The following is a 72,089-nucleotide window of genomic DNA, read 5'->3' as shown; positions in this document are numbered from 1 at the left end:
TTCTTCAAAGGTACCTAACAGGGTAAAGAACGATGTTGGCTGGTACATCAAGTGCTTTCATGCATCAACTATGTGGTGTCGCATGGCATTGCCCGTCTTAGCTCTCACTAAGAATGGAACAGCATGACCACATTCAGATTGTAGCAGCTGCATTGATTGGCCCTCCAGCCAGTTAACCTTTAAACGCCTACCGTTTTTGCCACCATCTCCACACACAGCATTCCTGGAGTGACATTGATCCTTCACTCACACCAACATTCAATGGCATAGAGTGACGCCTCTTACGGAGGGAGGGTATGCAGGAGCTCCCTTGATGCCTGCAGAGTTGTGCCCCTGTAATACCATCCCTCCTCCCACCTTCCTACACATCTGCAGAGTTATACCCCCGGTAATACCATCCTCCCTCCCACCTCCCGACACATTTGCAGAGTACTGCCCCCCAGTAATGCCATCCTCCCTCCCACCTCCCTACACATCGGCAGAGTACTGCCCCCCAGCAATACCATCCCCCTCCCACCTCCGTACACACGCATGCGGAGATGAGACCTGTCTCGCAACACTAACCTTCACAGGCTTCAAGCATGACAATTTCTGCCCTGCCGGCTTTTATCAGTGGGGAACAGGAAGGCACATGAGAGATGCACGTTCAGCTGAGTATGTGAAATGTTTACAAAGAGGCAGCATGATGCATAATGTGGCAAGGTAAGTAACACTTTGCATATTGAAATTGGGCCCCCGTTGCCAAGTGGCAGGTGGGGGGTGCTGCCACGAGGCCTTGCCGCCACTGACAATATGAGCCCAGGCCTTCCCTGCGTCAGGGAGCATGGTACGCCTCTCCTGGAGCTTTCATTTCTCCTGAACAGGGATGCTTTGCGAAGCAGACCGAAGGCAAGATCGAGGAGCTGAAGGAATGGGAATGTCACTCATCCATGTCTTGAGGGTCTAGAAGATGATGTTTTGGGCACTGTAGTAATAATGTGATTGAAGATCTTAAGTGGATCAGATAACCAAGGTAACTGAGTCATTGAGAGAGACTGAGATGAATATAAGTCTATCTTCTTGGCTTCATGTTATCTGAAGTGTGCAGTATAGTCTTTTTGTAATCCAGTGTTATTGTGCATGGAATGCAGTGAGCAAAGGATAGAATGGTCTAAGAGTTTTGAGTAAACCATTGTTTGATGTAGTTAGGTTGGAATCTGAGTTCCTATAGTGAATTGTGAACGTAATAATAATGAATCATATACTCATGTGAAATCATATTATATGATTTGACTGAGTATTTATATTGGATTGTACTTCGTAAGCTTGTTAAAGTCAAAGACCTGATTCGACGGTTATTACAACTGATGTTTGTGTTTAAAGTAAAAAAAATGAAAATTGAACAGGAAAGCAGTCCACCATTCAGTAGGGGTCAGTAATAGGTCCCTTGCTTTTTTCGATCTATATCAATGACCTAGAATTGAGTGTGGAGCAAAATTTCAAAATTTGCAGATGAAACAAAACATTGAAGTATTATGAATTGTGAGGAGGATAGTGATAGACTTCACCAGAACATAGACAGGCTGGTGAAATGAGCAGATAAGTGGCAGATGAAATTAAATGCAGAGAAGTGTGAAACAATACATATTGTTTGTAGGAATGAGGAAAGACAATATAAAATAAAGGATAAAAGTCTCAAAGGGTTGCAACAGCAAAGGGACCTGGGCGTATATGTGCACAAATCATTGAAGATGGCAAAGCATGTTGACAAATTGGTTAATAAAGCACAGGGCATCCTGGGCCTTATAAATAGGGCTTAGTGTACCAAACCAAGAAGGTTATGGTGAACCTTTATAAAACACTAGTTTGGCCCCAATTGGAATATTGTGTCCAGTTCCAGGCACCACACTTTAGGAAGGATGTGAAAGCAATAGGGAGGTTACAGAAAATATTTACAAGAATCATTCCAGGGATGAGGTGCTTCACTTACATGTATAGATTTGAGGAGCTGGGGCTGTTCTCCTTCGAGAAGAGAAGGTTGAGAGGAAATTTGAGAGAGGTATTCAAAATCATGATGGGTGTGGACAGAGTAGGTGGGAATAAATTGTTCCTGTTGATGGAAATGTTGAGAACCAGAGGACACAAATTTATGGTGAATGGCAAAAAAACAACGGTGTTATTAGGAAAAATGTTTTTACGCAGTGCGCGGTTAGGATCTGGAGTGAACTGCCTGAGAGTGTTGTGGAGGCTGATTCAATCATGGCTTTCCAAAAGGCAATGAATAATCATCTGAAAAGAAAATATTAGCAGTACTACAGAGAAAAGAACAAGAGGGTGGGACAAACTGAGCTGCTTGTGCAGACAGCTGGCATGGACATGATGGGCCGAATGGTCTCCTTCTGTGCAGTAACCATTATATGATCTTGGAGACAGGTGCCTGACTTCAGAAAGACCAGTGAAATGAGTTGAGAATGAATGTCCTCGCCATCAAGGCACCATTTGACCGAGTGTGGCACCAAGGAGCTCCAGTAAAATTCAATTCTAATCAAGAGGAAAACCCTTGACTGGTTGGAGATATATCCAGCACAAAGTTTTGGTTGTTGGATGCCAATCATCTCGACCCACAGGACATTGCTGCAGGTGCTCCTTAGGATAGTGTCTGAGACTCAACCACCTTCAGCTGCTTCTTCAATGACCTTCCCATTCACAGCCACCACCTTGATCTTGTCATCTCACGTTACATTGTTGGTCTGACCCTCTTAATCACAGATAAGATCAACTCTGATCATTTCATTATATCATCCTCCACCCACATCCCCCTTCCATTCCCAACCTTACCTCCTTCTATAATCGTGCCTGGGAGAAAAACTATACCCAATTCACTCACAATTGCACTTTCAAAGTCCCAACTCTCCAGCGTTTCGCCATCCATTTGCCACAACATTTCTGCAGCTACTGATTTGTTCGACTACATCCTCACCTCCACCTTTGCTGCTTTGGTGCCCAATGAAAACATTGGGAGGGAGAGAGAAAACAGGGAATTACAGACCTGTTAACCTTACATCAGTTGTTGGGAAAATGCTTGTGTCTATTCTGAAGGATGTGATAAATGGACACTTGGATAATAATGATCTGGTTGGGCAGAGTCAACATGGATTTATGAATGGGAAATCAGGTTTGATGAAACTGTTGGAGTTTTTTGAGGATGTTACGAATAGAATTGATGAAGGGGAGTCAGTGGATGTGGTGTACCTGGATTTTCAGAAGGCTTTTGATGAAGACCCCCACACGAGGTTGGTTAGCAAAATTAAAGCACATGGGATCGGAGGTAATATACTGACATGGATTAAGGATTGGTGAACAGGCAGAAAGCAGAGAATAGGAATAAACGGGTCATTCCCGCATTGGCAGGCTGTGACCAGTTGGGTACTGCAGGGATCAGTGCTTGGGCCCCAGCTATTCACAATATATATCAATGATTTGGATGTGGGGACCAAATGATGTATTTACAAGTTTGCGGCTGACACAAAACTAGGTGGCAACGTGTGTTGTGAGGAAGATGCAAAGTGACTTCAAGGGGATTTGGACAGACTTAGTGAGTGGGCAAGAACATGGCAGATGGAATATCATGTGGAAAAAAGTGAGGTTATCCACTTTGGTAAGAGGTGTGGATGTGAAGAGTATTTCTTAAATTGGAAGAGATTTCAAGTGTAGATGTACAAAGGGACCTGAGTGTCCTTGTCAATAAGTCACTGAAAGGTAACATGCAGGTGCAGCAAGCAATTAGGAAGGCTAATGGTATGGTAGCCTTTATTGCAAGAGGATTTGAGTACAGGAGGAGTGAAGTCTTGCTTCAATTGTATAGAAGCTTGGATAGACCACACTTGGAGTACTGTGTACAGTTTTGGTCCCCTTACCATAGGAAGGATATCATTGCCATAGAGGGAGTGCAACGAAGATTCACCAGACTTAGTCCCAGAATGGCGAGTCTGCCCGATGAAGAGAGATTGGAGAAACTGGACCTGTATTCTCTTGAGTTTCAAAGAATGAGAGGTGATCTAATTGAAACCTCCAAAATACTTAAATGGATAGGCAGGGAAATGCAGTTAAGATGTTTCTCCTGGTTGGGGAGTCTTAAACCAGGGGACACAATTTCAAAATAAGGGGAAGCCACTTAGGCCAGAGATGAGGAGAAATTTCTTTACTCAGAGGGTTGTGAATCTTTGGAATTCTCTACCGCAGAGGGCTGTGGAAGCTCAGTCATTGAGTATGTTTAAAGCAGAGACTGACAGATTTCTAAATACAAATGACATGGGGAATATGGGGTTAGTGTGGGAAAAAGGCATTGAAGTGGATGATCAGCCATGATCATTTTGAATGATAGGGCAGACTCGATGGGCTGAATGGCCTACTCCTGCTCCTATGTTCCTATGTTCTCTCTCACCCTAGCCATTCCCCTGGGATGATCCTCATCTTCACGCTTTTCAGTCCAAGAGATGCAGACTTGAGAGGATATGGTGGACAACTAGTTTAACCATCCACCACTAGATCTGGCTGGACCACACAAAACACTATTGGGTCCTAGTCTCTTCTGCTAAAACTGCTCACTATTCCAGAATGATCCTGGGATGCAAATGTAACATCCAGCTTCTTTTCTTTACTGCACACAGTCTACTTAAACCCTTCTCCATTGTCCCCTTCACCCTCACCTCCAACAATAAGTGTGAACAACTCATGGGCTTCTCTGTCAGTAAGAATGAAACCATCTGATCAGCTCCCTTCTGGTCCCCATGTCAGCCGATATTGTTGATAGTTCTCTCTCATCAGGTGTTTTCCCTCCTTTCAATCTGCCGTCATCACCCTCTCCTCAAAGAACAACCCTTGACCCCACTAGCTTTGCAAACCTCCCTTTCCTCTCCAAAGTCTTTACTGTGTCGACACCTCGCCAATCTGTGCCCAGCTTTCCCAGAGCTCCATGTTTGAATCCTTCCAATCAGATTCCGCCCCTGCCACAATACCAAAACAATACTTGTCAAAGTCACAAATGACCTCCGATGTGACTGTGACAAATGTAAGCTATCCCTCCTCGCCCTCCTGTCTGTGGCTTTTGGTACAGTTGATACACCATCCTGCTCTAAAGCCTTTCCACTTTTGTCCAACTGGGTGGGACTGCACTCACCTAGTTCCATTCTCATCCATATGATTGTAGCCAGAGATTCACGTGCAATGTCTTCTCTCTGCTCCGGCACTGTTACCTCTGGTGTCCCCCAAGGATCTCTCCGTGGGCCCCTCCTATATCCCGTCTACATGCTGCCGCTCAGCAACATCACATGAAAGCACAGCTTACATTTTCACATTTACTCTGACAACACCCTGCTTTACCTCACTACCCCCATCTCGACTCCTCCACTGTTGTTAAATTATCAGACTATTTATCTGACATCCAGTACTGGGTGAGCAGAAATTGCCTTCAACTAAATATTGGAAAGATTGAAGCTATTGGTTTTGGTTCCTGCTCTCAACTCCGTTCCCTAGCTATCGACTCTGTACATCTCCCTGGCAGCAATCTGAAACTAACCAGTCTGATCACAAACCTGGTGTTACATTTGACCCTGAGAGAACCTTCCTTCCACATATTTGCACCATCACTGAGACCGCCCATTTCCACCTCTGTAACATCATTCGACTTTGCTTCTGTCTCAGGTCATCTGTTGCTGAAAACCTCATTCATGCTTTTGTTACCTCTAGACTTGACGATTCCAACACACTCCTGGCTGGTCTTCACATTCTACGTAGAGCAAACTAGAGGTCATTGAAAACTCTGCTGCCCGAATCCTAACTCGCAATTAATCTAGCTCACCTATCACCCCTGTGCTCACTGACCTGCATTGGCACTCTCCAGTGATAGTTTCACTTCGTATCTCCTCTGAGATAAATCTCCACTTCCTTTGGAAAATTACCATTAGATCTGTTTCCTTCTTTCTCAGATACTGTAGTCCAGCTCACCTCAAATCACTGCATAAAATTTCTCCTCATATCCTCCCTGGATTGTTTTGTCAATTGTTCTGAACCTGTGTCATCTGTTATTGACCTCCTGCCAGTGGAAACAGTTTCTCCCTCTCGATTCTGTCAAAAATCCCTCATGATTTTGAGCGTTTCTGTTAAATCTACACTAACCATTCTCTGTTCTATGGAGAACCATCCCAGTTTCTCTCGTCTATCCACATAACTGAGGTCCGTGGTTCAATTTCAAGAATTCTGGTGGGGATCCCTGGAAATGTGAATTATTAGCACTCTGCCACTGGAATCGAGAGAATAAGTATAAGAAACACTTGAGAGTGAATTCTTACCAGGGGTTTTCTGGAACAGTTAGTAATTGTGGATGGTTTCCCAGGAATTGTGCCACCATCTCCAGTAAGTTATATATAATTATAAATATTTTTTCCGTTACCAATGATTGCATCACCATTTATAGAGATTGGGCTCTTGGAATCTAATCACATGGGTCTCTGGATGGGAATCAATACCTGTGGGAAATCCTCAGGAATGTTTCTCTGTTTACAGCAGGTACATGTCCACATATGACTCAGGTCAGCGATCTTCCCAGGGGTAGGATTGGGCGATGACAGCCTTCCTGCCCAGAGGCCAATTGCAGCCTTCAAGCGGCCTATTAAGGGCCAATTCAGGGCTTCTTCCTGCCAGCACTGGGATCTTACCAGCAGTGGGGACGGGGTGGGGGGGAGCCTCCGCCGCACGGGGATGATGCCTTGTAAAACGAGGCGCCCTCCCTGAGGGTCTGGAGGCGTCAGTCCCTTCTTTGTGGACAATTTGTAGCCCGTGGAGAACCCTCACTGGGTACAGCTTTCATCCCTGGAACTTCCTTCCCATGGACTCAATGATCATCGACCACCCTCCCCCCCTCACCAATTGCTGGGTCTTTCAGAAGGCCCATGGCGACCCCACCTTACCTATCTGTGTTCCAGAGTTCCAGCGCTGGACCTGGGTCTGAGTCCTCTGCAGTTCTGGCACTGGCCACCACTCCCGGTGGTGATGCTGATACTGCTGAGCTGCCAGCCCTCTGATTAGCCGGCAGTTCTTGGAGGCAGGATTCCCGTCTCTTTAAAGACTTTAAAGGGAAGGGTATCTCGCCTCCTGAAACTTTGATTTAAAAGGATCGGAGTCTCGCTCCGGAGGGCATGAAAAGGCAGAGGCGGGGATCCCCCGCATTTTCATTCTGACACTGGGAGCCCCGCCACCAGCACAAATTCCAGCCTCATGTATGCAGGAAGCATCTCCAGCTGCTTCAGCTCGACCTCAGGACTCCGAGCTTGAGGGGCAGCTGAAATTACTGCAGAGAATCAGGGAACAGGAGAGTTTTCTGGATTGTACATTCCAGAAACTGGTCACCCCACAGGCAGTCGGAGTTCAGGATAGTAGGTGGGTGGTCATCCGGAATATTAGGAAGAGTCAGGAAGTGCAGGAGTCTTAGGGATGTGTGTTACTCACAAACCAGTACTCAGCTTTGGAGACTGCTGGGAGTGACAAGACCTTGAAGGAGTGCAGTCCAGACCATGGCACCAATGGACAAGGGACTGTGCAGGAGGGAGCAGCAAAGGGCAGAAATACACTTGTTACAGGTGATTCCAGTCAGAGCAATATATGCTTCGAGGTGCACAGGAAGGCTAATATACTTAATGAGCTCTTTGTATCAATGTTCACTCAGGAAGTTGAATCTGACAAAATATCGGTAGAATTGAACAGAGGAGAGGTAATGGATAGGGTAAAAATTGAGACAGGGGCGGTAATAAAAAGGCTGGCTATGCTTAGGGTAGATAAGTCACCTGGTCTGGATGGTCTGCATCCCAGGTTGCTAAAGGAAGTGGGGATGGAAATAGTGGAATAGCTTGTTATAATCTTCCAATCTTCCCTAGATATGGGGGATGTGCCAGGGGATTGGAGAGTGGCAAATATAACACCATTATTCAAAAAAGACAGTGAGCACAGTCCGAGGAACTACAGGCCATTTAGTTGAACATCAGTGGTGGATAAAGTTTTGAAACAATAATTGAGAAATATTTAACAGATACTTTCATTCCAATTAGTTAAGGAAAGCCAGCATGGATTTGGAAAAAGGAGATCCTGCTTGACGAATGGAATTGAATTTTTTGGTGAAGTAACAGAGAATGTTGATGAAGGGAAAGCGGTGGATGTTGTTTATATGTTAAGAAAGTGTTTGATTCGTTACCAAATAAAAGGCTGGTTAACAAAATTGAGGCTTATGGAAAGGGAGAGTCAGTGTCTGAATGGATAAAAAGTTGTCTTTTAGACAGAAAACAGCGAGTTGTAGTAAATGGTTGATTTTCAGACTGGAGGATGGTAGACAGTGATGTTCCCCAAGGGTCAGTGCTGGGAACACTGCTTTTTTACAATATATGAATGACTTGAATCTTGGAATACAGAGTCGAATCTCAAAACTGGCTGATGACACTGGCCTTGGAGGTGTAGCAAACAGTGAGGATGACATAAACCATCTACAACAGGACATAGATAGGATAGCAGAATGGGCAGAGAGGTGGCAGATGGAATTTAATACTGACAAGTGTGAGGTGATACATTTTGGCAGAAGGAATAGGGAGAGGCAATATGTACTTAATGTCGCAGTTCTAAAGAGTGTGTAAGAACAGAGGGACCTGGGGGGGTACATGTGTATCAATCTTTGATGGTGCCAGGACATGTTGAGAGAGTGCTTAGGAAGGCAGATAGGATCTTGGGCTTCATAAGTAGAAGCATTGAGTACTAAAGCAGAGAAGTTATGCTGAACCTTTATAAAGCTCTGGTTAGGCCCCAAGTAGAGTATGGCATCCAGTTCTGGTCACCACACTTCAGGAGGGTGTGAGAGTCCTTGAGAGGATGCAGAGGAGATTTTCCAGAATGGTTCCAGGGATTGAGGATTTTAGTTACAAGGTTAGGTTGGAAAAGCTTGGGTTGTTCTCCTTAGAGCAAAGGAGATTGAGCAGAGATTTAACAGAGATGTACAAGTTCATATCAGGCTTAACTAAGTTAGGCAAGGAAAAACTGTTCCCATTAACTAATGGAAAAAGGACTAGGAGACACAGATTGAAGGTTTTGGGCAAGAGATGCAGGAGGAATATGAGGAAGAACTTTTTTAGACAGCCGGTGTTAATGACCTGTAAATCATTGCCCACAAGGGTGGTGGAAGCAGAGACAGTCACTGACTTCAAAAGGAAATTGAATGGCCATTTGAAGGAAATAAATTTGCAGGGCTACGGGGATTGAGCGGGAGAGTGGGACTGACTGGACAGCTCCCTGGAGAGCCGACATGGATATGTTGGGCAAAATGGTCTCCTTCTGTGCCGTAAATTACTATTATTCTACATTCTGGGACTGAGATGGTTGGCCTCCAAATACCAGAACCATCCTTTGTGCTAGTTATGTTCCAACCAGTGGAGTATTTTCCCCTGATTTCTGTTGACTTCAATTTTGCTAAGGCGTTTGCTTCTGGTCTCGGTACCTCTATTAATGGGGCGACTAGGGTGATAAAGTTTGGGGCCAGCTTTTGGTAATCAATACAGTGTCATTTGGATTCCCCAAGCTGCAGAACATTAGAGTCCAATACAGTGGGATCATTTCTGGAGGCAAATTTTCAGCAGACCTTACTGGTTTCAGCATTTCTTCCCAAATAGTGTCAGGTACAGGAACAGTGACAGAACTAGCAGGAAAAGAGACAATTCCTATTTTTCCCTTGGTTCAATGTCTTCAATTTCTGTTCTGATTGCTTTATATTATTCTGATAAAATTCAGGTAAGTCTGTACTCTTTTTGTGGCTGTATGTACAAGCAGGTTCACGAAGCCGGATAAGCTCATTGATGGATTCAGATCCACCTCCATCCCAGTTAGGAACAGAAGATGAGCTGGCTATTGGTGAATCTGCTCCTGCTCCAGGTACTCCCTATTTGTATGAGTTCCCTAAGTTCTCCTGAAGCACACCTCTAATTACAGATATGGCTTCACTGGAAGAGCAAGTCAGGGTAAGGGTCTGCAAAGGAAACCCGACCCAAGCCCGTATGCCAGACCCGGAAATGCGACCCGACCCGACCCGAACCTGACACACGTCGTTGGGTCTCGTCAGGGTCGGGTCGGGTAGCAGGTCGTTCAGTCAGGGTCACCTGGGGAAAGCCTTGATTGCGTCACATTTGTAGGAATGTTTTCACACGTCTCTGGAAAATTATGGACAATTGTTGCTGGTTCCACTTTCAGACTGACCATTAATGTTTTATTTGCTGTATGAGCGCTGGTCTGATAACTGGTCAGATGTGTTCCTTGGACAGTAGACCCATGTTCTGCAGGGTGGTAAGGAGCGTACAGGGAAGAGCAGGCTGGTATGGGTCCTTTCGGTTTGGGACCAGGACAACGAGGGATCTCCAACTACCCTGGGTAGGCTCACCCACATCACCATCCAGCATGTACTGGATTTCCTGTCTAACCTGAGCTAGCTTGTCAGGGCTCAGCTGGCAGGGGTACCGCCTGACTGGTGGTGTGTCTCCCACATCCATGCTGTGAACTGCTCGGGTGGTACATCCTGCCTGATCTTTACAGATTTTTTTAGCATGGTGGACACGTCCTCCTCCTGCGTTTGTTTTTGGGGTTTCAGCTGGGTGATTAAGTCTTTTAAGACTTCTGTGTTTGCCAGTTTGTTAGCTGGGGGTTCAACGGGGGTCTCCTCCTCCTCAACTCCTCCTGGCTGCCCTCAGGTATTTCCACCTTCTGGCAAACACTCACTGGTTTACTGCGTTTGGTTTTGGGTAGTGGTCTCACACAGTCTATCAACATTTGGTCAACGGGTTCCCAAATGCTGGAATGGGTTTGAGGGGGGGCCAGTCTAATTGTGGCCTGGGGTTTGCCTGCAGCCTGGTAAGCATGGCAGGTTTAATCGGCCACTTCAGACCAGATGTGAGGCCAGAAAAAGTGTTTACTTACCCGGGCTAAAGTTTTCCGAGTACCCACATGTCCAGCCATAGGGATGGCATGAGATATCCGTAAAATCCCTTGCTGGTATTCTGGGGGCACTACAATCTAGTGGAGCACTGACCATTCCTCTGCAGATCTACTGGGAGGTCTCCACTTCCGCATTACTACCCCATCTCATACGTAGCAACACTCAGGGACTGGGGTGGCCTCTGCCTCACAACAAGCAGTCTGTACTATGCACTTTAATTTAGGATCTGCCTGCTGGTTGTCAATTAGGGAGGCTGGGCTGAGCACCTCCTACCCTTTAGATAGGTCCTGAAAGAAAGTTTCAGCTAAGCAGACCTCCGGCTCATCCAGCTGGGGCAGTGATTTCCTCTCAAATAATCTGGCCTGTCTGGCTTGGGACCAAGTCACTACACAATCGGGGAAGATACCAGGAACTTCCTCCTGTAGTTATTCGGTTTCCCTGGTTTCGCTGGGCTGGTCTATGATTATAGGGGTTGTTATTATCTTGCTGCCAGCCAAATAATTTCCCAGCAGGATGCGTATCCCTGGGACAATCCCCACGCTTTAGCGGCCTGAGACTAGGTCACACTGTGGGTGGACCCGATGGTGGGAACAGATAGGTAACCTCCTCCCACTCCACTGATCAGGGCCTTGGCTTTCATGTAGGCTTCACAGGGGAGGCTTAGACTGTTCCCTAACATTAAGAACTCAGTCGCCCCTGCATCCAAGTCGTTAATCAGTTGGACATCAAAATCAATAAGAAGAAATGTTATAGTTACATAAAGGGAAAGCAGGTGGTCAAGAGCAATGTAGGCTCAGTAAAAGCTGAAAATGGAGATATTGTCATTGATAATGGGGAAATGGCAGACATGTTGATCAATTATTTTGCCTCAGTATTTACAGTTGAAAAGGAGGATAACTTGCCGGATGTCCCGAAAAAAATTAATAGCCGATAGGGGACAGGGACTCAGTAAAATTAACGTAAGTAAAACATCAGTAACAAGGAAATTAATGGAATTAAAGAATGAGAAATCTCCAGGACCTGACGGTTTCCATCCTAGGGTGTTGAAGGAAGTAGGGGAGCTCATTGTAGATGCCCTAACTTTTGTCTTTCAGAGTTCCCTAGATTCAGGAATGGTCCCTCTGGATTGGAAAGTTGCACATGTCACTCCAATTTTTAAGAAGGGTGAAAGGGGGAACCAAAGAAATTACAGACCAGTTAGCCTGACATCTGTGGTGCGCAAGTTGCTGGAGTCTATAATCAGGATAGGGTGCCTGAACACCGAGGAAAATTTCAGTCAGTCAGGGACAGCCAGCATGGATTCATGACGGGAAGGTCATGTTTGACAAATCTCATTGAATCTTTTGAAGAGGCAACTAAGGTAATGGACAGGGGAATGTCTATGGATGTTATTTATATGGACTTCCAGAAAGCATTTGATAAAGTCCCACATAAGAGACTGTTAACTAAGGTAGAAGCCCATGGAGTTGAGGGCAAATTATTGACATGGTTCGGAAGTTGGTTGAGTGGTAGGCGACAGAGAGTGGGGATAATGGATAAGTACGGCGGCACGGTGGCGCAGTGGTTAGCACTGCAGCCTCACAGCTCCAACTACCCGGGTTCAATTCTGGGTACTGCCTGTGTGGAGTTTGCACGTTCTCCCTGTGTCTGCGTGGGTTTTCTCCGGGTGCTCCGGTTTCCTCCCACAAGCCAAAAGACTTGCAGATTGATAGGTAAATTGGCCATTATAAATTGCCACTAGTACAGGTAGGTGGTAGGGAAATATAGGGACAGGTGGGGATGTGGTAGGAATATGGGATTAGTGTAGCATTAGTATAAATGGGTGGTTGTTGGTCGGCACAGACTCGGTGGGCCGAAGGGCCTGTTTCAGTGCTGTATCTCTAAACTAAACTAAACTACTCTGATTGGCAGGATGTGACTAGTGGTGCCCCACAGGGATCTGTGTTGGGGCCTCAATTATTCACATATTCATTAACAACTTGGATGATGGCGTAGTAAGTCATATATCCAAATTTGCTAATGATACAACATTAGGCGGCATTGTATTCAGTCGAGATGATAGCATAAAATTGCAAAGAGATATTGACAGACTAGATGAGTGGGCAAAACTGTGGCAGATAGATTTCACTGTGGGCAAGTGTGAGATTATCCATTTTGGACCAAAAAAGGATAGAGCAGGGTACTTTCTAAATGGGAAGAGGTTAAGTACAGTGGATGTCCAAAGAGACTTGGGGGTTCAGGTGCATAGATCTTCAAAATGCCAGGACCAAGTGCAGAAAATAATCAAAAAGACTAATGGAATGCTAACCTTTATATCTAGAGGATTGGAGTATAAAGACACAGAGGTTATGCTGCAGCTGTACAAAACCCTGGGAAGACCCCACTTGGAGTACTGTGAGCAGTTCTGGGCACCACACCCTCGGAAGGATATATTGGCCTTGGAGGGAATGCAACGTAGGTTTACAAGAATGATACCTGGACTACAGGGGTTCAGTTACATAGAACATAGAACAGTACAGCACAGTACAGGCCCTTAGGCCCACGATGTTGTGCCGAACCTTTAACCGACTCTAAGATCAAACTAACTACCTACCCTTCATTTTACTATCATCCATGTACCTATCCAAGAGTCGCTTAAATGTCCCTAATGTATCTGCTTCTACTACCACCGCTGGCAGTGCATTCCACGCACCCACCACTCTCTGTGTAAAGAACCTACCTCTGACATCTCCCCGAAACCTTCCTCCAATCACCTTAAAATTATGCCCCCTGGTGATAGCCCTTTCCACCCTGGCAAAAAGTCTCTGACTACCCACTCTATCTCTGCCTCTCATCATCTTGTACCCCTCTATCAAGTCACCTCTCATCCTTCTTCGCTCCAATGAGAAAAGCCCTAGCACCCTCAATCTTTCTTCGTAGGACATGCCCTCCAGTCCAGGCAGCATCCTGGTAAATCTCCTCTGCACCCTCTCTAAAGCTTCCACATCCTTCCTATAATGAGGCGACCAGAACTGAACACAATATTCCAAGTGTGGTCGAATCAGGGCCTTTTCGAGCTGCAGCATAACCTCGCGGCTCTTAAACTCAATCCCCCTGTTAATGAAAGCCAACACACCATATGCCTTCTTAACAACCCTATCAACTTGGGTGGCAACTTTGAGTGATCTATGGACATGGACCCCAAGATCCCTCTGTTCCTCCACACTACCAAGAAACCTGTCTTTCAGCCTGTATTCTGCATTCAAATTCGAGCTTCCAAAATGAATCACTTCACACTTTTCCAGGTTGAACTCCATCTGCCACTTCTCAGCCCAGCTCTGCATCCTGTCAATGTCCCATTGCAACCTACAACAGCTCTCCACACTATCCACAACTCCAGCAACCTTCGTGTCATCGGCAAACTTGCTAACCCAGCCTTCCACTTCCTCATCCAAGTCATTTATAAAAATCACAAAGAGCAGAGGTCCGAGAACAGATCCCTGCGGAACACCACTGGTCACCGAGCTCCATGCTGAATACTTTCCATCTACTACCACCCTCTGTCTTCTATGGGCCAGCCAATTTTGTATCCAGACAGCCAACTTTCCCTGAATCCCATGCCTCTTTACTTTCTGAATGAGCCTACCATGGGGAACCTTATCAAACGCCTTGCTAAAATCCATATACACCACACCCATTAATCTTCCTTCATCAATGTGTTTTGTCACATCTTCAAAGAATTCAATAAGGCTTGTGAGGCATGACCTGCCCCTCACAAAGCAATGCTGACTGTCTCTAATCAAACCATGCTTTTCCAAATAATCATAAATCCTGTCTCTCAGAATCCTCTCCAATAATTTGCCCACCACCGACGTAAGACTGACTGGTCTATAATTCCCAGGGATATCCCTATTCCCTTTCTTGAACAAGGGAACAACATTTGCCACCCTCCAATCATCCAGTACGACTCCAGTGGACAGTGAAGACGCAAAGATCATCGCCAAAGGCGCAGCAATCTCTTCCCTCGCTTCCCGTAATATCCTTGGGTATAGCCCGTCTGGCCCCGGGGACTTATCTGTCCTCATATCATTCAAAATTTCCAGCACATCCTCCCTCTTAACCTCAACCTGTTCGAGCATATCAGCCTGTTCCATGCTGTCCTCACAAATGACCAGGTCCCTCTTACCAGTGAATACTGAAGCAAAGTATTCATTTAGGACCTCCCCTACCTCCTCCGACTCCAGGCACAAGTTCCCTCCACTATCCCTTTTCGGCCCTACCCCCTCCCTGCCCATCCTCTTGTTCCTCACATATGTGTAGAACGCCTTGGGATTTTCCTTAATCCTACCCGCCAAAACTTTTTCATGTCCCCTTCCAGCACTCCTAAGTCCATTCTTCAGTTCCTTCCTGGCTACCTTGTAACCCTCTCGAGCCCTGTCTGATCCTTGCTTCCTCAACCTTAAGTAAGCTTCCTTCTTCCTCTTGACTAGCTGTTCTACATCTCTTGTCATCCAAGGTTCCTTCACCCTACCATCCCTTCCCTGCCTCATCGGGACAAACCTATCCAGCAGTCGCAGCAAGTGCTCCCTGAACAACCTCCACATTTCTGTTGTGCATTTCCCTGAGAACATCTGTTCCCAATTTATGCTCCCCAGTTCCTGCCGAATAGCATTGTAATTCCCCCTCCCCCAATTAAATATTTTCCCATCCCGTCTGCTCCTGTCCCTCTCCATGACTATAGTAAAGGTCAGGGAGTTGTGATCACTATCACCGAAATGCTCTCCCACCGAGAGATCTGCCACCTGGCCTGGTTCGTTGCCAGGTACCAAGTCCAACATAGTCTTCCCTCTAGTCGGCCTATCTACATATTGAGTCAGGAAACCTTCCTGGACACACCTGACAAAAACTGCTCATCCAAACTATTTGCACTAAGGAGGTTCCAATCAATATTAGGGAAGTTGAAGTCACCCATGACTACAACCCTGTTACTTCTGCACCTTTCCAAAATCTGCCTCCCAATCTGTTCCTCCGTGTCTCTGTTGCTATTGGGGGGTCTATAGAAAACTCCCAACAAAGTGACTGCTCCTTTCCTGTTTCTGACTTCCACCCATAATGACTCAGTCGACCACCCTCCTCGACGACCTCCCTTTCTGCAGCTGTGATACTATCCCTGATTAACAATGCCACTCCCCCACCTCTTTGTAACTTTGGAGGAGAGATTGCACAAATCCTTCTTTCCACTAGCCCACCAGGACAAACTTCCTCTAAACTCCCTGCAGCCTTAGCTCTGAACAACTCACATCTTTCTCTGGTTCTCTCCTATCTCCCCTTGTTCCCTTTCTGAGTTCATCTTGTCCATGAGACCCACCCCCTGTTCCCTTCACCCTCTTTCAATAAACTGCTGACCACCCGACGTCCCCTCCTGGTCCCTATGTTAGCCAAGATTATTAACGATTCTTTCTCTTCCTCTGCTGTCCCTCTCTTCTTTAAATCTGCAATCATCAAAACTCTCCTCAAAAATAACTCCTTGACCTTGCAAACTATCACCCCATGTCCAACGTCCTTTCCTCTCCAAAGTCCTTAAAGGATTATCATCTCCCAAATCCGTGCCAATCCTTCCCAGAACTCTATGTTTGAATCCCACCTATCAGGCTCCTGCCTCTGTCACAGCATAAACACAACTCTTGTCAAAGTCACAAGTGACTTCTCGACTCGTCCTTCTTGATGGTCTGCAGCCTTTGACACGGTTAACCAATGGAATGGTGAAGGATGATCTGTTGAATACGGAGCCTTGTGGGATGGAAGATGAGAACAAGGGCACCCTATCATGTCTCTGGGAAGGAGGCAAACGGGTGAGAGCAGAAGTGTGGTAAGTGGGACAGACAAAGTTGAGGTCCCTGTCAATCACAGTGGGGGAAATCATCAGTTCAGGTCAAAGAAAAACAAATCAGAAGCACTGGTATGGAAGGTTACATCATCAGAACTGAAGCAACAGAAATAGAAAAAAGGGGAGAATGGAATGGAGCCTTTACAGGAAGCAGGGTATGAGGAAGTGTCATTGAGGTAGGTGTAGGAGTCAGTGGGCTTTTAATAAATATTTGTTGAAAATCTATTCTCAGAAATGGAGACAGAAAGGTCGAGGAAGGGAAGAGAAGAGTTGGATATGAACCATGTGAAGGTGAGAGAAGGGTGGAAATTGGAAGCAAAGTTGATGACGTTTTCTAGTTCAGGACAAAAGCAGAAAATGGCACCAATACAGTCATCAATAAACCGAAAAAGAGGTGAGGGAAGAGGCCCAAGTCAGACAGGAACAAGGAATGTTCCACAGATGCCACAAAAAGGCAGGCATAGCTAGGACCCATGGCTATTTTCACCTCTGTGACTTCGCCTGACTTCACCTCTGTCTCAGCTCATCTGCCACTGAAACCCTCATTCATGCCTTTGTTACCTCGAGACTTGACTATTCCAATGCATTGCTGGCAGGTCTCCCAGAATCTCCTCTCCTTAAACTTCAGGTCACCCAAAACCCTGTTTCCCGTGTCCTAACTCACACCAACTCACACCAAATCCTCATCCTTATTTTCAAATCCCTCCATCACCTCGCTCCTCCCTATCTCTGTAATCTCCTCCAGACCCCCAAACCCTCCAAAAAATCTGTGCACTTATAATTCTGGCCTTTTGAGCATCGCTGGGTTTAATCGTTCCACCATTGCTGGCCATGCATTCAGCTGCCTCGACCCTAAGCGTTGGAATTCCCTCCCAAAATCTCTGCCTCGCTTTCCTCCTTTAAGACTCTCCTTAAAACCTGCCACTTTGTCCAGGCATTTTCTCATCTGACCTGATATCTCCTTCTGCTGCTCGGTGTCAAATGTTGTTTTAAATGCTCCTGTGCAGTACCTTTGGATGTTTTATTACTTTAAAGGCACTATACAAATGTAATTTGTTTATAGACAGTCATTTAATCATTCCACACAGAAGGACACTGTGCCCTCTCCTTGAAAGAGAAATTCAATTATTACTTCTCTGCTGCTATTCCCCCATCGCCATGCAAATATCTCCTTTTCAATATATATCCACTTCCTTTGGAAAGTTACTATTGGATCTGCTTCCTACTTTCACAGATACTGCAGTCCAGCTCACAACAAATCACCACATCAGGTTTCACCTCATATCCTCCCTGGATTGTTGGCAAATTGTTCTAAGTCTGTGTCATCCTACCAGTGGAAACAGTTCCTCCCTCTCGATTCTGTCAAAATCCCTCATTATTTTGAGCTTTTCTGTTAAACCAATGATTGCATCACCATTTATACAGACAGGGCTCTTGGAATCTAAGCACATGGGTCTCTGGATGGGAATCAATACTTGTAGGGAATCCTCAGGAATGTTTCAATGTTTAGAGCAGCTACATGGTCACATATGACGATGTGTCGGGTCAATTGTTGTTTATTTATTGGAGTAATTCCAGATCATGTGTGCACAATCTTTAGGGTCTTCGAGTGTGACAGCACTTTAGGATTATGTTTGACCAGAAATGAGTCAAGAATATTCTCGGGGCTATACCACATGGTTTGGTCTCATTGGCTGAATTTAAAGTCCACCCTGTGAATTGGATAGAAATTCTCTGAAATTACAAAAGCACGTTATCTCACAGAAATATGAGGAAACCTGTAAATAAATCTGTTCTCACTGCACCCAATGCTGTCAGACTGTGGATTTCACCCAGTCTGTTCTTTCATGGACTCTGGGGAGATTCACTTTCCATTGTGCAATATGTGGCGAAATATAATTTATGATATTGTAATGTGTTGTGTAAAGAGATTAACGGAATCTTTTTATTCAGTCACTGTAAGTAATGTCAGTCTCCTTGCCTTGTAATTATGTCAATGGAGATTTCTCCTGCCTTATATATGGGTCTTCGCTCAGTTACAGAGTCAGTAAGAGTTTGGTCTCCAGCACAAACTGGGAGCAACATTCCGCAGAAATGGAACAAATGAATTGGATTTCTTCACTGGAAGATTTGGTTATTCTGGCACTTGTGGATATACAGGAGATTTATTATCCCACCCTTGCTGTTATTGGTGTCCCTGGTAAGTTTTATGTCTGGGTAGTGATGGAGTAAACACATCAATTCTATTCCTTACTCTGTGAGATGCTGTCGGTGTTCCTTGTAAGGAACCATATCTTTATTTCATTATGTCAATGTTGTTTAACTGCAAACACTGTCTTCATTATGCAAGTTTTCACATCCAACATTTTTATGTATTCAGTTTATTCTCCTTGCTGTGTGACTGAAAGTACATTGTTCCCTCTGCAATGTTACTGGGTGATTTATTTGATGAACAGTCTGCTCTCTGCATTGAGTCCTGGGAGTAGATTTTACTCTTTACCATCTGGGTGTTAAATAATGCCTGAAGAGGGCAGTTCAATTTTTTAAAAAAATGATGGAGAAGGATTGCACGTCCTTTACAGAGGCAGACTGATATTCATTGCATTGATTTTAAGAGGAGGATAATCAGGCGGGTTTTACTCCTGGTGAAGGGTCTGTCCCCCACACCGATTATTATTGCACGCCGGACAGGAGCTGCTTAATTGATATAAAGTGTAGACATGGCTTTAAGGATAACTTAAGGTCTATTGGATCAGATTAATGATATAAAGTTGCAATTGGTGATAAATCATTCCAACTGATTTTACTTTCAATTGATTGTAAATGGAGTAATGTGAGAAGTAGATTCCTTTCTCATTTTATTGATTTACATTCCCTCAATTAAGTGGAAATCTATTCAGTTCTCACTCACAGGTGGAAAGCACCAGATTAATATTGTTCCACTTCCATCCTCAAACATTCTCAAACCCGAGGGAGCAGATCTCAGCATCAGTTACAGCATCAGCCCCTTGATAGTGACTGTTCATCAGAATAGCTTTGTAATATAAGTATACATTCTCCCATTGTGTGAATTATTAGATAGATAGATAGATAGATAGATAGATAGATAGATAGATAGATAGATAGATAGATAGATAGATAAATAGAGAGATAGAATGTTTACAGCACAGGAAGAGGCCATGTGGCCCACCGAGTATATGCTGGCTCTGCAAGAGCAATCCACCTCGTCCCTCCCCCACCTTCCCCAGATCCCTGCAATTTCTTTTCCTTCATATACTAACCCAATTCCCTTTTCAAACCTCCTATTGAATCAGCCTCAACCACCCTTTCAGACAGTTCATTCCAGATCCTTACCCCTCGCCAGGTAACAAGTTCTTCCTCATGTCGTCTCTGGATATTTTGTCAATCACCTTAAACCTGTGTCCTCTAGCTCTCAATCCTTCCACCAATGGGAACAGTTTATTTCTATCTGCTCTGCCTCCGCCCTCATGATTTTGAAAACGTCTATCAAATCTTTCACGCTTCCACCAAAGCAAAATACTGCAGATACTGAAAATCTTAAACTAACACAGAAAATGCTGTAAATACTCAACAGGTCAGGCAGCACCTGTGGAGAGAAAAGCTGAGTTTCAGGTCTCTGATCTTTCATCAGAATCTTTCTCACACTTCAATGCACTAAGGAGAACAAGCCCAGTTTCTCCAATGTCTCCCTGTAACTGAAGTCCCTTATCCCTGGAACCATTCTCATAAATCTCTTCTACACTCACCACCCACCCCTCCCCCAAGGCCTTCACATCCTTCCGAAAGTGCGGTTCCCAAAATGGGGCACAATACACCAGTTGTGGTTGAGCCAGTGTTTTATAGAAGTTCACTATAATTTCCTTGTTTTTATATACTCTGCCTCTATTTCAAGTTCAGGAACCGAATAGCTTTTGAATTCCTTTCTCAATGTGCTCTACCAACTTCAATGAGTTGTGCACATTTACCCTGAGCCCCCTCTGTTCACCACACCCTTTAAAACTGTACCCTTTAGTTAATATTGGGGTGAATTTTACAGGCCCCCGACGTCGGGCCATGGTGGGGGGTGATGGGGGGGAGTGGGTGGGGGTGGTGGAAAATGCTTCCAGCAGAGGCCCACCATGGGCCTTGACACCTGGAAGGTCCAGCTCGATATTGCCGGCAGCAGCGAGGCCTCGTGGCGGCCCCCTGGCCGCTCAGCGACGGGAGCCAAATTTAAATAAGTTGTTTCATTAAAATACTTAACCGCTCCCGCCATCCATCCCAGAGTGATCTTGGTGCAGGTGGCCGGCACTCCTGTGTCTTTGGATCCACATTCAGGGATCCGAGGTGGAACATGGGTGGGGAGTGAGGGGTGGGAGAGAAGTTAAGATTTCAGTGTGGTGGTGAGGGGTGCGGGGTCAAACTAATGTTACTGGTGTAGGGGATGGTGAGAAGGAGAGCAGTTAAAAGTTTATGAACTGTGGGGTGGGGAAGGTCAGGTGCACAAGGTAAGTATTTTTGTTGGGGGGAGAAGGCAAGGAATGAATTCTCTGGTTATTGGGGGAGGGGGTGTGAGGCAAGGAACAAATATTTAATTTTTTCAACACAATTTCAATTCACTATATCTTTGAGTATTAAAATTAAATGGAAGGGCTCAAAGCCCTTTAAAAATGGCATCAGCACCTGTATACAGGCTGCTGACACAATTACTGGGGACAAATCACCTAATCCCATCCACATCATCATGGGTGGAATATGCCCCGGCCATTTAAATGAGCCGCCGCATTTAATATCACGAAGGCTCCGTGACGTGTGGTCCACGTGGGCGGATCACCATAGTTTACGTCCGCCGTCGATTTCAACAGCAGACATGTAAAATGCAGCCCATTGTTCACACTGTTCTTCCTCCAACATGTATCATTTGGCACGATTGTGTGTTAAATTTTATCTGCCACATCTCCGTCCATTCCACTAGCCTGTCTATGACCTGTTGAATTCATAGAGATGCAGAATCATTTACGGCACTGAAGGAGGTTATTCGTCCCATTCAGTCTGTGTCGGCTCTCTCCGGACAAATCCAGTCAGTCCCATTCCCCTGTTCGATCCCCGTATCCCAGCAAGATTATTTCCTCAATTGCCCATCCAATTTCCTTTTGAAATCATTGATTGTTTCCACTTCCACCACCCTCATGGGCAGTGAGTTCCAGACCATTACCGCTCACTGTGTACAAAACTCCTTCCTCACATTCCTCCTGCATGTCTTGTCCAAAACCTTCACTCTCTGTCCCCTAGTCCTTGTACCATTAGTTAATGGGAACAGTTTTTCCTTGTCTAGCTTATCTAAGCCTGTCATGATCTTGTAAATCTCTATTAAATCTCCCCTCAATCTCCTTTGCTCCAGGGAGAACAATCCTATCTTTTCCAACCTAACTTTGTAACTAAATTCCTCCATCCCCGGAACCATTCTGGTAAATCTCCTCTGCACCCTCTCAATGACCCGCACATCTTTTATAAAGAATGGTGACCAGCACTGGATGCAGAGCTCTAGCTGAGGCCGAAGCAAAGCTTTGCAAAGGTTCAGAATAACTTCAGAAAGTTCTGGAAATACTCAGCAGGTCTGGCAGCATCTCATCAGAACTTCTGATGAAAGGTCACAGATCTGAAATGCTAACTCTGCTTTTCTCTCCACAGATGCTGCCAGACCTGCTGATTATTTCTTGCACTTGCTTTTTTGATTTCAGATTTCCAGCATCCACAGTATTTTGCTTTTATTTCAGAATAAGTTCCCTGCTTTTGTACTCAATACTTATGAAGCCCCAAATCCCATCTGCTTTGCTGACCGTTCTCTCAATATGTCCTGCCAACTTCAAAGGTTGATGTACATACACCCCCAGGTTCCTCTGACCCTCCACACTCTGTAGAACAGGGCCATTAATAGATATTTCCTCACCCTATTTCTTCTGCTAAAATGCATCACCTCACAATTCTTCGTATTATAGCTTTTTATAATCCCACCATTGTGTTGTTCAAAAAGTAATTTCATTTTTTATGTTACATTAAGTTCCATCATGAAGGAAATAACCATTTACTAATATACACTGGGGAACTGACCCAAACTGCAGTTATCCAGGTAATGCAGAAACATTTTTAAAAACACAACAAAGTAATGTTCTATGTTCTATGTTCTAAAGGTAAAGGGGAATATTTTTTCATAAAGTTTGCAAAGGAAAATAATGGCTCATCATTTCATCTTAATCTTAAAAATTGTTGTGCTGTCAGTGTGTTTATCACTATCCATTTTTTATTCATTTTTAGGTTGTGGGCATTGCAAGCAAGGCCAGTATTTATTACCCATCCCAAATTACCCGTGAGAAGGTGGTGGTGAGCTGCTTTCTTGAACCGCTGCAATGCATGTGGTGTATGTACCCCATCACACCCCTTTTAGTGAGGGAGTTCCAGGATTTTGACCCAGTGACAGTGAAGGATATATTTCCAAGTCAGGACGGTGTGTGACTTGGAGAGGAGCTTGCAGGAGGTGGTGTTCCCATTGGTCTGCTGCTCTTCCTCTCAATTGGTAGAAATCACAGTTTGGAAGGTGCTGACAAAAGATGTTTGGTGAGTTGCTGCAGTTCATCTTGTAGATGGTACATACTGTTGCCACTGTGCACTGGTGGAGGGAGTGAATGTTTAAGGTGTTGGATAGGATGCCGATTAAATGGGCTGCTTTGTCCTGGATGGTGTTGAGTTTGTTGGAGCCGCACTCATCCAGGCAAGTGGAGAATATTCAATGCCACTCCAGACTTCTGCCCTGGAGCTGGTTAACAGGCTTTGAGACTCGGGAGGTGAGTTACTCACCACAGAATCCCCAGCCTTTGACTCACTCTTGTAGTCACAGTATTTATATTGCTGGTCCAGTTAAGCTTCTGGTCAATGGTAACCCCCAGGAAGTTTGTTGATGGTGAGGGATTCAGTGATGGCAATGCAGTTGAATGTCAAGAGGAGAGGGTTAGATTCACTTTTGTTGGAGATGGTCATTGTCTGGCAGTGGTGTGGCACGAATGTCACTTATCCGCCCAAGCTTGAATGTTGTCCAGGTCTTGCTGCAAGTCGGCACGGACTGCTTCAGTCTCTGAGGAATTGTGAATTGTACTGATCATGGTGTAATTATCAGTGAACACCCACCTCCTGACCATCCCCTCTGATCTTATGTTAGAGGGAAGGTCATTGATGAAACAGCTGAGGATGATTGGGGCCAGGCTACTACCCTGAGATAAACCCACGGAGATGTGCTGGGGCTGAGATAATTGGCCTCCAACAACCATAATCTTCTTTCTTTTCTTTGTGTTAGATATTATTCTAACCAGTGGAGTCCTTTCCCCCTGATTTCCATTGACTTCAATGAGATTCCTTGATGTCACACTGGGTCAAATGCTGCTCTGATGTCAAGGGCAGCAGCTCTCACCTCACCTCTCGAATTCAGCTCTTGTGTCCATGATTGGACCAAGGCTGTCATGAGGTCCGAGCCAAGTATCCCTGGCAAAATCTCACTGAGCATCAATGAGCGGGTTATTGCTGTGTAAGTGCTGCTTGATAGCATTGTCAATGACATCTTCCATCACTTTACTGACAATTGAGAGTAGACTAATGGGTCGATACACGGCCAGATTTTATTGCACTGCTTTTTGTGAACAGTACGCACCTGGGCAATTTTCTACTTTGTTGGGTAGATTCCAGAATTGTAGCTGTACTGGAGTACCTTGGCTGGGGCATAGCTCACTGTTGCACAAATTCTTCAGTACGACAGCCAGGAGCCAATAACCTTTTCTGTATCCAGCACCTTCAGCTGTTTCTTGATATCATGTGCAGTGAATTGAATTGGCTGAAGACTGCTTTCTGTGATGCTGGGGACCTCGGGGGTGGCTGAGATGGATCATCCACTGAACACTTCTGTCTGAAGATGTTTGCAAATATTTCAGCCTTTTTTTTGCACTGACATGCTGGGCTCCCCATCATTGGGGATGGTGATGTTTGTGGAGCCCCCTCCTCTGGTTAGTTGTTCAATTGTCCACCCCCATTCATGACTTTAGATGGGTCTGTTTTTGTCCAGTGTGTGCAGGAGGGTTTTCTGACACAGTATGTGGACAGGCCAACCAGGGGCGATGCCACATTGGATTTGGTACTGGGTAATGAACCCGGCCAGGTGTTTGATTTAGATGTAGGTGAGCACTTTGGCGATAGTGATCACAATTCGGTTAGGTTTACCTTAGCGATGGGCAGGGACAGGTATATACCGCAGGGCAAGAATTATAGCTGGGGGAAAGGAAATTATGACGCGATTAGGCAAGATTTAGGTTGTGTAGGATGGGGAAGGAAACTGCAGGGGATGGGCACAAACGAAATGTGGAGCTTATTCAAGGAGCAGCTAATGCGTGTCCTTGATATGTATGTACCGGTCAGGCAGGGAGGAAGTTGTCGAGCAAGGGAGCCGTGGTTTACTCAAGAAGTTGAAGCGCTTGTCAAGAGGAAGAGGGCGGCTTATGTTAGGATGAGACGTGAAGGCTCAGTTAGGGCGCTTGAGAGTTACAAGCTAGCCAGGAAGGATCTAAAGGGAGGGCTAAGAAGAGCAAGGAGAGGACACGAGAAGTCATTGGCGGATAGGATCAAAGAAAACCCTAAGGCTTTCTATAGGTATATCAGGAATAAACGAATGATAAGAGTTAGAACAGGGCCAATCAAGGATAGTAGTGGGAAGTTGTGTGCGGAATCAGAGGAGATAGGGGAAGCGTTAAATGAATATTTTTCGTCAGTATTTACAGTAGAGAAAGAAAATGTTGCCGAGGAGATTACTGAGATACAGCCTACTAGGCTAGATGGGATTGAGATTCACAAGGAGGAGGTGTTAGCAATTTTGGAAAGAGTGAAAATAGATAAGTCCCCTGGGCCAGATGGGATTTATCCTAGGATTCTCTGGGAAGCCAGGGAGGAGATTGCAGAGCCGTTGTTGTTGATCTTTAAGTCGTCATTGTCGACAGGAGTAGTGCCGGAGGACTGGAGGATAGCAAATGTTGTCCCCTTGTTCAAGAAGGGGAGTAGAGACAGCCCTGGTAATTATAGACCTGTGAGCCTTACTTCGGTTGTGGGTAAAATGTTGGAAAAGGTTATAAGAGACAGGATTTATAATCATCTTGAAAAGAATAAGTTCATTTGCGATAGTCAGCACGGTTTTGTGAAAGGTAGGTCGTGCCTCACAAACCTTATTGAGTTTTTCGAGAAGGTGACCAAACAGGTGGATGAGGGTAAAGCCGTGGATGTGGTGTATATGGATTTCAGTAAGGCGTTTGATAAGGTTCCCCACGGTAGGCTATTGCAGAAAATACGCAAGTATGGGGTTGAAGGTGATTTAGAGCTTTGGATCAGAAATTGGCTCGCTGAAAGAAGACAGAGGGTGGTGGTTGATGGCAAATGTTCATCCTGGAGTTTAGTTACTAGTGGTGTACCGCAAGGTTCTGTTTTGGGGCCACTGCTGTTTGTCATTTTTATAAACGACCTGGATGAGGGTGTAGAAGGGTGGGTTAGTAAATTTGCGGATGACACGAAGGTCGGTGGAGTTGTGGATAGTGTCGAAGGGTGTTGTAGGGTACAGAGGGACATAGATAGGCTGCAGAGCTGGGCTGAGAGATGGCAAATGGAGTTTAATGCGGAGAAGTGTGAGGTGATTCACTTTGGAAGGAGTAACAGCAATGCAGAGTACTGGGCTAATGGGAAGATTCTTGGTAGTGTAGATGAGCAGAGAGATCTTGGTATCCAGGTACATAAATCCCTGAAAGTTGTTACCCAGGTTAATAGGGCTGTTAAGAAGGCATATGGTGTGTTAGCCTTTATTAGTAGGGGGATCGAGTTTCAGAGCCACGGGGTCATGATGCAGCTGTACAAAACTCTGGTGAGGCCGCACCTGGAGTATTGCGTGCAGTTCTGGTCACCGCATTATAGGAAGGATGTCGAAGCTTTGGAAAGGGTGCAGAGGAGATTTACTAGGATGTTGCCTGGTATGGAAGGAAGGTCTTACGAGGAAAGGCTGAGGGACTTGGGGTTGTTTTCGTTAGAGAGAAGGAGGAGGAGAGGTGACTTAATAGAGACATACAAGATAATCAGAGGGTTAGATCGGGTGGATAGTGAGAGTCTTTTTCCTCGGATGAGGATGGCAAACACGAGGGGACATAGCTTTAAGTTGAGGGGTGAAAGATATAGGACAGATGTCAGAGGTAGTTTCTTTACGCAGAGAGTAGTAGGGGCGTGGAACGCCCTGCCTGCAACAGTAGTAGACTCGCCAACTTTAAGGGCATTTAAGTGGTCATTGGATAGACATATGGATGTAAATGGAATAGTGTAGGTCAGATGATCGGCGCAACATCAAGGGCCGAAGGGCCTGTACTGCGCTGTAATATTCTAATTCTAATTCTAATGACTGCATCTGGCAGGACTGCAAAGTTTTGATCTGAGCAGTTAGTTGTGAGATCACTTTGCTCTGTCTGTCGCACAGTTCACAGTACTTCTAAGTTTTCTGGCATCTTCACATTTTGAAATTGTGCCCTATACACTCAAGTACAATTCATGAATGGAAATCATGAAAAGCAGTGGTCTGAGTACCTGTACCTTGGGAACAGCACTGTTTTCTTTCCTCCAATCAAAAAAAAGCAACTGTTCACCATCATCTCGGTTTTCTCTCACATCCAATTTTATCTACATGTCACCAGAGACCCTTCTAGTCCATGGGTTCAATGGTGCTGACAAGCCTGTAATGCGGCACTTTATCAAATGCCTTTTGGAAATCTATGTACATCACATCAACCACATCACCCTCTTCAACCCTTTCTGTTACCTGGTTAAAAAATTCAGTCAACTTATCTGAACACGATTTGTCTTTATTAAGTCCATTCTGACTTTCATGAATTAATCCTTACTTGTGACTATTAATTTTGTCCTGGATTAGTATCTTAAAACCTTTCACACCACTGAGGTTAAACTGACTGGCCTGTATCTGCTGGGTTTATCCTGACACCCTTTGTTGAACAGGGTGTAACATTTGCAATTCTCCAGCCCTCAGAAACCACTCCAGCATCTAAGAAGGATTGGAAGATTACAGCCAGTACCTCTGCAATTTCCATCCTTATTTCCCAAAGCAACCATTCAGACGTGGTGACTCATTGATCTTCAGTCCAGTCAACACCAGTGCCTCCCATTTATCAATTTTTATCCCACCCAGCATCTCAACTATCTCCTCTTTCACTGAGTTTGACTGGATCTAATTCCTCATTTTGTACCTCAGCCATGTCCAAACGTTTGTGTCCATTTTGGTCCCGAATCGCAGCCCCCCACCTCTGCACACAGCCAGACAGACATGCAGACAGGTGCCCCCTCAGGCAGACAGACAGACAGTCAGAGAGACATACAGACAGATAAGTAGCAAGCGCCCCTGCAGACAGGCAGATGGATGAACAATTGGATAATTGTATATTGTAACCTGTCAATTGGTGTATTTGGATTTTCAGAAGGCTTTCGATAAGGTCCCATACAAGAGGTTCGTAACCAAAATTAGAACACATGGGAATTGGGGGTAATGTACTGGTATGGATTGAGAATTGGTTAATGGACAGAAGACAGAGAGTAGGAATAAATGGGACTTTCTCTGGATGGCAGGCAACAGCCTAGTTATTTGTAGGATCAGTGCTTAGTCCCCAACTGTTCACAATCTGGAATTTGGATATGAGGACCAAGTGTAATAATTCCAAATTTGTTGATGGCACAAAACTAGGTGGGAATGTAAGTTGTGAGGAGAATGCAAAGAGACTTCAAGGGGATTTAGACAGGCGAAGTGAGTGGGCAAGAACATGGCAGATGGAATATAAAGTGGACAAATGTGAAGCTATCCACTTTGGTAGAAAAAACAGAAATGCAGGGTATTTCATAAATGGTGAGAGATTGGGAAATGTTGAAATCCAAAGGAACTTGGTTGTCCTTGCTCGCGAGTCACTGAAAGCTGACATGCAGGTGCAGCAATCAATTGGGAAGACAAATGATATGTTGACCTATATTGCAAAAGGATTTGAGTACAGGAGTAAAGATGTCTTGCTGCAATTCTATAAAGCCTCGGTAAGACTGCACCTGGAATATTGCGTATGGTTTTGGTCTCCATACTGAAGGACGGATTTACTTGCCATTGAAAGAGCACAATGAAGGTTCACCAAACTAATTCCAGGGATGGTGGGATTATCCTATGAGGATAGATTGAGGAGGCTGGGAACAGAGGTAAAAAATGAAATTAAAGTTCCATTATCTGAATGCATGAAGCATCTGTAATAAGACAGATGGACTAGTGGCAAGAACAGAGGTAAATGATCTGGATCGAATTGCCATTACTGAGACAGGGTTACAAGGAGATCAAGGTTTGGAAATGAATATTCGAGGGTACACAATATTTCGGAGAGACAGACAGAATGGCAAAGGAGGAGAGGTAGCCCTGATAATTAAGGATGACATAATGACATTCATAAGAAGGGGTCTGGCCTCAGAAGATCATGAAGTAGAATCAGTCTGGGTGGAAGTTAGGAATAGCAGGAGTCAGAAAACACTTGTGGGAGTAGTTTACAGGCCCCCTAACAGTAGTTATATTACTGGACAGAACATTAAACTGGTTATTACTGAAGCATGTAAAAAAGGTAATCTATTAATTGTTGGTGAATTTAATCTGCATAGAGATTGGGACAATCAAATTGGCAACAGTGGTCCAGAAGATGAATTTGTAGAATATGTTGTCGAACTAACTAGGCATAAAGCTATCTTAGATCTCACATTGTGTAACAAAGCAGGGTTAATAAGCAATGTCATGGTAAAAGATCCACTGGGAAATAGTGATCTTAATACCATTGAATTTCATGTGAAGTTTGAATTTCAATCACAAACAAGAATCTTAAATTTCGAAGAACTTGCTAAGGTTAATTGGGTAAACAGACTAGAAGGTATGGTGGTAAATGAAGGGTGGGAAACATTTAAATAAACAATTTAAAGGTTTCAACAAAAGCACATTCCATTCAAAAACAAAGATTCATCAAGGAAGACCCATCTGTGGCTCACGCAGGAAGTTAAGGAGAGTATTCGACTAAAAGAAGAGGCTTATGATGTTACAAAAATAGTTGCAGGTATAAGGATTGGGAGTGTTTTAGAAACCAGCAAAGGGCCACCGAGAAGTTTCTAAAAAGGGAAGAAATAGAATAGGAGAATAAGCTAGCCAGCAATATAAAAACAGACTGTAAGAACTTTAAAAAGTACATAAAAACTAATGTTACATAGTAACTAATGTCCCAGTCACTGCAATCACTATCCCTGGGTATGTCCTGTCCCACCGCAGGACAGACCCAGCAGAGGTGGTGGCACAGTGGTATACAGTAGGGAGGGAGTTGCGCTGGGAGTCCTCAACATTGACTCCGGGCCCTACGAAGTCACATGGCATCAGGTCAAACATGGGCAAGGTAACCACCTACTGATTACCACCTACCGCCCTCCCTCAGCTGATGGTTCAGTACTCGACCATATTGGACACCACTTGGAGGAAACACTGAGGGTGGCAAGGGCACAAAATGTACTCTGGGTGGGGGACTTCAATGTTCATCACCAAGAGTGGCTCGGTAGCACCACTACTGACTGAGCTGGCCGAGTCCTAAAGGACATAATTGCGAGACACGGTCTGCGGCATGTGGTGGGGGACCCAACACGAGGGAAAAACATACTTGACCTCGTCCTCACCGATCTGCCTGCTGCAGATGCTTCTGTCCATGACTGTATTGGTAGGAGTGACCACCGCACAGTCCTTGTGGAGACGAAGTCCCGCCTTCACATTGAGGATTCCATCCATCGTGTTGTGTGGCACTATCACCATGCTAAATGGGATAGATTTTGAACAGATCTAGCAATGCAAAATTGGGCATCCATGAGGTGCTGTGAGCCATCAGCAGCAGCAGAATTGTACTGAACCACAATCTGTAACCTCATGGCCCGGCATATCCCCCACTCTACCATTACCATCAAGCCAGGAGAAAAACCCTGGTTCAATGAAGAGTGCAAGAGCAGCACCAGGCATACCTCAAAATGAAGTGTCAACCTGGTGAAGCTACAACACAGGATTATCTGCATGCCAAACTGCGTAAGCAGCATGCGATAGACAGAGCTAAGCGATCCCATAACCAACGGATCACATCTAAGCTCTGCAGTCCTGCCACATCCAGCCATGAATGGTGGTGGACAATTAAACAACTAACTGGAGGAGGTGGCTCCACAAATATCCCCATCCTCAATGATGGGGGAGCCCAGCACATCAGTGCGAAAGATAAAGCAGAAGCATTTGCAACAATCATCAGCCAAGTGCCGAGTTGATGATCCAACTTGGCCTCCTCCTGAAGTCCCCAGCATCACAGATGCCAGAATTCAGCTAATTCGATTCACTCCGCATGATATCAAGAAACGACAGAAGGCACTGGATACTGCAAAAGCTCTGGGCCCTGACAATATTCCAGCAATAGTACTGAAGACCTGTGCTCCAGAACTTGCCGCGCCCCTAGCCAAGCTGTTCCAGTACAACTACAACACTGGCATCTGCCCTGCAATGTGGAAAATTGCCCAGGTATGTCCTGTACACAAAAAGCAGGATAAGTCCAACCCAGCCAATTACCGCCCCATCAGCCTACTCGCTATCATCAGTAAAGTGATGGAAGGTGTCATCAACAGCGCCATCAAGTGCAACTTGCTTCGCAATAATCTGCCCAGTTTGGGTTCCACCAGGGCCACTCAGCTCCTGACCTCATTACAGCCTTGGTTCAAACATGGACAAAAGGGCTGAACTCAAGAGGTGAGGTGAGAGTGACTGCCCTGGACATCAAGGCAGCATTTGACCGAGTATGTCATCAAGGAGCCCTAACAAAACTGAGGTCAATGGGAATCAGGGGGAAAACTCTCCGCTGGCTGGAGTCATACCGAGCGCAAATGAAGATGGTTGTGGTTGTTGGAGGTCAATCATCTGAGCTCCAGGGCATCACTGCAGGAGTTCCTCAGGGTAGTGTCCTCGACCCAACCATCTTCAGCTGCTTCATCAATGACCTTCCTTCAATCATAAGGTCATAAGTGGGGATGTTCGCTGATGATTGCACAATGTTCAGCACCATTCGTGACTCCACAGATACTGAAGCAGTCCTTGTAGAAATGCAGCAAGATCTGGACAACATCCAGGCTTGAGCTGATAAGTGGCAAGTAACATTCGCGCCACACAAGTGCCAGGCAATGACAATCTCCAACAAGAGAGACTCTAACCATCTCCCTTGACATTCAACAGCATTACCATCGCTGAATCCCCCACTATCAACATCCTAGGGGCTACCATTGACCAGAAACTGAACTGGAGTAGCCATATAAATACCTTGGCTACAAGAGCAGGTCAGAGGCTAAGAATCCTGAGGTGAGTAACTCACCTCCTGACTTCCCAAAGCCTATCCACCATCTACAAGGCACAAGTCAGGAGTGTGATGGAATACTCTCCACTTGCCTGGATGGGTGCAGCTCCAACAACACTCAAGAAGCTCGACACCATCCAGGACAAAGCAACAAAGCAGCCTGCTTGATTGGGACCCCATCTACAAACATTCACTCCCTCCACCACCGGCGCACAGTGGCAGCAGTGTATACCATCTACAAGATGCACTGCAGCAATGCACCAAGGCTCCTTAGACAGCACCTTCCAAACCCGCGACCTCTACCAACTAGAAGGACAAGGGCAGCAAATACATGGGAACACCAGCACCTGCAAGTTCCCCTTCAAGTCACGCACCATCCTGACTTGGAACTATATCGCTGTTCCTTCACTGTCGCTGGGTCAAAATCCTGAAACTCCCTTCCTAACAGCACTGTGGGTATGCCTGCCCCAAATGGACTGCAGCGGTTCAAGAAGGCAGCTCACCACCACCTTCTCAAGGGCAATTAGGGAAGTGCAATAAATGCTGACCTGTCCAGCGTCACCCACATCCCATGAATGAATTGAAAAAAAAAGTGCAATTGAAGCCCAAGATCAGCCGTAATCATACTGAATGGCGGAGCAGGCTCGATGGGCTATATGGTCTACTTCTGCTCCAATTTCTTGTCAAAGAGTCATCGAGCCGTACATCATAGAAACAGGCCCTTCGGCCCACCGTGTCCATGCCAACCATAATGCCTATATACTAATCCCGTCTGCCTGCTTTAATATCATATCCCTCTATGCCTTGCTCATTCAAGTACCTGTTCAGATTTCTCTTAAATGTCGTTACTGTTCCTGCCTCCATCACCTCCTCAGGCAGCTCATTCCAGATACCCACTATTCTTTGTGTGAAAAATTTACCCCTTTGATCTCCTTTAAACCTCCTCCCTCTCACCTTAAATCTATGCCCTCGAGTTTTAGTCACCCCGACCATGGGAAACAGACTCTAGCTATCTACCATATCTATGCCTCTTATAATTTTATATACCTCTATCGTGTCTCCTCTCAGCCTACTTCGCTCCAGGGAAAACAGACCCAGCCTATCCAATCTCTCTTGATAACTCAAGCCCTCCATACCAGGCAACATCCTTGTGAATCTTTTCTGCACCCTCTCTAGTTTAATGACAGCTTTCCTGTAGTGTGGAGGCCAGAACTGCACACAGTACTGCAAATGCGGCCGAACCAACGTTATGTACAACTGTAACATGACATCCCAACTCAGCTGATGAAGGCAAGTATGCCATATGCCTTCTTCACCACCCTGTCTACCTGTGTTACCAGTTTCAGGGAACTATGTACTTGCACCCCAAGGGCTCTCTGTTCAACAACATGCCCCAGGGCCCTGCCATTAACTGTATATGTCCTGCCCTGGTTTAACTTCCCAAAATGCATAATTTCACACTTGTCTGTGTTCAATTCCATTTGCTACTCCTTTGCCCAGTTAATCTATATCCTGTTGTAACCCTTAGACAACCTTCTTCACTGTTCACTATACCACCAATTTTGGTGTCATCTGCAAACTCACTAATCATGCCCCTTACATTCACATCTAAGTCATGAATATATATTACAAACGACAGAGGGCCCAGCACCGATCCCTGCGGCACACCACTGGTCACTGGTCTCCAATCTGAAAAACAACCCTCCACTACCACCCTCTGCCTCCTATCACCAAGCCAATTTTGTATCCAATTTGCTAGCTCACCCTGGATCCCATGTGTGCGGAACCTTCTGGACCAGGCTACCATGCGGGAACTTGCCAAAGGCCTTGTTAAAGTCCATGTAGACAACGTCCATCGCCTTGCCCTCATCAATCCTCTTGGTCACCTTCTAGAAAACTCAATCAAACTTGTGAGACATGATTTCCCACGCACAAAGCCATGCTGACTACCCTTAATCAGACCATGCCTTTCCAGGTGCATATAAATCCTGTCTCTCAGAATCCCTTCCAATCACTTTCCCGCCACTGATGTCAGGCTCACCGGGCTGTAGTTCCCTGACTTATCCCTGCTTCCCTTCTTAAATAAAAGCACAACATTAGCTATCCTCCAGTCTTCCGGTACCTCACTCGTGGCTAACGATGATACAAAAATCTCCGCCAGGGCCCCAGCAATCTCCTCACTTGCTTCCCAGAGCATCCTCGGATACACCTGGTCAGGCCCTGGGGATTTATCCACCTTAATGCACTTCAAAACCTCCCACACCTCCTCCTTTGTAATGTTGATATGCTCCAGGATATCGGTGTTCCCTCCCTTGAACTCACTAGCTTCCATGACCTTCTCCACAGTATATCCTCTCTTTGCTTTTATAATTTACTTTTCTACTTCATCTCTACACTTTCTGTTCTGTTCCAGGCTTTCTAAAGTATTCAGATTTTTATGATTGTCATAAGATTTCTTTTTCTGCCTTAACTTAATCTGTATGCTTCTGGATAACCAAGAGGCTCCTTTTTTGGCAGAACCACCCTTTATCTTTGTGGTACCTGTAGTATCTTGCTTTTGAATGTCTCCCACTGGTTTGCCACTGATTTTCCTTCAAGTCGCTGTATCCAGTCCACTTTCACCAGGTCACCACTCAGTTTCTTAAAATTTGCCTTCCTCCAATTTAGAACTTTTACTCTTGTTTTATTTTTGTCCTTTTCCATGATTATGCAAAAACTTACTGTATCTCCAAAATGGTCACCCATTGTTATTTCATCCACTTGCCCAGCTTCATTGCTGAAGACTAATCTCGAACTGTGTCCTCTCTCGTTGGGCTTGTTACGTGCTGGCTAAAAAAGTTCTCTTGTAGTTCAAGAATTTTGTCCCCTCTGTGCCCTTCACACTGTTTGAATCTCAGTTAATATTAGGGTCGTTGAAATCCCCAACTATTATTGCTCTATAGATTTTGCACTCAGAAATTTGTCTTAATATTTGTTCTCCTACCTGTCTCTATAGTACACATCTCGTAGTTTGGCTGCCCCTTTTTTATTTCTGAGTTCCACCCATATGGCCTCATTGATGATTCATTTAACATATCATCCCTCTTCAAAGCTGTTACTGATTCCTTAACGAATAATGCTACACGCCTCATTTTTTATCTCCCTCTCTATCCTGCCTGAAAACTCTATATTCAGGGATGTTGAGCTGCCATTCTTGCCCCTCCTTAAGTCAAGTTTCCATTATAGCAACGATATCATGTTGCATTGTGTCGATTTGTGCTCTCAGTTCATCGGCTTTATTTACTTTACTTCTTGCATTTAAATAAATACTCTTTAACACTGCCAAATTCCTGTGCTGCACACATTTTAACCTTTGCTTCTTCTGTGTTTCAGAGTCACTCACTAATTTTCTGCCTCCGTTTCCCTGCCCTGAAATTGTCCTGTCTAAGACTCCGCTCAGGTTCCCATCCCCCTGCCACATTAGTTTAAACCATCCTCAACAGCACTAACAAACCTTCCTGCAAGGATATTTGTCCCAGTCCTTTTCAGGTGCAGATCGTCCGGCTCGTACAGGTCCCACAGTCACCAGAACTGGTCCCAATGCCCCAGAAATCTGAAGCCCTCCCTCCTGAACCATCTCTCCAGCCACACATCGATCTGGTGTATTTTTCTTTTTCTATACTTGCTTGCGCGTGGCCTTCGGAGTAATCCGGAGATTATTACCATTGAGCTCCTGCTTGCTAATCTCGTTCCTAGCTGCCTAAACTCAGCCTACAGGACATCATCACTCCTTTTCCTATATCGTTGGTACCAATGTAGACCATGACCTCTGGCTGTGCTCCCTCGCACTCTAGAATGTCCTGTAGCCGCTCGATGATATCCATGACCCTTGCACCAGGGATGCAACACACCTTCCTGGAATCCCATGGTCATGAATCAGCTGCAGCAGAAGACAGGGGATTAAAACCTCAGCATATCCAAGGGTCACTGATCAGGAGAGGGATCCTGGTAATTGCCCCATCATATCCCTGTGTAACTGATTCCTATTGTATCTGACCAGACCAAGAATTGATCTCTTTGGTTTTGCAAGGCACCAGTCAGTGTGTTTACTTTCTGTGCACCAGTGGAGACCATATTATAACTGTACATTTATGAATGAACATGAGCATTTTGTTTTTGTGTTTATTTATTAAACTCTTCAGATATGGACCAGTGAAATTATTACAGATAGTCGGTGCAAAGTCTTTTTGCTATCCTGAAGTTCTATCACATTGTATTCCATCGCAGAATGTAGTTTATTCTACCCATGTATCCACCATATTGATATTCCTGCTCCCATCCTGATGTATAATGTTCCAATTTTTCCTCTTCCTTACAGTTAACTTAGTGACGATTGTGATCCTATCTCGGGGAAAGTGTGGTCTCTCCAAATGTGTCACTTGTTACTTGGTGGCCATGGCAGCGGCGGATCTACTGGTCATTATCTTCGATGTGATACTGAGGCAAATTCCCATTAGTTATATCGTAGAATGTTTCACTTTCTGTTTGATATTCCAGTGTGTAATATCCACGCTGTCCTACTTTATGCAGCAATGGACTGTTCTGTCTGGTTCACTGTCGCTTTCATTCGATTGATTTGTGACCATTTGCTGCCAGAAACTGAAAACTAAATATTGCACTGAGAAATCGGCAGCTGTGATTATTGGAACAAAGTCTGTGTTGTTCTGTGTGAAGAATATTTTCTGGTATTTTATGCTTTCAAGCAGCTAAATCTGCCTCAACTATCTCATCTGAGAGACTACTACTTTGGGTCCCACACCCCTACAAGACTAGGTTAAACCTTCCCGAGTAGTGCTAGAAAAATCTCCCAGCAAGGATATTGGTCCCCCTCCAGTTTAGATGCAACCCGTCCTTCTTGTACAGGTCACCTCTGCACCAGAAGTGATCCCAATGATCCAAGTAGCTGAAGTCCTCCTGCCTACACCAGCTCTTCAGCATGCATTCATTTGCCTAATCTTCCTATTCCTACCCTCATTAGCATGTGGCACAGGGAGTAATCCTGAGATTACAAACCCAGATGTCCTGCTTTTTAACCTTCTGTATAACTCCCTATTGCAGGACCTCATCTCTTTTCATGCCTATGTCATTAGTACCAATATGGACCACGAGCTCTGGCTGCTCACCCTCCCCTTTCAGAATGTCCTGCAGCCGCTCCGAGACATTCCTGACCCTAGCACCATGGAGGCAATATACCATCCAGGAGTCTCGTTTGTGGCCACAGAAACGCCTATCTGCACCCCTGATGATAGAATCCCCTATCACGATAGCTCTTGCAACCCTTTTCCTCCACTGCTGTGCCGCAGAGCCCTCCGTGGTGCCACGAACATGGCTGTTGCTGCTTTCCCCTGGGAGGTCATCCCCCCCAACAGTATCCAAAATGCGATATCTGTTTGAGACAGGGATGGCCACAGGGGACTCCTGCACTACCTGCCTGCACCTACTACTCCGTCTGGTGGTCACCCATCTCTTTTCTGCTGTGCAGCAATTACCTTCGTTGTGACCACCTCACTAAACATGCTATCCACGACGTACTCAGCATCGCGGATGCTCCATGGTGAATCCACCCGCAGCTGCAGCTCCGTAATGTGGGTAGCCAGTAGCTGCAGATGGATACACTTCCTGCACACATGGTCGTCAGGGACACTGGATGCGTCCCTGATTTCCCACATAGCGCAGGAGGAGCATATCACAGGGCTGAGCTCTCCTGTCATGACTTACCCTTAGATTAATTAGTTACTCCCTTAATTAAAAAATACTAATTATGCTAGGGGCCTTGTTCCACCCACTTCAATCTAAAGTCCTTAAAAAACACATTTTTGTGGTACTCACCTTGTCACCAGATGTTTTATTTTCAACCAAAAAACTTACCCCTTATGTTTTAGATATTCAAACAGCTGCTACACACCAACCAATCACCTTGCAATTCTCCTGTGATGTCACTGTTGGCTTTTTTTTTTCAAAACTCAGGTGCGCTGTCGCTGCACTTTTTAAACACCGCTGGTCTCACTCAGTCTCCTTCTTTCCCGCTGTCGCGCACTAAATGGCACTAAAGACCAACGATCTCCAGAACCTGTTGTCCGTTTGGATGAGAAATTACAAAGTAAGAAATAAAAACAAATAAGAAAGGTGAGAGAATCCAAAAATTAGAGTCCTGCTGGTGCAACATCTGTTGCAGAAATTTTTGGAATCTACAATGAAGGACAGAGTAACTGAGCATTAAGAGCAATATGAGGTAATTAGGAAGAAACGGCATGGTATTTTTCAAGAATAGGTCAAATCTAACAAATCTATTTGATTTTTTTGAGGAGATAATTCAAATGGAGGAAAACATCGAAAATAGGAGCAGGTGTAGGCCATTCGGCCCTTCGAGCCTGCACCGCCATTCAATAGGATCATGGCTGATCATCCAAACTCAGTCCCCTGTTCCTGCTTTCTCCCCGTATCCCTTGATTCCTTTAGCCCGAAGAACTATATCTAACTCTTTCTTGAATATATTTCATGATTTGGCCTCTGCTTTCTGTGGTAGAGAATTCCACAGGTTCACCACTCTCTGGGTGAAGAAATCCCGCCTGATCTCAGTCCTAAATGGCTTATGCCTTATCCTTAGATTGTGACCCCTCGTCCTGGACTCCCCCACCATCGGGGGATCTAGTCTGTCCAGTCCTGTTTGTAGGTTTCTATAAGATCCTCTCTCATTCTTCTAAACTCCAGCGGATACAAGCCTAATCGACCCAATCTCTCTTCATACGTCAATCCCAGGAATCAGTCTGGTGAACCTCCGCTGCACTCCCTCCATAGCAAGAACGTCCTTCCTCAGATAAGGAGACCAAAACTGCACACAATGCTCCAGATGTGGTGTCACCAACACGTTGTATCATTGCAGCAAGACATCCTTGCTCCTGTACTCGAATCCTTTCGCTGTGAAGGCCAAAATATCATTTGCCTTCTTAACTGCCTGCTGCACCTGCATGCTTACTTTCAGCGACTGGTGCACAAGGACACCCAGGTCTCGCTGCACCTTCCACTTTCCCAATCTATTGCCATCCAGATAATAATCTGCCTTTCTGCTTTTGCCACCAAAATGGATAACCTCACATTTATCCACATTATACTGCATCTTCCATGTATTTGCCCATTCACTCAACCTGTCCAAATCACACTGGAGCTTCTCTGCATCCTCCTCACAGCTCACACTCCCATCCAGCTTTGTGTCATCTGCAAACTTGGATATATTACATTTAATTCCCTCATCCATTTCATTAATATATATTGTGAATAGCTGGGGGCCGAGCACCGATCCCTGCGCTACCCCACTAGTCACTGCCTCCCACTCGGAAAAAGACCCGTTTATTCCTACCGTTTGTTTCCTGTCTTCCAAACAGTTCTCTCTCCATTTCAGTACCCTACCCCCAATCCCATGTGCTTTAATTTTGCATGTTAATCTCCAGTGTGGGACCTTATCGAAAGCCTTCTGAAAGTCCAAATACACTACATCCACTGGTTCTCCCTTATCTATTCTATCAGTTACATCCTTAAAAAATTCCAGTAGATTTGTCAAGCATGATTTCCCTTTCGTAAATCCATGTTGACTTTGTCCGATCCTTTCATTGCTTTCCAAGTGCTCTGCTATTACATCTTTTATAATGGACTCTCGCATTTCCCCCACTACTGATGTCAGGCTAACCGGTCTATAATTCCCTGTTTTCTCTCTGCCTCCTTTTTTAAATAGTGGGGTTACATTAGGTACCGTCCAATCCATTGGAACTGTTTCAGAGTCTACAGAATTATGAAAAATGACCAGCAATGCTTCTACTATTTCAAGGGCCACTTCCCGAAGTACTCTAGTACTCTGGAATGTAGATTATCAGGCCCTGGGGATTTTTTGGCATTAAATCCCATTCATTTCCCTAACACCATTTCCCTGCTAATACTGATTTCATATAGTTCCTCCTTCTCACTAGACCCTATGTTCCCCAACAATTCTGGGAAGTAATTTGTGTCCTTTTTGAAAACAGACCCAAAGTATGTATTTAATTGTTCTGCCGTTTATTTGTTGCCAATCATAAATTCCCCCATTTCTGACTGTCAGGGACCCACATTTGTCTTCACTATTTTTCTCTTCACATATAGAAGCTTTTACAGTCAGTTTTTATGTTCTCTGCAAGCTTATTCTCTTACTCTATTTTCCCCTTTTTAATCAATCCCTTTGTCGCCTTTGCTGAATTCTAAACTGCTCCCAATCTTCAGGTTTGCTGCTTGTTCTGGCCATTTTATATTTCTCCTCCTTGGATCTAATACTATCCCGAATTTCTTTTGTAAGCCACGGATGAGCCACCCTTCCTGTTTTATTTTTGCGCCAAACAGGAATGAACAATTGTTGTAATTCATCCATGTGCTCTTTAAATGCTAGCAATTGCCTGTCCACTGTCAACCCTTTAAGTAACGTTCCCCAAACTATCAGACCCAACTCGTGTCGTGTCTCATACCATCATAGTTTCCTTTATTTAGATTCAGGACCTTAGTCTCAGAATCAACTCTGTCACCTTCCATCTTAATGAAGAATTCTCTCATGTTATAGTCGCTCTTCCCCTAGGGACCCCGCACAACAAGATTGTTAACTAATCCTTTCTCATTACACAATATCACTCTTGGATGGCCTGTTCTCTCGTAGGTTGCTCAACCTTTGGTCCAAGTGACCATCACGTACACACTCCAGGAATTCCTCCTCTCCAGCATTATTGTTCATTTGGTTTGCCCAATCTGTCTGGAAATGAAAGTCATCCATAAATACAGTTGGTCCCTTGTTGCATGCTCCTCTAATTTCCTGTTTAATGCCATCCTCTACATCACCATTGCTGTTTGGTGGTCTGAAAACAACCCCCACCAACGTTTTCTGCCCCTTGGTGTTTCTGAGCTCCACCCATCCAGATTCCATATCAGGATTCTCTGAGCTAATATCCTTCCTCACTATTGTATTGATCTTCTCTTTTGCTAATTATGCTACTCCACCTCCTTTCCTTTTTTGCCTGACCTTCCCAAAAATTGAATATCCCTCGATGTTCAGTTCCTATCCTTGGTCACCCTGCAACCATGTCTCCGTATTCACAACTATATTGTATCCATTTACATCTATTTGCGCACTTAATTCACCGACATTATTGCGAATACTCAGCGCATTGAGACACAATACCTTTAGGCTTGTCTTTTTAACATTCTTAGTCACCTGAGCATTGTTTTGCACTGTGGCCCTATTTGTGTCTTGCCCTTGATTTCTATGTTTTCCACTTCTGCTTTTTAGTTTTCTGTCTTTCCTTTCCATCCTTGTTCCCTCCACAGCCTCCGCACTCAGGTTTCTATCCCCCTGCCATTCTAGTTTAAATCCTCCCCAACAGCACGAGCAAACGCCACCGCGAGGACATTGGTTCTGGTCCTGCCTGGGTGTAACACATCCCACTTGTGCAGGTCCCACCTTCCCCAGAACTGGTCCCGATGTCCCAGGAATCTAAATCCCTCCCTCCTGCACCATTTCTCCAGCCATGCATTCATCTGGTCTATTCTCCTGTTCCGATACTCACTAGCATGTGGTACAGGAAGTAATTCTGAGATTACTACCTTTGAGGTCCTGCTTTTTAATTTAGCTCCTAACTCCCTAAATTCATCTTGCAAGACCTCATCCCTGTTACTACCTGTGTTGTTGATGCCAATATGTACCACCACCACTGGCTGTTCACCCTCCCCCTTCAGAATATCCTGCAGCCACTCCGAGACATCCTTGACCCTAGCACCAGGGAGGCAACATGCCATCCTGGAGTCTCATTTGCGGCCACATAAATGCCTGTCTGTTCCCCTTACGATTGAATCCCCGATCACTACAGCCCTGCCACTCTTCTTCCACCTCGCCTGTGCAGCAGAGCCATCCATGGTGCCACGAGCTTGGCTGTTGCTGCCTTCCCAGGGATGCCATGCACCCACCCCCACCTGAGCAGTATCCAAAGTGATATATCTGTTTGAGAGGGGGATGGCCACAGGGGACTCCTGCACTACCTGCCTGCACCTACTACTCCATCTGGTGATCACCCATCCCTTTACTGCTTGTACGGCCATTACCTGCAGTGTGACCACCTCGTTAAACATGCAATCCACGATGCCCTCGGCATTGCGGATGCTCCACAGTGAATCCACTCGCAGCTCCAGCTCCGTAATGCATGTAGCCAGGAGCTGCAGATGGATACACTTCCTGCACACATGGTTGTCAGGGACACTGGAATCGTCCCTGAATTCCCACAGATCACCGGTGTGAGCTCTCCTGCCATGACTTACTTTAGATTAATCAGTTACTCCCTTTAAAAAATACTAATTACACTCGGGGCCTTGTTCTACTCCAAAAATGACCCACTACAATCTAAAGCCCTTAATAAATTACACTAATTTTACAAAAAGCACACTTTAGTAGTGCTAAACCTATCACTTGAGTTTTTTTTTGGAATAGCTATGAATGAAGGCAGTCGATATGATTCCACGGCAGAGATTGTCAGTTAAAAATAAAGCTCCTGGAATTGAAGGCAAATGATTGACCTGGTTAGAAGATTGGTTATGCAGTAGAACATAGAGAGTTTGGATAATCAGAATGTACTTGTATTGGAAGGAAGTGGCTGGCAATGTGCCAAGATGACCTGTTCTGAGGCCTCAACTATTCACAATATATATTAAAAACTTAAGACAATAATGAATTTGAGATCCAAATTTACCAAATCATCAAAAGGCTGAATCTTAATTCACAAAATCAGGTGGATTGGGGTTGTGCCAGAGCTTAACTGTGAAGAATCTGAAACAGGAACCCAAACTGCATCATATCCCACGGACATGGATCAGCAGCAGATGCCGGGGGAATTAAAACCTCAGCATGTCCAAGGGTCACTGATCAGGAGAGGGACCCTGGTAATTGCCCCATCATTTCCCCTGCTAACATTCCTATTGTGACTGATCAGGCTGAGAATTGATCACTTTGGTTTTGCAAGGCACCAGTGTGTTTACTCTCTGCGCACCAAGGGAGAACATATTTTAACAATGCACATTTATGAATGAACATAAGCATTTTGTTTTTGTGTTTATTTACTGAACTCTTCAGATATGAACTTCTCAAATCATTACTGATAGTTGGTGCGAAGCCTTATTTTTATCATAAATTTCAAATACAAGGTATTCCATCGTGTTATGGAGTGAGTTTTCAATTTATTATACCCATGTATCCACCATATTGATATTCCTGCTCCCATCCTGATGTACAATGTTCCTGTTTTTCCTCTTCCTTACAGTTAACTTAGTGATGATTGTGAGCCTATCTCGGGGAAAGTGTGGTCTCTCCAAATGTGTCACTCGTTACTTGGTGGCCATGGCAGCGGCAGATCTACTGGTCATTATCTTCGATCTGATACTGAGGCAAATTCCCATCAATTATCACAGAAAGTTACAATTTCTGTTTGATATTCCATTGTGTAATATCCACGCTGTCCTACTTTATGCAGCAACGGACTGTTCTGTCTGGTTCACTGTCGCTTTCACCTTTGATCGATTTGTGGCCATTTTCTGCCAGAAACTGAAAACTAAATATTGTACTGAGAAATCGGCAGCTGTGATTATTGGAACAATGTCTGTGTTGTTCTATGCAAAGAATATTTTCTGGTACTTTATGCTTTCAAGCAGCTATACCCGTTTTCGAGCCCCCTGGTTCTGCATTCTTCCCTGGAGTGTTCTGCTTTCACCAGTATGGGTAGCAATTGAATTTCGACATTATATTTTCACCCCGTGTGTACCATTTATTCTGATTCTGATGCTCAATATTTTAACTGTCAGACACATTCTAGTGACCATCAGAATTCGCAAGAGACTTCGAGACCGGGTCAGTGAGGAGAGTCACAGTGATCCAGAAACAGTTAACAGAAGAAAATCAATCACTTCACTTTTTATGATATCGGGGAATTTTATCTTTCTATGGGTTCTGTTACTGGTGAATATGATGTATGTTAGAATTAGTCTGCTGTACCGGAATGCTTCAAAAGACATGTCACCCATTGTCAATCACCTTGCGGTTATGCTTCAGCTCCTGAGTTGCTGCACAAACACTTTTATTTACGCTGTGACCCCGAGTAAGTTTAGAGTGGAACTGAAGAATGGGATGAAATATCCCTCCACTGGACTTTTTAAGATTTCAAATAATGAGGAAAATGGAACATTTTTACATCTAGAACACATGTGAACCCAGCCTCTCTCCACTCAGTCTCTGTAATCACATTGTTTTAAAGACAAACTGAGATGATTTGAATCAGTTTGCATTTAATTTAAGGTACCTTTTGTAAACGTAGAACAACTGCCAGATGCAGAAATTCCTTTACGCTAATCATACATATGGAATAAAATTAAACTAATATGCAACATGTCCCCTGATCACTCCCCATGTCTCTGTTTTATTGGATAAACCTACAGCTTCCCACTTTATCTCTCTCAGCATCCTCCACAGTGGACATCGAGGTAATCGGCGATCGCTCATTAGAATTAGAATTAGAATTACAATTAGAATTAGAACATTACAGCGCAGTACAGGCCCTTGGGCCCTCGATGTTGCACCGACCTGTGAAACCATCTGACCTACACTATTCCATTTTCATCCATATGTCGATCCAATCACCACTTAAATGCCCTTAAAGTTGGCGAGTCTACTACTGTTGCAGGCAGGGCGTTCCACGCCCCTACTACTCTCTGAGTAAAGAAACTACCTCTGACATCTGTCCTATATCTATCACCCCTCAACTTAAAGCGATGTCCCCTCGTTTTTGCCATCACCATCCGAGGAAAAAGACTTTCACTATCCACCCTATCTAACCCTCTGATTATCTTATATGTCTCTATTAAGTCACCTCTCCTCCTCCTTCTCTCCAACGAAAACAACCTCAAGTCCCTCAGCCATTCCTCGTAAGACCTTCCCTCCATACCAGGAAACATCCTAGTAAATCTCCTCTGCACCCTTTCCATAGCTTCCACATCCTTCCTATAATGCAGTGACCAGAACTGCACGCAATACTCCAGGTGCGGTCTCACCAGAGTTTTGTACAGCTGCAGCATGACCTCGTGGCTCCGAAACTCGATCCCCCTACTAATAAAAGCTAACACACCATATGCCTTCTTAACAGCCCTATTCACCTGGGTAGCAACCTTCAGGGATTTATGCACCTGGACACCAAGATCTCTCTGTTCATCTACACTACCAAGAATCTTCCCATTAGCCCAGTACTCTGCATTCCTGTTACTCCTTCCAAAGTGAATCAACTCGCACTTTTCCGCATTAAATTCCATTTGCCATCTCTCAGCCCAGCTCTGCAGCCTATCTATGTCCCTCTGTACCCTACAACATCCTTCGGCACTATCCACAACTCCACCGACCTTAGTGTCATCTGCAAATTTACTCACCCACCCTTCTACACCCTCATCCAGGTCATTTATAAAAATGACAAACAGCAGTGGCTCCAAAACAGATCCTTGGGGTACACCACTAGTAACTAAACTCCAGGATGAACATTTGCCATCAACCACCACCCTCTGTCTTCTTTCAGCTCGCCAATTTCTGATCCAAAGCTCTAAATCACCTTCAACCCCATACTTCCGTATTTTCTGCAATAGTCTACCATGGGGAACCTTATCAAACGCCTTACTGAAATCCATATACACCACATCCACTGCTTTACCCTCATCCACCTGTTTGGTCACCTTTTCGAAAAACTCAATAAGGTTTGTGAGGCACGACCTACCCTTCACAAAACCGTGCTGACTATCGCTAATGAACTGATTCTTTTCAAGATGATTTTAAATCCTGTCTCTTATAACCATTTCCAACATTTTACCTACAACCGAAGTAAGGCTCACAGGTCTATAATTACCAGGGCTGTCTCTACTCCCCTTCTTGAACAAGGGGACAACATTGGCTATCCTCCAGTCTTCCGGCACTAGTCCTGTTGACAATGACGACTTAAAGATCAAGGACAAAGGCTCTGCAATCTCCTCCCTAGCTTCCCAGAGAATCCTAGGATAAATCCCATCTGGCCCAGGGGACTTATCTATTTTCACACTTTCCCAAATAGATAACACCTCCGCCTTGTGAACCTCAATCCCATCTCGCCCAGTCGTCTGAATCTCAGTATTCTCCTCGACAACATTTTCTTTCTCTACTGTAAATACTGACGCAAAATATTCATTTAACACTTCCCCTACCTCCTCTGATTCCACACACAACTTCCCACTACTATCCTTGATTGGCCCTAATCTAACTCTAGTCATTCTTTTATTCCTGATATACCTATAGAAAGCGTTAGGGTTTTCCCTGATCCTATCCGCCAATGACTTCTCGTGTCCTCTCCTTGCTCGTCTTAGCTCTCCCTTTAGATCCTTCTTGTCTAGCTTGTAACTCTCAAGCGCCCTAACTGAGCCTTCACGTCTCATCCTAACATAAGCCTTCTTCTTCCTCTTGACAAGCGCTTCAACTTCTTCAGTAAACCACGGCTCCCTTGCTCGACAACTTCCTCCCTGCCTGACAGGTACATACTTATCAAGGACACGCAGTAGCTGCTCCTTGAATAAGCTCCACATTTCGATTGTTCCCATCCCCTACAGTTTCCTTCCCCATCCTACGCATCCTAAATCTTGCCTAATCGCATCATAATTTCCTTTCCCCCAGCTATAATTTTTGCCCTGCGGTATATACCTGTCCCTGCCCATCGCTAAGGTAAACCTAACCGAATTGTGATCACTATCACCAAAGTGCTCACCTACATCTAAATCTAACACCTGGCCGGGTTCATTACCCAGTACCAAATCCAATGTGGCATCGCCCCTGGTTGGCCTGTCCACATACTGTGTCAGAAAACCCTCCTGCACACACTGGACAAAAACTGACCCATCTAAAGGACTCGAACTATAGTATTTCCAGTCGATATTTGGAAAGTTAAATTCCCCCATAACAACTACCCTGTTACTCTCGCCCCTGTCGAGCAACAATCCCAATTGAACCATTCTAATCATTCACTGAATTTCCCACCCAGTGCACCCGCTGAGGGCTAATCATTCAATATCTTTATCATCCAACTCACCCCTCCCACTATAGACTCAGCCAGCGGATAAGCTCTCACCATCCCGCTACACATCTCCCACCAAAATATCTAGGCCCTTTCCATCCATGACGTTATTGTGGATGATTTCATTGACATCCTGGCCAAACACATCCCCTGGTGTTCACTATGGAGAAGAATGATGTAGGTGTAGAGAGCAGGGAGGGGGATTGTGATATACTTAAACAAATCAGCATTGAAAGAGAGGAAGTATGAGATGTTTTAGCGGGCTTAAAACTGGATAAATCCCCAGGCCCAGATAAGATGTATCCCAGGCTGTTATGTGAAGCAAGGAAGGAGATAGCAGGGGCTCTGACACAAATTTTCAAATCCTCTCTGGCCATAAGAGACGTACCAGAGGATTGGAGGACGGCGAATGTGGTACCATTAATCAAGAAGGGAAGCAGGGACAAACCAGGTAATTAAAGGGCAGTGAGTCTAACATCAGTGGTAGGGAAACTATTGGAAAAATTCTGAGGGACAGGATTAATCTCCACTTGGAAAGGCAGGGATTAATCAGGGCTAGTCAGCATGGCTTTGTCAGGGGAAATTGTGTCTAACAAACTTAATTGCATTTTTTGAGGATGTGACTTGATGTGTAGATGAGGGTAAGGCCGTAGTCCACATGCACTTCAGTAAGACTTTTGATAAGTTCCGCATGGGAGATTAGTTAAGAAGATAAGAGCCCATGGGATCCAGGGTAATTTGGCAAATTGGATCCAAAATTGGCTTAGTGGCAGGAGGCAGAGGGTAATGGTCCAGGATTGTTTTTGCAATGGAAGCCTGTGACCAGTGGTGTACCACAGGAATCGGTGCACCACAGGAATCGGTGCTGGGACCCTTGCTGTTTGCAGTGTACATTATTGATTTAGACATGAATATAGGAAGTATGATCAGTAAGTTTGCAGATGAGACGAAAATTGGTGGTGTCGTAAATAGTAAGGAGGAAAGCCTTAGATTACAGGACGATATAGATGGGCTGGTAAGATGGCTGGAACAGTGGCAAATGGAATTTAATCCTGAGAAGTGTGAGGTGATGCATTTTTGGGGAACTAACAAGGCAAGGGAACATACAACGGATGGTAGGACCCCAGGAAGTACAGAGGGGTCAGAGGGACCTTGGTGCACTTGTCTATAGATCACTGAAGGCAGCAGCACAGGTAGATAAGGTGGTGAGGAAGGCATATGGGATACTTCTCTTTATTAGCTGAGGCAGAGAAGTTCAGAGCAGGGAGGTTATGATGGAGCTGCATAAAGTGTTAGTTAGGCCACAGCTGGAGTACTGGGTACACTTCTGGTTGCCACACTATAGGAAGGATGTGGTTACACTGGAGAGGTTGCAGAGGAGATTGAGCAGGATGTTGCTTGGGCTGGAGCATTTCAGCTATGAAGAGTGACTGGATAGGCTAGGGTTGTTTCCCTTAGAACAGGGAAAGCTGAGGGGTGACCTGATTGAGGTATACAAAATTATGAGGGGCATTGAAAGGATAGATGGAAAGAAACTTCTTCCCTCAGCGGAGGGATCAATAACCAAGAGGCAAAGAATTAAGTTAGGAGCAGGAGGTTTAGAGGGGAAAACTTTTTTCAACCAGAGGGTGGTTGGAATCTGGAACACACTGCCTGAAGAGGTGGTAGAGGCAGGAACCCTCACAGTGGCGCAGTGGTTAGCACCGCAGCCTCACAGCTCCAGCGACCCAGGTTCAATACTGGGTACTGCCTGTGTGGAGTTTGCAAGTTCTCCCTGCGTCTGCGTGGGTTTCCTCTGGGCCAGAAGACTTGCTGGTTGATAGGTTAATTGGCCATTATAAATTGCCCCTGGTGTAGGTAGGTGGTAGGGAAATATAGGGACAGGTGGGGATGTGTTAGGAATATGGAATTCGTGTAGGATTAGTATGAATGGGTGGTTGATGATCAGCACAGACTCGGTGGGCCAAAGGGCCTGTTTCAGTGCGGTATCCCTAAACTAAACAAAACTAAACTAAAATATTTACAAAGATCACTTGAAATGCCAAAGCATATCAGGCTACGGCCCACGTGATGGAAAATGGGATTAGAATAATGGCTGGCACAGACAAAATGGGCCGATGGGCTTGTTTCTGTGCTGTATAACTCGATGACTCTAAATGAAGCCTCCCCACCTAGCTAAACCTTCCACCACAATCCCCATAGAGATTGACGTGGTGGCAGTGTGGCACTTTTCACCAGATCACACCTTGGCCTGACCCCCTCCTCCTCTTGCACTTTCTTCTCCTTTCACCAACTCCCGTTGCTCCACCCCTCTCACCTCTCAATCAAAATCCTCATTCTCACTGAGATATCTTCATTGCTTTACTCCCTCAGCCTCTGCATTGAATGACATCTCATTCTCGGTGATTTCAATCTCCATCTCAACTCATCATTCTCTCCCTCCTCTGAGTTCATTGCCCTCCAATCTTCCTTAAATCTCTCTCTCCAAAAACTTCCCAAATCATCTTCATGGCTGCAACCTTGACCACACCATCTTCCATGGTCTCAATTCAATCACAGATAAGGCCATCTCTGATCACCTCCTTGTATCACTCTCCACCCACATCCCCCTCCTACACCCCAACCCTACCTGCTTCTGTATCTGCCCCGGAAAAAGGACCATCCCAAATTCACTTCATTTTCCATAACATTTCCACAGCTACTGATTTGCTCAACTGCACCCTCACATCAATCTTTGAAAACCTCGCTCCAAATAAATCCATTTCTCTCTCTCACTCTGGTCATTTCCCCTGGTACGGCCCTCATCTCAGCTCCCATAATTCCGAGGGATGCAGAATTGATAGGATATGACACACAACTTGTTTAGCAACACGGCCAGGTCACAGAAAGCTCTATTGGGTCCTGTTCTCATTTGCTGAAACTGCTCACTATTCCTGGATCATCCTGCAATGAGAAGATAACCTCTGTCTTCTTTTCTCCACCGCACACCGGCTTCTTAAACTTCACACCACTGTCTCTCCACCCTCATCTCCAACAGTAAGTGTGAGGAGCTCATGGATTTCTTTGTCACTAAGATGAAACGATCCGATCAGATGCCTCTACCAATTCCACTGGCCCAAACTTGGTCTACAGCTTCCCCCCTCATAACTCTGATCTCACATCTTTCTCTCATGTCTATCCTAGCTCCCGTCATGCCCTCACTGAGCTCATCTTGAAGATGGGGCCCACCTGTTTTCCTTCAAATCTATTCCCACTAAGCTGCTGATCACCCAACTTCCCCTCCTACTCCCCATGTTAGCTGACATTGTTAACAGTTCCTTCTCTTCAGGTTCTATCTCTGTCTCTCCTCTAAATCTGCCATCGTCAACCCTCTCCTCAAAAACACAAGTCTCCTTCTTTGCAAACTGCCACCCCATTTCCAAACTCCCTTTCCTCTCCAAAGTCTTTGAAAGTTTTGTCACCTCCCAAATCCGTGCCCGTCCTTCTCGGAACGCCATGTTTGAATCCAAACAATCAGGATTCCTCCTCTTGCACAGTAACAAAATCGACCTCATCAACATCACAAAAACATCCCATGTGACTGTGACAATGGTAAACTATCCCTCCTCGTCCTTCTCGATCTGCCTGCACCCTTTGACACTTTTGAACACACCGGACTCCTCCAATGTCTCTCCACTGTTGTCCAGCTGGTTGGGACTGAACTCACCTGGTTCCATTCTTATCTATCTAATCTTTGCCAGTCAATAGCATGGTATTTTCAGTCAACTAGGGATTATAAATTTCAAAGGACATTAAACGCTGTGCTAATTCTAAGGGGAAAGTTGTAATTGTGATTGGGGCCAATTGACCAGTTAATGCTTTGAAATCTCCATAACATGGAAGTGGCCTCAGTAACCTCCTCCTCAGGAGGGACGGGTGATCCTGGTTCCCCTTCTCCCCTTCTCTCGGGTCTACCCCGTCTCCTCCGTGTTGTCGTTAGCATAGCAGGACAGACAGGCAAAGGCTCTCCTTCCCCACCATTATCCTCCTCTGAGGAGTCCTGTCCTGTCTCAGTATATCCCATGTGATACTCTGCTTTCGTGACGGCTGCTCCAACCGCCTGCTGCTTCCCCATCTGGTTCCGCAGTCTCTGAATGGTGGACCTGCACTGTGCATTGGTCTGTCTCTCGGTGGGGTCACTCCTGTAGCTCTCTAAAGACTCCCCATGATTCCTCTAACTTCTGGGTTAACTGGGTGTTTTCCTGATGAGAGTGACAATATGCCTCTCCGCCAACCCTAACCACTGCTGAGCTGCCCCAGCCTGTACGGCATTAAGTGCCTGTTCCTCAGAGTGGCAGTAGAGGATGCTAGCTGATTTTGTAACATTTCCAGCAGTTTCTGCTGCTGCTGGATCGGTTCACTTTGAGCTCCCATCTGTTTCACCTGTGACTGTACCACTTCCTCATTGCACTGCACACAGTGTGAGTGTGATTAGATTTAAAACCCTGTCACTCTTCCAAAATTTTGCCAAGACCTGAACCTGGATAAACGCTACTCTTTCTTTATACAGGAACGTAGGAGCAGGAGTAGTCCATTCAGCCCAATGAGCCTGCTCCGCAATTCAACATGATCAAGGCTGATCATCCACTTCAATGCCTTTTTCCCACATTATCCCCATATCCCTTTATATCATTAGTATTTAGAAATCTGTCAATCTCTGCTTTCAACATACTCAATGACTGAGCTTCCACAGCCCTCTGGGGTAGAGAATTCCAAAGACTCACAACCCTCTAAGTGAAGAGATTTCTCCTCATCTCTGTCCTAAGTGGCTTCCCCCTTATTTTGAAATTTGTGTCCCCTGGTTCTAGACTCCCTAACCAGGGGAAACATCTTAGCTGCATCTACCCTGTCTATCCTGAGAAGTATTTTGAAGGTTTCAATGAGATCACCTCTCATTTTTGCAAACTCTGTAGAATACAAGCCCAGTTTCCCCAATCTCTTTTCATCGGACAGTCCCATTATCTCAGTAACAAATCTGATGAATCTTTGTTGCACTTGCTCTGTGGCAATAATATCCTTCCTGAGGTAAGGGGATGAAAAATGCACACAGGCGCAGTCTAACCAAGGTTTTATACAATTGAAGCAAGACTGCTGTGCTGTTCTTTGTTCTAACATCCCATGAGCCTTCTTCATTGCTAGCTGCACCTGCATGCTGGCTTTCAGTAACTTTTTGACAAAGACACCCAAGTCGCTTTGTACATCTACACTTTCTAATTTCTTCCTATTTAAGAAATACTCTGCACCTCTATTCTTCCTGCCAAAATGGATAACCTCACATTTTTCCACATTATATTCCATCTGCCACATTCTTGCCCACTCACTAAGTCTGTTCAAATCCCCTTGAAGCCACTTTGCATCTTCCTCAGAACACACATTCCCATCTAGTTTTGTGTCATCTGCGAACTTAGAAATATTACATTTGGTGCCCACATCCAAATCATTGATATATATTGTGAACAGCTGGTGCCCAAGTATTGATCCTTGCAGTGGCCACCAGTCACAGACTGCAATGCGAGAATGACCCGTTTATTCCTAAACTCTGCTTTCTGCCTGTTAATCAATCCTTAATCCATGCCAGTATATTACCTCCTATTCCATGTGCTTAAATTTTACGAACCAACCTCCTGTGGGGGACTTTAACAAAAGCCTTCTGAACGGAATGCGCTCATGTTTTTGTGTGTACTCTTCTCACAGGGATTGGATACTGTCTGGATTACATTTAGTGACCAACTTTTCCTCATATGTTTCCCAGAAACCCTTCTTTACACTGGCCTTTCACGACATAGCTTGTACTCACTGGGTCAGTTTAATCTACCAACCTTCCAAAGAGATTATCCCCGTAAGATTTATCACTGGCCAAACAATGTTCCTACATTTGTGAAACTTGCTTTAACTCCCTCGGTTTATGGACTCGTCCAAGTCCAGGGTTTCAGCATCACTTGTAAGATCTGGAGTTTGCTTTAATTTAATTGGAAGACTTGGTCAATTACAACTACAGTCTAAGTTGGGAGAGAAGATCTAAAAGGGACTTATAGCTCAGACTAGCTGCAAAACCACACGGGTACGAGTAGTTTTTCACAAGCTTTACAGACTTTATTGCATTTTCGACAATAAACACAAAATCATGATACTGAGCAAAGGGCAGTGGTGAGCAGTTGTGTTCACGATGGAACACCGGTCCTCAACCTCCAGTTAACTGCGATGCCTTGTCTCTTGATTGAAGTCTATCTTCTGTCTTCGTTTGGATGATGATGCGTGCTTTTGGGGACTTAGAAGTTCTTACTTTATGCACCTTTCCCAGCTCGGTTCTGTGCCATATTAGGTAAAACCCCATTTCTGTTCATCTAATTGGTCCGTCATTAACTAACTGCTCATCCATGATGGTACTTTGACCTTGTTTTGGTCATTGTCATTGTCATTGAGGGGGCTCCAGATTCATGTTTCCTTGCTGTATATTCATCAACAATGATCACTTGATGAGATTGATCCTGAAAGGGAGTATTTTTGAGAGACAAGGGTGGTGTTGTTGTTGTATGGTGTTCCGACCTCTACCTTGCAGAGGCTCAACGCCAAATTTCAGACCCTTCTTCCCACCTCCCCCTGGACCATGACCCCAACACCGAACATCAAGCGACTGTCCACAGGACTGTCACTGACCTCATCTCTTCTGGAGATCTTCCCTCTACAGCTTCCAACCTCATAGTCCTGCAACCCCGGTCAGCCTGCTTCTACCTCCTTCCCAAAATCCACAAACAGGACTGTCCCAGCAGACCCATTGTGTCAGCCTGCTCCTGCCCCACTGAACTTATTTCTTCCTATCTTGACACTAACTTTTTCCCGCTGGTCCAGTTTCCTCCCACCTACATCCATTACTCTTCTGACACCCTACGCCATTCTGACAATTTCCAGTTTCCTGGCTCCAACCGCCTCTTCTTCACCATAGACGTCCAATCTCTCTACACCTCCATCCCCGACCAGGATGGTTTGAGGGCTCTCCAATTCTTCCCTGAACAGTGGCCCAACCAGTCCCCATCCACCACCAACCTCCTCTGCCTGCCTGAACTTGTTCTCACATTGAACAACTTCTCCTTCAACTCCACTCACTTCCTTCAAGTGAAAGGTGTTGCTGTAGGTACCCACATGGGTCCTAGTTATGCCTGTCGTTTTGTGGGATATGTCGAACATTCCTGGTTCTAGTCCTACTCAGGCCCCTCCCCCAACTCATCTTCCGGGACATTGATGGCTGTATCGGTGCCGTTTCCTGCTCCCGTCTGGAACTGGAAAACTTTGCTTCTAATTTCCACTCTTCACTCACCTTTACCTGGTCCATCTCTGACACTTCCTTTCCCTTCCTCGACTTCTCTGTCTCCATCTCTGGGGATAGGCTGTCTACTAATATCCATTATCAGCCCACCGACTCCCACAGCTCCCTCGACTACACTTCTTCACACCCTGCCTCCTGTAAACACTCCAATCCATTCTTCCATTTTCTCCGTCTCCGATGCAACTGCTCTGGTGATGCTACCTTCCACAACAGCACTTCTGATACGTCTTTCTTTTTCCTCAACCGAGGATTCCCCCCATTGTGTATGACAGTGCCATCAACTGTGTCCAGAGCATTTCCTGCACCTCGACACTCACCCCTTCCCCTCCCTCCTAGAACAGTGACAGGGTTTCCCTTGACCTCACTTTCCACCCCATCAGCCTCCATATCCAAAGGATCATCATCCACCATTTCCACCACCTCCAGCCACCTACCGAATGCATCTTCCCCTCCCTTTCCCTGTCAGCATTCCGAAGGGATCATTTGCTCCGCGACACCCTGGTCCACTCCTCCATTACCCCTTACTGCCTTCCAGTTTTTGCTACTAAAGTGGGTAACCTCACATTTATCCACAATATACTGCATCTGCCATGCATTAGCCCACTCACTCAACTTGTCCAAATAACCCTGAAGCCTCTCTGCATCCTCCTCACAACTCACCCTCCCACCCAGTTTTGTGCCATCTGCAAATGTGGAGATATTACATTTAGTTCCCTCATCTAAATCATGAATGTATATTGTGAATAGCTGGGGTCCCTGCGGCACCCCACTAGTCACTGCCTGCCATTTGGAAAAAGACCCATTTATCCCTACTCTTTGTTTCCTGTCCGCCAACCAATTTTCTATCCATCACAATACATTACCCCCAATCCCAAGCGCTTTACTATTACACGCTAATCTCTTATGTGGGACTTTGTCGAATGCCTTTTAAAAATCCAAATAAACCACATCCACTGGCTCCCCCTCATCAACTCTACTAGTTACATCCTCGAAGAATTCTAGTAGATTTGTCAAGCATGATTTCCCTTTCGTGAATCCATGCTGACTCTGCCCGATTCTGCCACTGTTCTCCAAGTGCTCTGCTGTAAAATCTTTGATAATGGACTCTAGAATTTTCCCACTACAGATGTCAGGCTGCCTGATCTATAAATCCGTGTTGACCCTGCCCAATCCGACCATTATCTTCCAAGTGTCCTGTTACCACATCCTTTACAATAGATTCAAGCATTTTCCCTGCTACTGACGCCAGGCTCACAGGTCTGTAGTTCCTGGTTTTCTCGCTCCCTCCTTTCTTAAATAGTGGCGTTGCATTTGTTACCTTCCAATCTGCAAGAACTGTTCCAAAATCTATCGAATTTTGGAAGATGATCACCAACACATCCACTGTCTCTTCAGCCACCTCTTTCAACACTCTGGGATGTCGATCATGAAGTCCACAGGATTTACCAACTTTCGGTCCCATGAGTTTCTCCAGTACTTTTTTTTTACGAATATGCTTTTTTTCAGTTCCCCGTTCTCACTAGTACCTTGGCTCTGCAGAATTTCTGGGAGGCTTTTTATATTTTCCTCCATGAAGACAGACACAAAGTATTTATTTAGTTTCTTTGCCATTTCCTTATTGCCCATTATAAATTTCCCTGTCTCTCCCTGCAATGGGCCCCCATTTTTCTTTGTTAATCTTATCCTTTTTACATACCGATAAAAACTTTTACAGCCCATTTTTATGTTCCTCATTAGTTTACTTGCATATTCTATTTTCCCTTTCTTTATCAGTTTCTTGGTCCTCCTTTGATGAATTCTGAAATGCCTCCAATGCTCACGCTGACTACTTTTTTGGCAATGTTACAAGCCTCTTTCTTTGGCCTCATGCAATATTTAATTTACTTGTTAGCCACGGTTTGGATCATTTTTCCTGTCGGGTTTTTGTGTTCAAAGGAATGTAAAGTTGTTGTAAAGCATGTATTAATTATTTAAATGCTACCCATTGCCTGTCTACCGTCAGACCTTTAAATGTAAAGGTTTGGACCAAAAGGGAAATAAAATCTACATTCACGACCCATCAGCTTGTCCATAACAGCTTTCAAGGCTTCGAGCTGATTTGTTGGTACTGTGTCTGCATCACTCACTCCTCCTGAAACTCCTGAAAGGACAAAGACAGTTAAAAATCTTACAAGGAGACAGAATATGCTAACTCCAAAAGATTATACAACAGTCAGTTTATGTGAAATTAAATTTCAATTGCAACAAAAGCTTTTCATTACAGCCCCTGGAATTTTGCTGCGTAAATCATTTCTCACAGACAAGAGTCCCACTGGTAGGTAACCACAGAAAACGAGGATCTGATAGGTCAATAAATGCGTTGGAGACGGGGAAGGATGCAGAGCAGGACAGTTGGGTATTTTAAGTGCCGATGGCAAAATTTTGAAGCCCAACAGGGGATTGAGTGTGCCATAGAATCTTACAGCACAGAAGGAGGTCATTCTGCCCATCATGTCTGTGCTGGCTCTTTTAAAGAACTATGCAACAAGTCCCACTCCGCTGCTCCTTCCCCATCAGTCTACACATTTCTCTTTTTCAAGCATTTATCCAATTCCCTTTTGAAACTTGTTATTTAATCTGTTTGGCACAAAGTTAAATATTAATCAACTGCAAAGGAACCTGTGTAATGTGTCAATATAATTACACTGACATAAAATTATCCTTATTTGTTTGCCCAGCATAGTCGGAGTAGAAGTTGCTTCACACACTGAAGCAAGAGCTTTTTTGCTCATACCTGTCTGTCATAATTTTTTCTCAAGGAGTTGGATGATTCTCTGTAGTTTAATTTATGGGATAGCTGTCTGTTTTTCTCCACCAGAGCCTGGCATTCCTACTTTTTTTGTCTAGAACTGGGAGGAATACAGACCAGGCTGCCCAACTTCCCTTGCTGAAGAAAATCAATTGAGGCCAAATTACACTAGAATCAAGGCACTGAGTCTCAGTATCTTCAACTTCAGCACTAAGCTGGGGGCTGGTTTACTTCCATAAAAATGTTCAAGAAACAGCATTGGATGGGTTTTCAAATTATTTTAATTTGAATTAATAGATAATTCAAACTTGCTCAACTCAGATGAAGGGTTGATTCTATTGAGAAGCTTCTATTACAACTCAGCACTGTCTACAATTCTAAGGTTTTTGGATTTTATTTAGGGAGTTGGAAAGTAAACAGACTAAAGTTAAACACTAGACAAAACAATATTATATCAACAGCATGGTTATCAGACTCAGCACAATAGCTTATCATTGATAAAATCAAAAAAATATAGTTTTGAACAAGATTATAGCTGAATAATTTGGAAAAGCATGAAGCAGCTATTCAGTTTGTGAAGTCTCGGCTGTCGGTACGTACAGTTAGTTTAACATTCATTTTTGTTTTAGCACAGTGCTGCTATCAGAGCCTTCAGAATAAAGGTCACTGAAATCATTGGACAGACATTTCAAAAAAGTTAGAGAGTGTCAACCAGCTCGTTATTGAAATTCAGAATAAATGTTGTGCTTGCTGCAGCCATTTATCTGGTTGTGCGAATGTACAGTGGCAGAGTCTTAATGTCACGTAGCTAGTAACCTGGTGTTCCAGGATAATATCCTGGGGAAATCGGTTCAAAACCCACTGCTGCAGCTGATTGAATTTGATTAAATTTAAAAATTCAATGTAAATGCTGGTTTCAGGAATGATACCATGAAGTTCTCATTGATTTTTGTAAAATCCATCTGATTCACTAATATCCTTCAGAGAAGGAAATCTGCCATCCATACCTGGTCTGGCCGAAATGTAACTCCAGACCCACAGCAATAGGGTTGACTCTTCATTGTGCTCTGAAATAGTTTAGTAAGACACACAGTTGTGAAGGGAAATTAGAGATGAGCAACAAATTCTGAAAAAAAATATCTGGACAGATCCGTGGGATGGCATTAATCACTCACTGAATATTCACTGAGTATTCATCACCTGGACAGCTCTTGGCTTTCATTAAGTTGCCTTTAAAGATGTGTGTTTCTCAGTAGTGCCATTCGTGATATTGCTTTGGTTTGTGCACAACTCCCACAGCTGATGTGGAGCACCGTGATCACACAGTGGTTAGTACACTGAGTTGTGGCTGCATCAACGTCTGGTCTCTGCTGCACATGTTTACAGAACACAGTGAAAAATCAATCTATTCCAACTGGAAACAAATTGTTGTTCATGGAAAACAATTTGCTCCTTCAAATCCTCGCGCTCTCACATGCCTGTGCTTGATGCTCCATAATTCAAACCCTTCTCTTCTCCCAGCTTCTCCTCCTTTCACAGTCAATATCCCTCCTTTACTTTCCTCCTTCCATTCCATTGTCATTTTCCTGCAGCATTGCCTCATCGAACATCCATTCTCAATATTACGCCGTTAGGTTTGCTCTGCTCCCACTGCTGTTCCTGGGGACACAGGTCCCATTCACACCAATGTTCATTTGTGTCTTGAATCCAGATACATTTCTATCCATGGCACCACTTGGTGAACAAGCTGTGAAAGCAGAGCCGGCCTTCAGAGGGACAGCAGCCCAGCAGCTCATGATACTTTCTTGGGGAATATTGTGATGGGGGGATACTAACTGAAAACTGGCTTGTGTTTACCTGGTAGTTGGCACTTTTCTCCAAACAGTTGAGGTGGATGAGTGACGGGCAGTGCCACATAGCTGCCAATGAGGGTTCAAATGTGCCATTTTGTCAAGCTTGGTCAGTGCAGCAAGATGCAAAACATCCTGTCTTCATCTTAATCGATCTGTTGAAAGGTGTGATTGAAAGAAATGGAGAATAAATGAACAGAATGCTGGTGACAGAAAAGGAGCAATTACAGGAGATTGGCCATGAGTCAAAGGTCTTTAAAATGTCCATGTGCTGTGATCAGAAACAGCAGAATTTAAAACACGTATGAAGGAAAGTAAAGAGTGATCTTGGATATGAGAAGAAAACAGGAAAGTTGTGTCTGAAGCTGTGTCCTTGAGGCAGGCTGCGTGTTGTCAGGAAACTGTTATAGTGAAAGCACAAACAACAACAACTTATATTTATATAGCACCTTTAACATAAAATATCCCATGTAGCTTAACAGGAGGGTTAAAAAGCAAAATTTGACACTGAGCCACATAAGGAGATTTTAGGGCAGAAGACCAAAATCTTGAACAAAGAGACAGGTTTTGAGGAATGTTTAAAAGGATGAAAGTGAGGTCGAGAGGCGGAGAGGTTTTGGGAGGGAATTCCACAGCTTAGAGCCCAGGCAGTTGAAGGCACGGCCGCCAATAGTGGAGCGATTAAAATCGAGGATGCTCAAGAGGCCAGAATTAGAAGAGTGCAGATATCTCGGAGGTTTGTGGGACTGGAGGAGATTACAGAGATAGGGAGGGTCGAGGCCATGGAGGGATTTGAAAACAAGGAGGAAAATGTTAAATCAAGACGCTGCTTGACTGGGAGCCAATGTATGTCAGCAAGACCAATTTCTGCTGATCCAGTCCTGGATGTCGGACAAGGGGTCTGACAATTTAACAAGGGTGGAAGAGTCGGGAGAGGTGATGGTGAGGGAGAGCTGGGTGTCATTAGTGTAAAAGTGGAAACTAACACTGTGCTTTTGGATGATGGAATGGAACATGAACACCTGAGGAACAGCGGTGCTGACTGAGCAATGTTAAAGGTCTAAAAACATGAGAGTGAATGTTACAGGAGGCTTAGCTGCAGAGAAATGAAATGGAAGTTTGTCAGTATTAATGGTGGAAGGAATAAGCTGAGAGAAGGGGTGGGTTTGAATGTTGGAGCCTGAAGCACAGGCATTTGAAAGTGCGAGGATGTAAAGGGAGTCAATAGGTTTTCTCCATCCAGAAGAATACATCTTCACGTTTTAAAGAGTGACTATTTGTTGCGTTCAATTATGGTCGTTGGCTGGAGGAAGAGACCTCTGTTATCTCACAGGGGCCGTGGGCGGCCGGAGACTTTCTGGCCGGGCGTTGTCCTGCCCGTCCGGTACCGGCGGGTCATCCTCATCGGTACCGGAATCCTCCTCCTCCTCTACGTCTGTAATCTTTACTTCACCAACACCCACAACATACACAACACCCCTGTACACCTGGAACTTCTCTCTCAGTCTCTCTATCTCACTCTGACACTCAGTGTGATCTGCTTTCATGCCTTTCTCTTTATGCTGTTGGTGTATAACATGGTGCAGCCTTCATGTCCTCAGCCTCTTGTTCTGCTCTGTCTGCCCTATGGCACTGCTCTGTTTCCCGTGCAGCCCATTCATCACACTGGTGCTGATTGTTAACATACTGGCTTTCCAAAAATTGAGTTATGATTAACCACCGCTCCCTTTCCAGCTCAAATTGTTCACTGCCCTTTTTCCTCATCTCTCTCTCTTCCTCTCGCTATTTCATTAACCCATGAATAACCACATCCCATTCACTGAGCTTCTTTATCTCTCTCCTCCAGCTCCTGCTTGAATTTTGTTTTCGCAGCCTCATCTTTCCTGTGCTGCCACTGATCTGCCATCAGCCAAACTGGGCCTTCATCAAGATCCCCTTGCAAGGGAGCCCTGTGTCCACTGTTCTGCCTCATCTACCGGATCATCGCCCTCCAGGATAACCCGAACACACCGAGTGCTTAAGAGGTAATTTCCCTGCCAAGTACTTTGTGACAAACCCATCCATAGTATTTTCTGCCATTTCTTTATCTTCAAAACTCCTGGCTGGCTCGCCACTTGTAACACCTCTGGTCTAATGGTTCTTGTCTTTACTCCTCATAGCAATGTCACGCAATGACTTGGATACTGTTTCAGTAAATGTGATACACCTTTATTAAAACTCTAAGCAATGGTACATACTCACAATGACACTGATTGCTTCAGAATTCCGCGAACTCGGGTCAGTCTCAGGTCGGTCCTTCAGCAGATCTTCAGGCGTGACTTCGGAATGGCTGACCAGGTCACTCTACTGACTGCAATAACAATGTCCTTGAAGGCTGTGACTTTATACAACTTCCTGACTCCAGCCCTTAGTATATCAGGTAATCCGTGAAATCGGATCATCCAGTTGGGTTAATAATCCCACCCTGGCCATCCAGGGCCACCCCCACGTGGTCATATCCTGACCTCAGCAGGGGCGGGGGGAAGGGGGTGTCTCCGGTTGTATGCCAATAATGAGTGTGATTACTGTATCCTGGGGCAGGAAGAAGGCCATTCACACATTCCCGAGTGGTCATTGTCTGTAGGCAAGGTGTCTGTGGCAATTCACCACCTCAGGGACATGTCCTGATATGTTTGTGTGTGTTTTTTTATTTGTTCCTGGGATGTAGGATTCACTGGCCAGGCCGCAATTATTGTCCATCTCTAATTGCCCTTGAGAAGGTGGTGGTGAGCTGAATTCTTGAACCGCTGCAGTCCATGTGGTGTAGGTGCACCAACAGTGCTATTAGGAAGGGAGTTCCAGGATTTGGAGTTCCAGCGACAGTGAAGGAGCAGCAATATAATTCCAAGTCAGGATGGTGTGTAGCTTGGAGGGAAACTTTCAGATGGTGATGTTCCCATGTATCTGCTATTCTTGTCCTTCTAGGTGGTAGAGGTTGCAGGTTTGGAAGGTGTTGTCTGAGGATCCTTGGTGCATTGCTGCAGTGCATCTTGTAGATGGTGCACACACTGTTGCCACTGTGTGTCGGTGGTGGAGGGACTGAATGCTTGTGGATGGGGTGCCAATCAAGTGGGCTGCTTTGTTCTGGATAGCGTCAAGCTTCTTGAGTATTATTGAAGCTGCACCCATCCAGGCAAGTGGAGAGTATTCCATCATATTCCTGACTTGTGCCTTGTAGATGGTGGGCAGGCTTTGGGGAGTCAGGAGGTGAGTTACTCGTCACAGGATTCCTAGCTTCTGACCTGCTTTTGTAGCCATGATATTTATATTGCTACTCCAGTTAAGTTTTTGGTCAATGGTAACCTCCAGGATGTTGATAGTGGGGGATTCAGTGATCATAATGCCATTGAATGTCAAGGGGCACAGGTTAGATTCTATCTTTTTGGAGATGATCATTGTCTGGCACTTGTGTGGCGTGAATGTTACTTGCCACTCATCAGCCCAAGCCTGGATATTGTCCAGGTCTTGTTGCATTTCTACACGGACTGCTTCAGTATCTGAGGAGTTGTGAATGGTGCTGAACGTTGTGCAAGATGTCTGTTTTAGTTAAAACTGTCCCACTAATAATGTCTTCAATCAGAATTCTCCCTTCGAAGCTCCATCTTCCAACCACCATGAGATAAACTCTGCCCACAGGACTTCACCACAGCCAGCTTTCATTAAAATGAAAGAAATAAAATCACGGTTTACATGATAAAGAGTGATTAATACAATTTAGGTAAATAATGCATTGGCTTATACATGTCACACAAATGCCAGGCAATGACCATTTCCAACAAAAGAGAATCAAACCATCTCAGCTTGAGATTTAATATCATTACCATTGCTGAATTTCCCACCATCAACATCCTGGGGGTGGGGGAGGGGAGCGGTCACCATTGATCAGAAACTTAACTGGACCAGTCATATAAATACTGTGGCTACAAGAGCAAGTCAGAGGCTGGAATTCTGTGGTGAGTAACTCACCTCCTTACTCCCCAAAGCCTGTCCACCATTGACAAGGCACATGTCTGGAGTGTGTTGCCTGTATGAGCACAGCTGCAACAACACTCAAGATGTTTGATACCATCCAAGACAAAACAATCAGGTTGATCAACACCCCATCCACCACATTAAACATTCATTCCCTCCACCACTATTAGACAGTAACAGTATTGTGTACCCTCTAAAAGATGCACTGCAGCAACTTGCCAAGACTCCTTTGACAGCACTTTCCAAATACACAGCCTCTACCACCTTGAAGAACAAGGGCAGCAGGCACATGGAAAAGCATCACCTGTAAGTTCCCCTCCAAGTCACACAGCATCCTGACTTGGAACTATATTGCAATTCATTCAGTGTCACTGGTCAAAATCCTGGAACTCCCTTCCGAACAGCACTGTGGGTGCACCAACCCTCCATGGACTGCAGCGGTTCAAGAGAGCAGCTCACCACCACCTTCTCAATGGCAATTAGAGATGGGCAATAACTGCTGGCCTTTCCATTGATGATCCCATGAACAAAAAAAAAAGTTTTCTTGGAAAGCAAAATTTATTCAGTATTTCTTATGAATGAGTGTACATTAACTGGAATTCTTAGAGTGTGATTGTCCTGACTTTTACGAGGTCTGGGGGAGTGCTTCAGTATTCAAAATAATCTTGAGAATTGACTTAATATCACAAGCTCCAATATTGATTCAATATCTCGAATGTTATTTGGAAGTCTGACCATGCAGTCCATATTTAGACTGTAATCCATATTTAGGCAATAATCTGACCTTCATATAACTTCCGGATTTCACTCGCTACACCTGCCTCCGAACTCGAACAACAGTTCATGATGCTCCATGCTGACTCCATCCTGTCTCCATCATCGTTATCCCACCACGGGACCTCTGTCTTTAACTCTGGACTCTTTCCTGTTATCTCCTGTTTCCCGTCTACTGTCAGATTTTATGTTCCCTATTGTTATGTAACCAGATTTATGTAACTTGAGGTTTCCCTGAGTCCATTCGTGGGTGCATTTTAGTTGCCGCTCTTGACCCGAGCCCGTCACTCCCTGCTCTTTCTTTTTAACTTCTTTTCTTTTTACTCCTCCTAGCCTCCTTTCACTTATTCCCCTCGCAGATACTCTACCCTCCCAATTTCCCACTCAAACCTTTCCGTACTCCTCAATAATCCTGCTCTCCTGTCACTGTCCCAGGCTGAGCTCCCTCTGGGATGAGTCTGCAGCATCCCTCTGTGGCTCTCTTGGCTTCCTCCGAAGACATCATCAAGACACTCAGTGCTGGCTCATTATGAGCATGAACCCCAATTACCCCATCTTATTCCTTCACCCCAATTCCCACCCAATGTGCCCGCTGGGGGCTTATCCTGACAAATCTTCTTCCTGACCATCTCACCCCTCCCACTGCTCACCCTGTGGATTCTGCCAGGGGATCAGTTCTCACAGCCCCTGTACGCATCTCCCTCCAGAACGTCCATTCAGTTGTGAACAAGACCCTTTCCATCCACAAACTTATTGTGTATGATTGCATCAACATAATGGTCTGAACAGAAACCTGGCTGAGGGGTGATGACACCTTCCCCCTAACTGAGGCTTCCCCACCTGGCTATACCTTCTACCACCTGTCCCACTGAGACTATCGTGGTGACAATGTGGCACTTATCGCCAGATCACATTATGGCCTGACCCCCTACTCCTCTGGCACTTACTCCTCCTTTGAGCATCTCACCTTGTTCCACCCCTCTCACCTCTCATTCAAAATCCTCCTTCTCTCCCGCCCTCCCAAGTATAATGAACATTTTCTCACTGAGATATCTTCATGGCTTTTCTCCCTCAGCCTCTGCACTGAACGATTTCTCATCCTCGGTCATTTCAACCTCCACCTCAACTCGTCATTCTCTCTCTCCTCTGAGTTCACTGCCTTCTTATCCTCCCTAAATCTTTCCCTCCTTGTAAATTCCGCAACCCATATTCACAGCCACCATCTTGATTTTGTCATCTTGCTAATCCCTTCCGATCAATCACAGGTAAGGCCAGCTCTGATCAATTCCCTATCTCACCCTCCATCCACATCCCCCTTCCACTCCCCAACCCTACCTCCTTCTGTAACTGTCCCTGGGAAAAACTATCCTCCAGTTCACTTACAACTGCACTTTCAAAATACCAACTCTCTGCCTCTGGCCTTCCATTCGCCACAACATTTCTGCAGCTACTGATTGCTCACCCACATCCTCACCTCCACCTTTGATGCCCCAGTCCCCAATAATTACATTACTGTCTCTTACTCTGGCCATTCCCCCAGTACAATCCTCATCTCTGCTCCCTTAAGTCCAAGGGACGCAGATTTGAGAGGATATGACAGACAATTGTCACCATCAGATCTGGACCATGTAAAATACTATCGGGTCCTGCTCCCATCTGCATAAACTGCTCCTTGTTGCAGGATCAGCCTGGAATGCAAAGATAACACCGGCTTCTTTTCTCTGCCACACACTGTCCTCTTCAACCCCTCTCCACTGTAAGATTATTAGATTACTAAAAGTTTACTAACCAGAATACCAATTGTTGTCATCTTGCTATTATAAACTAACAACTGATTTATTATAAACTAACATTTTGCTTTATTAGAACCCTTCGTTTAGGATGATAAGTTAGGAATACTGAGGAAATAAGGACACATTATGGAGTAGATGTCATAGTAGTGGGATTCTGGGAGATTATGTCATGTTTTAAAATGCTGACTTGCAGTAAAATGATGAGGCTCAGAGAGCAGACAGTGAAACAGCTCCTCTGAGAACAAATGTGGATCTGGCTCGGAATGAGATAAGGAACCTCAGACTGTAAAAGCATGAAATACTATAGTCAACACAAAGACGTATTACCTATGTAAATCCGAAAGGTTATCAACAGGCAAAGAATGATCCTTGATTGGTTAAGAAGGCATCCTGAAACACAAAGCTAAGGATGATTGGGTGTCGGGATGGTTGATTGGAGAGCAGCCAGGATAAAAGATGTCTTGTCTCTGTCCCTGTACAGCAGGCAATTTTTGAACTGCAAGAGAAAAGAGAGAGAGAGAAACCAAAGTAACTTGAAGACTAGAAGCTGCAAGACCAACCAGTTGTACCACCATCCAGTCTCTAATAGGGGTGGTATCTGCATTAAACTGTTAATCACTGCCTGACTTTGTGACTATTAGTTAATCTGAAAATTGAATAAACTTGTCCTTATTTATTTATTTAGAGATACAGCACTGAAACAGGCCCTTCGGCCCACTGACTCTGTGGCGAACATCGACCACCTATTTATACTAATCCTACATTCCTACCTGCCCCTATAGTCCCCGACCACCTACCTATACTAGGGGCAATTTATAACGGCTAATTTACCTATCAACCTGTCAAGTCTTTGGCTGTGGGAGGAAACGGGAGCACCCAGCAAAAACCTGCACAATCACAGGGAGAACCTGCAAACTCCGCACAGGTAGCACCCAGAATTGAACCCATGTTACTGGAGCTGTGAAGCTGCAGTGCTTACCTTTAGCTCACGAAAGACAAATCACAACAAAAGCTTTGCTGCCAAGTCTGTTCCTGCCTTAGAAGGGGGCATTAAACCCCTAAAATCTTATCTTATCTTCCACCCCTGTCTCCTCCACCCTCACCCCCAACAATAAGTGCGGGGAACTCATTGACTTCTTTGTCACCAGGATTGAGACCATCTGATCAGCTCCCTCTGCCATGTTCCTCCTTTCCACTAACCCACCAGACCAAACTTCCTCTAAACTCCCCATTGCCTTAGCTCTGAACAACTCACATCTTTCTCTGGTTCTCTCGTACCTCCCCTCATTCCATTTCTGAGTTCATCTTATCCATGAGACCCACCTCCTGCTCACTTGACCCTATTCCAATAAACCGCTGACCACCCAACGTCCCTCCTGGTCCCCATATTAGCAGATATTGTTAATGGTTCTCTCTCTTCTGGTGCTGTTCCTCTCTCCTTCAAATCTGCAGTTATCATCCCTCTCCTCAAAAAACAACCTTCACCTCACTGTCCTTGCAAACTACCACCCCATAACCAACCTCCTTTCCTCTCCAAAGTCCTTGAAGGATTATCATGTCCCAAATCCATGCCCATCTTTCCCGGAACTCCATGTTTGAATCCCACCAATCAGGCCTCCACCCCTGCCATAGTATCAACTGAACACTTGTCAAAGTCACAAGTGACATCCTATGTGACTGTGATAAAGATTTTCTATCCCTAATCATCCTTCTTGACTGTCTGCAGCCTTTGACATGGTTGACCACAGCATCCTCCTCCAACACCTCCCCACTGTCATCAGAACTGGGAAAAGTTAGAAATGTAGCATGTGAAATGAGGAAGGTTGAAAAAGAACAAAATGGATGGTCTGTGATAAGGTGGAAGACGAGAGATTAAATGACAAAAGAGTTGGTGGAGCAGAGCCAAAGGGAGTGGTAATGGGACCAGTAAAGAAACAAAAGATGTGTCTAGCGGAGGTGTAAATGTTAGAATGATGAACAGCTGCTGTCAGAAAGTAAAAACAAGAGTTAAACAACAGTAAGACTGAAACATGCAAAGAAAAGTCAAAAGAAATGGGGCAGAGATTATGGTCTGAAATTGTTGAACTCAATTTTGAGTCTGGAAGGCTGTAAAGTGCTGAATCAAAAGATGAGATACTGTTCCTCGAGCTTTCATTGAGTTTCATTGGAACACTGCAGTAGGCCAAGGACAGAGAGGTCAGTGTGAGAACAAGGTGGAGAATTAAAATGGCAGGTGACTGGAAGCTCGGGGTCACACTTGCAGACAGAATGGAGGTGTCCTGCAAAGCGATCACCCGATCTGCGTTCGGTCTCCCCAATGTAGAGCAGACAGCATTGTGAGCAGTGAACAGAGTTTATTGAATTGAAATAAGTACACATAAATCGCTGTCTCACCTGGAAGGAGTGTTATGCGACCTTGGACGGTGAGGACAGAGGAGGTAAAATGGCAGGTTTTGCATCTATCGTGCTTGCATAGAAAGGTGCTGTGGGAAGGGGAGGTGGTGTTGGGGGTGATTAAGGAGCAGAGCAGAGTGTAGCGGAGAAAACAGTCCCCTCGGAATGCTGAAAGGGAAGAGTAAGATATCTTTGGTGGTGGCATCACGCTGGACATGACAAAAACGGTGAAGGATAATCCATTGAATACAGAGGCTGGTAGGGTGGAAGGTGAGGACAGAGGGAACCCTATCATGTCTCTGGGAAGGAGGGGAAGGACTGACAGAAGAAGTGCTGGAAGGGGGACAGAGACAATCGAGGGCCCGGTTATTCATGGTGGGGGAATCTTTGGTTAAGGAAAAAAGGAAGACATATCAGAAGCACTGGAAGGTTATATCATCAGAACAGATACAATGGAGATGGCGTACTGTGAGAATAGAATGGAGTCCTGACAGGAAGCAGGGTGTGAGCAAGTGCAGTTGACGTAGGTGTGGGAGTCACTGAGCTTCTGATAAATATTTTTTGATAGCCTATACCCAACAGAAATGGAGACAGAGAAATCAAGGAAGGGAAGGGAAGAGTCAGAGATGGATTATGTGAAGGTGAAAGAAAGATGGAACTTGGAAGCAAAGTTGATTATGTTTTCCAGTTCAGGATGAGAGCAGGAAACGGCACTGATACAATCATCAATGGACCAGAAAAAGAGGTGAGGGAGAGGGCCTGAGTCAGACTGGAACAAGGAATAAAAACAGAAGTGCTGGAAATACTCACCAGGTCGGCAGCATCTGTAGAGATAGAGACAGAGTTAACGTTTCAGGTCTGTGACCTTTCATCAGAACAAGCAATGTTGCACATATCCCAAAAAAAAGCAGCTTAGCTAGGACCCATGGCTGTTTGCACCTCTGTGAAATCACCCAACTTCGCCCGTCTCAGCTCATCTGCCAGTGAAACCCTCATTCATGCCTTTGTTACCTCTCGAACTTATCATTCCAACACATTCCTGACAGATCTCCCTCATTTTACTCTCCTTAAACTTGAGGTCATCCAAAACCCTGCTGCCTGTGTCTGAACTTGCACCAAGTCCTGTTCCCCGATCACCCCTGTTCTCACTGATCTACATTGACTCCCTCTCAAGCAATGTCTTGATTTTAAAATCCTCATCCTTGCTTTCAAATCCCTCCATCGCCTCACCCCCTCCCTATCTCTGTAATCTTCACCAGCCCATAAACCCTCCAAGATATCTGTGCACTTATAATTCTCGCCTCTTGAGCATCCCCAATTTTAATCTCTCCATCATCGGTGGACATGCATTCAGCTGCTAAGGCCCTAGGTTCTGGAACTCCCTCTCTTCATCTCCCAGCCTCTCCACCTCACTTTCCTCCTTCAAGACATTCCTTAAAGCCTAGCTCTTTTTCCAAGTTTTTTGTCATCTGACCTAATATCTCCTGTGCGGCTCGGTTTCAAATGTGGTTTTAAAATGCTCATGTGCAGCACCTTGGGACTTTTTTTTATTATGTTCAAGGCACTATACAAATGCCAATAATTGTTGTTTATCGACAGTCATCTTGTCATTCCGCACAGAAGGAGTCTGTGCAATCTTTTGGAAAGAGAGATTCAATTATTACCTCTCTGCTGCTATTCCCCCATAGCCATGCAAATATCTCCTTTTCAATATATATCCACTTCCTTTGGAAAGTTACTATTGGATCTGCTTCCTACTTTCTCAGATACTGCAGTCCAACCCACAACAAATCACTGCATCAAATTTCTCATCATATCCTCCCTGGATAGTTTGCCAATTGTTCTAAATCTGTGTCATCTAGTTATTGACCCTCCTGCCAGTGGAAACAGTTTCTCCCTCTCGATTCTGTTAAAAATCCCTCATGATTTTTAGCGTCTCTGTTAAGTCTACACTAACTCGTCCCTGTTCAATGGAGAACCATCCCAGCTTCTCTTGTCTCTTGACATAACTGAGATCCCAGGTCAAAATTCAGGAATTAGGTCTTTGTTTGGTGGGGATCCCAAGGAATGTGCCTCTGCCGCTGGAAATGAGTAATTGTGGATGGTTTCCCAGGAATTGAGCCACCATCTCCAGTAAGTCCGATGTAATTGTAAATATTTATTCTGTCACGAATGATTGCATCACTAATTATAGAGATAGGGCCCTTAGAACCAATAACATGGGTCTCTGGATGGGAATCAATACTTGTGGGGAATCCTCAGAAATATTTCAATGTTTCGGGCAGCTACATGGCCACAAATGACTATTGGTAGGGTCAATGGTTGTGTATTTCTTGGTGCAATTCCGGATCCCGTGTGCACAATCTTTCGGGTCTGGGAGTGTGACAGAATTTTAAGGGCGATGGAAGTAGAATGATGTTTAACCCAGAAATGAGTAAAGAATATTCTTGGGGCTATACCACATGGTTTAGTCTCACTGGCTGAGTTTAAAGTCCACCCTGTGAATTGGATAGAAATTCTCTGAAATTACAGAACATATTATATCACAGAAATATCGGGAAACCTGTAAATAAATCTGTTCTCACTGCGCCCAATGCTGTCAGACTGTGGATTTCACCCAATCTGTTCTTCCCTGACTCTGGGGAGATTCACTTTCCATTGTGCAATATCTGGCTAAATATAATTTATGATTTTGCAATGTGTTGTGTAAAAGAAATTAATTGAATCTTTTTGTTCAGTCACTGTAAGTAATGTCAGTCTCCTCGCCTCATAATTATGTCAATGGAGATTTCTCCTGCCTTTCATAAAGGACTTTGCTCAGTGACAGAGTCTGATAAGTAAGAGTTTGATCTTCACAAACCGGGATCAATCTTCCGCAGAAATTGAAAGAAAGAATCGGATTCATGCACTAGAACGTGTGGTCATGACGTTTCTTGGGACTTTCAATGATATTTATTATCCCACCCTTGCTGTAATTGGCGTTCCTGGTAAGTTTTATGCCCAGCTTTTAATACTGTAACTGCGTTAACTCTGTTCCTGACTGTCATTTGCTGTTGGGTTAACTGTAAACACTGTCTTCATTATGCAAGTTTCCACATCCAACAATTGTATGTATTCGGTTTATTCTCCTTGCTGTGTGACTGAAAGTACATTGTTCCCTCGATAATGTTACTGGGTGATTTATTTGATGAACAGTCTGCTCTCTGCATTGAGTCCTGGGAGTAGATTTTACTCTTTACCATCTGGGTATTAAACAGCACCTGAAGAGGGCGGTGGAATAAAAAGTGATGAAGAAGGTTTGCACGTCCTTTACAGAACCAGCCTGATATTCATTGCACTGAGTTTAAGAGGAGGATAATCAGGTGGGTTTTATTCCTGGTGAAGGGTCTGTTTCCCCACCCCGATTATCATTGTGCACGCCTCACAGGAACTGCTTAATTGATATAAGGTGTAGATATGGCTTTGAAGATCATTTAAGGTTTGCTGGATAAGATTAATGATCTCACGTTGCAGTTGATGATAAATCATTCCAACTGATTTTACTTCCAACTGATTGTAAATGGAGTAATGTGGGAAGTAGATTCCTTTCTCATTTT

The sequence above is a fragment of the Heterodontus francisci genome, chromosome 40 (assembly GCF_036365525.1).
Source record: "Heterodontus francisci isolate sHetFra1 chromosome 40, sHetFra1.hap1, whole genome shotgun sequence".
NCBI classification, from domain to species: Eukaryota; Metazoa; Chordata; class Chondrichthyes; order Heterodontiformes; family Heterodontidae; genus Heterodontus; species Heterodontus francisci.
This window is presented reverse-complemented; position numbering follows the sequence as displayed.